This window comes from Heterodontus francisci, unplaced genomic scaffold (assembly GCF_036365525.1).
Source record: "Heterodontus francisci isolate sHetFra1 unplaced genomic scaffold, sHetFra1.hap1 HAP1_SCAFFOLD_56, whole genome shotgun sequence".
Taxonomy (NCBI): Eukaryota; Metazoa; Chordata; class Chondrichthyes; order Heterodontiformes; family Heterodontidae; genus Heterodontus; species Heterodontus francisci.
The window spans coordinates 10475776-10547864 of NW_027141174.1; positions in this window are offsets into that span (position 1 = coordinate 10475776).

The following is a 72089-nucleotide window of genomic DNA, read 5'->3' on the forward strand; positions in this document are numbered from 1 at the left end:
CATGGAACAAAGACACAGACTTACACCAAGTAACACAGACACACACAGACACCCAGTAACACAGACACACACTTACACCAAGTAACAAAGACATACAATGACACCAAGTAACAAAGACATACAATTACACCAGGTAAAAAAGACATACACTGACACCAAGTAACAAAGACATACACTGATACCCAGTAACACAGACACACACTTACACCAAGTAACAAAGACATACACTGACACCAAGTAAAAAAGACATACACTTACACCAAGTAACAAAGACATACACTGATACCCAGTAATACAGACACACACTTACACCAAGTAACAAAGACATACACTGATACCCAGTAACACAGACACACACTTATACCAAGTAGCACAGACATACACTGACACCAAGTAACAAAGACATACACTGATACCCAGTAACACAGACGCACACTTACACCAAGTGACAAAGACAGACAATGATACCCAGTATCACAGACACACACTTACAACACGTAACAAAGACATGCACTGACACCAAGTATCAAAGACATAAACTGACACCCCGTAACACAGACACACACGGACACCATGTAACAAAGACACAGACTTACACGAAGTAACACAGACACACACTGACACCCAGCAACACAGACCCAAACTTACACCAAGTAACAAAGACATACACTGACACCAAGTAACAAAGACATTCACTGATACCCAGTAACACAGACACACACTTACACCAAGTAACACAGACATACACTGACACCAAGTAACAAAGACATACACTGATACCCAGTAACACAGGCACACACTTACACCAAGTAACAAAGACAGACACTGATAGCCAGTAACACAGACACAAACTTACACCAAGTAACACAGACACACATTGACACCCAGTAACACAGACACACACTTACACCAAGTAACAAAGACATACAATGACACCAGGTAACAACGGCATACACTGACACCAAGTAACAAAGACATAAACTGACACCCAGTAACACAGACACACACGGACACCAAGTCACAAAGACAAACACTTACACCAAGTAACACAGACACACACTGACACCCAGTAACACAGACACACACTTACACCAAGTAACAAAGACATACAATGACACAAAGTAACAAAGACATACACTTACACCAGGTAACAAAGACATACACTGACACCAAGTAACAAAGACATACACTGATACCCAGTAACACGGACACACACTTACACCAAGTAACAAAGACATACACTGACACCAAGTAAAAAAGACATACACTTACACCAAGTAACAAAGACATACACTGATACCCAGTAACACAGACACACACTTACACCAAGTAACAAAGACATACACTGATACCCAGTAACACAGACACACACTTATACCAAGTAGCACAGACATACACTGACACCAAGTAGCAAAGACATACACTGATACCCAGTAACACAGACGCACACTTACACCAAGTGACAAAGACAGACAATGATACCCAGTATCACAGACACACTTACAACAAGTAACAAACACATGCACTGACACCAAGTATCAAAGACATAAACTGACACCCCGTAACACAGACACTCACGGACACCATGTATCAAAGACACAGACTTACACCAAGTAACACAGACACACACTGACATCCAGCAACACAGACACACACTTACACCAAGTAACAAAGACATACAATGACACCAAGTAACAAAGACATACACTTACACCAGGTAACAAAGATATACACTGACACCAAGTAAGAAAGACATTCACTGATACCCAGTAACACAGACACACACTTACACCAAGTAACACAGACATACACTGACACCAAGTAACAAAGACATACACTGATACCCAGTAACACAGGCACACACTTACACCAAGTAACAAAGACAGACACTGATAGCCAGTAACACAGACACACACTTACACCAATTAACAAAGACACAGACTGATACCCAGTAACACAGACACAAACTTACACCAAGTAACACAGACACACACTGACACCCAGTAACACAGACACACAGTTACACCAAGTAACAAAGACATACAATGACACCAAGTAACAAAGGCATACACTGACACCAAGTAACAAAGACATAAACTGACACCCAGTAACACAGACACACACGGACACCAAGTCACAAAGACAAACACTTACACCAAGTAACACAGACACACACTGACACCCAGTAACACAGACACACACTTACACCAAGTAACAAAGACATACAATGACACCAAGTAACAAAGACATACACTGATACCCAGAAACACAGAAACACATTTACACCAAGTAACAAAGACATACACTAACACCAAGTAAAAAAGACATACACTTACACCAAGTAACAGAGACATACACTGATACCCAGTAACACAGACACACACTTACACCAAGTAACAAAGACATACACTGATACCCAGTAACACAGAGACACACTTATACCAAGTAGCACAGACATACACTTACACCAAGTAACAAAGACATACACTGATACCCAGTAACACAGACACACACTTACACCAAGTAACACAGACACACACTGACATCCGGTAACACAGACACACACTTACACCAAGTAACAAAGACATACACTGACACCAAGCAACAAAGACATACACTTACACCAAGTAACAAAGTCATACACTGATACCCAGTAACACAGACACACACTGACACCAAGTAACAAAGACATACACTGATACCCAGTAACAGAGGCACACACTGGGGGGGGGGGGGGGGGGGGGGAATGGGGGGCGGTGGCCACATTGGCGCAGTGGTTAGCACCGCAGCCTCACAGCTCCAGGGACCTGGGTTCGATTCTGGGTACTGCCTGTGCGGAGTTTGCAAGTTCTCCCTGTGTCTGCGTGGGTTTCCTCCGGGTGCTCCGGTTTCCTCCCACATGCCAAAGACTTACAGGTTGATAGATTGACACAAAGCAACAAAGACATATACTTACACCAAGTAACAAAGACACACACTTACACCAAGTAACAGAGACATACACTGACACCATGTAAGAAAGACATACACTTACACCAAGTATTTTGACATACTCTGACACCAAGTAACAAAGACAGGCACTGATATCCTGTAACACAGACACACACTTACACCAAGCAACAAAGACGTACACTGACACCAAGTCACAAAGACACACTCTGACACCCAGCAACAAAGACATACACTGACACAAGGTCACAAAGACATACACTGATACCCAGTAACAAAGACACACACATACACCAAGTAACACAGACATACACTGACACCAAGTAACAAAGATATACACTGACACCCAGTAACACAGACACAGACGGACACCAAGTAACACAGACATACACTGACATCAAGTCACAAAGACACACACTGACACAAAGTAACACAGACGTACACTGACACCAAGTAACAAATACATACACTGATACCCAGTAACGCAGGCACACACTTGCACCAAGTAACACAGACATACACTGACATCAAGTAACAAAGACATACACTGACACCAAGTAACAAAGACACACACTTACACCAAGTAACACAGACATACACTGACACCAAGTAACAAAGACAGGCAATTACACCAAGTAACAAAGACAGACACTGATACCCAGTAACACAGACACACACTTGCACCAAGTAACAAAGACAGACACTGATACCCAGTAACACAGACACACACTTACATCAAGTAACAAAGACATACACTGACACCCAGCAACAAAGTCTTACACTGACATCCAGTAACACAGACACACACGGACACCAAGTAACAAAGACACATACTTACACCAAGTAACACAGACACACTCTGACACCCAGTAACACAGACACACACTTACAGCAAGTAACAAAGACATACACTGACACCAAATATCAAAGACATACATTGATCCCCAGTAACACAGGCACACTCTTACACCAAGTAACAAAGACATACACTGACACCAAGTAACAAAGACATACACTTACACCAAGCAACAAAGACACACACTTACACCAAGTAACCCAGACATACACTGGAACCAAGTAACAAATACAGACAATTACACCAAGTAACAAAGACATACACTTACACCAAGTATTTTGACATAAACTGACACCAAGTAACAAAGACATACACTGATACCCAGTAACACAGACACACACTTACACCAAGTAACAAAGACATACACTGACACCAAGTAACACAGACACACACTGACACCCAGTAACAAAGACAGACACTGAAAAAAAGTCACAAAGACATACACTGATACCCAGTAACACAGACACACACTTACACCAAGTAACACAGACACACACTGACACCAAGTAACCAAGACATACACTGATACCAAGTAACACAGACACACACTTACACCAAGTAACAAAGACAGACACTGATACCCAGTAACACAGACAGACTCTTCCACCTAGTAACAAAGACATATACTGACACCCAGTTACAAAGACATACACTGACACCCAGAAACACAGACACACAGGACACCAAGTAACAAAGGCACACACTTACACCAAGTAACACAGGCACACACTGACACCCAGTAACACAAACAAACACACTGACACCAAGTGACACAGACATACACTGACACCAAGTAACAAAGAAATACACTGACACCAAGTAACAGAGACACACACTTACAGCAAGTAACACAAACACACACTGACACCAAGTAACACAAACACACACTTACACCAAGTAACAAAGACATAAACTGACACCAAGTAACAAAGACACACACTTACACCAAGTAACCCAGACATAGACTGATACCAAGTAACAAAGACATACACTTACACCAAGTAACACAGACATACACTGACACCAAGTCACAAAGACACACACTGACACCCAGTAACAAAGACATACACTGACACCAAGTCACAAAGACATACACTGATACCCAGTAACACAGACACACACTTACACCAAGTAACACAGACATACACTGACACCAAGTAACAAAGACATACACTGATACCCAGTAACACAGACACACACTTACACCAAGTAACAAAGACATACACTGATACCCAGTAACACAGACACACACTTACACCAAGAAACACAGACATACACTGACACCAAGTAACAAAGACATACACTGACACCCAGTAACACAGACACACAGAACACCAAGTAACAAAGACACACACTTACACCAAGTAACACAGGCACACACTGACACCCAGTAACACAAACAAACACACTGACACCAAGTGACACAGACATACACTGACACCAAGCAACAAAGACATACACTGACACCAAGTAACACAGACACACAATTACACCAAGTAACAAAGACACACACTGACACCCAGTAACAAAGACATACACTGACACCAAGTCACAAAGACATACACTGGTACCCAGTGACACAGACACACACTTACACCAAGTAACACAGACATACACTGACACCAAATAGCAAAGACATACACTGATACCCAGTAACACAGACACACACTTACACAAAGTAAAAAAGACAGACACTGATACCCAGTAACACGGACACACACTTACACCAAGTAACAAAGACATACACTGATACCCAGTAACACAGACACACACTTACACCAAGAAACACAGACATACACTGACACCAAGTAACAAAGACATCCACTGATACCCAGTAACACAGGCTCACAATTAGGGGGTGGGGGGGGGGGGGCACATTGGCGCAATGGTTAGCACCGCAGCGTCACAGCTCCAGGGACACGGGTTAGATTCTGGGTAATGCCTGTGCGGAGTTCGCAAGTTCTCCCTGTGTCTGCGTGAGTTTCTTCCGGGTGCTCCGGTTTCCTCCCACATGCCAAAGACTTGCAGGTTGATAGGTTAATTGGCCATCATAAATTGCCCCTAGTATAGGCAGGTGGTAGGGAAATATATAGGGACAGGTGGGGATGTGATAGGAATACGGGATTAGTGTAGGATTAGTATAAATGGGTGGTTGATGGTCGGCACAGACACGGTTGGCGAAGGGCCTGTTTCAGTGCAGCATCACTAAACTAAATACTGACACCAAGTAACACAAACAAACACACACTGACACCCAGTAACATAGAGAAACACTGACACACAGTAACAAAGACATACACTGACACCCAGTAACACAGACACACAGGACACCAAGTAACAAAGACACGCACTTACACCAAGTAACACAGGCAAACACTGACACCCAGTAACACAAACAAACACACTGACACCAAGTGACACAGACATACACTGACACCAAGTAACAAAGACATACACTGACACCAAGTAACAAAGACACACACTGACACCCAGTAACAAAGACATACACTGACACCAAGTCACAAAGACATACACTGATACCCAGTAACACAGACACACACTTACACCAAGTAACACAGACATACACTGACACCAAGTAACAAAGACATACACTGATACCCAGTAACACAGACACACACTTACACCAAGTAACAAAGACATGCACTGACACCAAGTAACAAAGACAGAAACTGACACCCAGTAACACAGACACACACGGACACCAAGTAACAAAGACACACACTTACACCAAGTAACACAGACACACACTGACACCCAGTAACACAGACACGCACTTACACCAAGTAACACAGACATACACTGGCACCAAGTAACAAAGACATACACTGATACCCAGTAACACAGACACACACTGACACCAAGTAACAAAGACATACACTGATAACCAGTAACACAGACACACACTTACAGCAATTAACAAAGACATACACTGAGTCCCAGTAACAAAGACATACACTGACACCCAGTAACACAGACACACACGGACACCAAGTAACAAAGACACACACTTACACCAAGTAACACAGACTCACACTGACACCCAGTAACACAGACACACAATTACACCAAGTAACACAGACATACACTGACACCAAGTAACAAAGACATACACTGATACCCAGTAACACAGGCACACACTTACACCAAGTAACACAGACATACACTGACACCAAGTTGCAAAGACATACACTGACACCAAGTAACAAAGACATACACTTACACCAAGGAACAAAGAGACACACTTACACCAAGTAACACAGACATGCACTGACACCAAGTAACAAAGACAGACAATTACACCAAGTAACAAAGACATAAACGGACACCAAGTATTTTGACATACACTGACACCAAGTAACAAAGACATAAACTGATTCCCAGGAACACAGACACACACTTACACCAAGTAACAAAGACATACACTGACACCAAGACACAAAGACATACACTGACACCCAGTAACAAAGACATACACTTACACCAAGTCACAAAGACATACACTGACACCAAGAAACAAAGACAGACAATTACACCAAGGAACAAAGACATACACTAACACCAGGTATTTTGACATACACTGAGACCCAGTAACAAAGACATACACTGACACCCAGTAACACAGACACACACGGAAACCAAGTCACAAAGACACACACTTACACCAAGGAACACAGACTTACACTGACACCCAGTAACACAGACACACACTTACACCAAGTAACACAGACATACACTGACACCAAGTAACAAAGACATACACTGATACCCAGTAACACAGACACACACTTACACCAGGGAACAAAGACAGACACTGATAACCAGTAACACAGACACACACTTACACCAATTAACAAAGACATACACTGAGACCCAGTAACATAGACATACACTGACACCCAGTAACACAGACACACACGGACACCAAGTAACAAAGACACACACTTACACCAAGGAACACAGACTCACACTGACACCCAGTAACACAGACACACACTTACACCAAGTAACACAGACATACACTGACACCAAGTAACAAAGACATACACTGATACCCAGTAACACAGACACACACTTACACCAAGTAACAAAGACAGACACTGATAACCAGTAACACAGACACACACTTACACCAATTAACAAAGACATACACTGAGACCCAGTAACAAAGACATACACTGACACCCAGTAACACAGACACACACGGACACCAAGTAACAAAGACACACACTTACACCAAGTAACACAGACTCACACTGACACCCAGTAACACAGACACACACTTACACCAAGTAACACAGACAAACACTGACACCAAGTAACAAAGACATACACTGATACCCAGTAACACAGGCACACACTTACACCAAGTAACACAGACATACCCTGACACCAAGTTGCAAAGACATACACTGACACCAAGTAACAAAGACATACACTTACACCAAGGAACAAAGACACACACTTACACCAAGTAACACAGACATGCACTGACACCAAGTAACAAAGACAGACAATTACACCAAGTAACAAAGACATACACTTACACCAAGTATTTTGACATACACTGACACCAAGTAACAAAGACATACACTGATTCCCAGGAACACAGACACACACTGACACCCAGTAACAAAGACATACACTGACACCAAGTCACAAAGACATACACTGACACCAAGAAACAAAGACAGACAACTACACCAAGTAACAAAGACATAGACTTACTCCAAGTATTTTGACATACACTGAGACCCAGTTACAAAGACATACACTGACACCCAGTAACACAGACACACACGGAAACCAAGTCTCAAAGACACACACTTACACCAAGGAACACAGACTCACACTGACACCCAGTAACACAGACACACACTTACACCAAGTAACACAGACATACACTGACACCAAGTAACAAAGACATACACTGATACCCAGTAACACAGACACACACTTACACCAAGTAACAAAGACAGACACTGATAACCAGTAACACAGACACACACTTACACCAATTAACAAAGACATACACTGAGACCCAGTAACAAAGACATACACTGACACCCAGTAACACAGACAAACATGGACACCAAGTAACAAAGACACACACTTACACCAAGGAACACAGACTCACACTGACACCCAGTAACACAGGCACACACTTACACCAAGTAACACAGACATACACTGACACCAAGTAACAAAGACATACACTGATACCCAGTAACACAGACACACACTTACACCAAGTAACAAAGACAGACACTGATAACCAGTAACACAGACACACACTTACACCAAGTAACAAAGACAGACACTGATAACCAGTAACACAGACACACATTTACACCAATTAACAAAGACATACACTGAGACCCAGTAACAAAGACATACACTGACACCCAGTAACACAGACACACACGGACACCAAGTAACAAAGACACACACTTACACCAAGGAACACAGACTCACACTGACACCCAGTAACACAGACACACACTTACACCATGTAACACAGACATACACTGACACCAAGTAACAAAGACATACACTGATACCCAGTAACACAGGCACACACTTACACCAAGTAACACAGACATACACTGACACCAAGTTGCAAAGACATACACTGACACCAAGTAACAAAGACATACACTTACACCAAGGAACAAAGACACACACTTACACCAAGTAACACAGACATGCACCGACACCAAGTAACAAAGACAGACAATTACACCAAGTAACAAAGACATACACTTACACCAAGTATTTTGACATACACTGACACCAAGTAACAAAGACAAACACTCATTCCCAGGAACACAGACACACACTTACACCAAGTAACAAAGACATACACTGACACCAAGTCACAAAGACACACACTGACACCCAGTAACAAAGACATACACTGACACCAAGTCACAAAGACATACACTGACACCAAGAAACAAAGACAGACAATTACACCAAGTAACAAAGACATACACTTACACCAAGTATTTTGACATACACTGAGACCCAGTAACAAAGACATACACTGACACGCAGTAACACAGACACACACGGACACCAAGTCACAAAGACACACACTTACACCAAGGAACACAGACTCACACTGACACCCAGTAACACAGACACCCACTTACACCAAGTAACACAGACATACACTGACACCAAGTAACAAAGACATACACTGATACCCAGTAACACAGACACACACTTACACCAAGTAACAAAGACAGACACTGATAACCAGTAACACAGACACACACTTACACCAATTGACAAAGACATACACTGAGACCCAGTAACAAAGACATACACTGACACCCAGTAACACAGATACACACGGACACCAAGTAACAAAGACACACACTTACACCAAGTAACACAGTCTCACACTGACACCCAGTAACACAGACACACACTTACACCAAGTAACACAGACATACACTGACACCAAGTAACAAAGACATACACTGATACCCAGTAACACAGGCACACACTTACACCAAGTAACACAGACATACACTGACACCAAGTTGCAAAGACATACACTGACACCAAGTAACAAAGACATACACTTACACCAAGGAACAAAGACACACACTTACACCAAGTAACACAGACATGCACTTACACCAAGTAACAAAGACAGACAATTACACCAAGTAACAAAGACATACACTTACACCAAGTATTTTGACATACACTGACACCAAGTAACAACGACATACACTGATACCCAGTAACACAGACACACACTTACACCAAGTAACAAAGACATACACTGACACCAAGTCACAAAGGCACACACTGACACCCAGTAACAAAGACATACACTGACACCAAGTCACAAAGACATACACTGATAAACATTAACACAGACACACACTTACACCAAGTCACAAAGACACACACTGACACCCAGTAACACAGACATACACTGACACCAAGTAACACAGACACACACTTACACCAAGTAACAAAGACATACAATGACACCAAGTAACACAGACACACACTTACACCAAGTAACACAGACACACACTTACACCAAGTAACAAAGACATACAATGACACCAAGTAACAAAGACACACACTTACACCAAGTAACACAGACATGGACTGACACCCAGTAACACAAACAAACACACTGACACCAAGTAACACAGATATACACTGACACCAAGTAACAAAGACTTACATTGATACCCAGTAACACAGGCACACACTGGGAGGGGGGGCACATTGGCGCAATGGTTAGCACCGCAGCGTCGCAGCTCCAGGGACCCGGGTTCGATTCTGGGTACTGCCTGTGCGGAGTTTGCCAGTTCTCCCTGTGTCTGCGTGAGTTTCTTCCGGGTGCTCCGGTTTCCTCCCACATGCCAAAGACTTGCAGGTTGATAGGTTCATTGGCCATCATGAATTGCCCCTAGTATAGGTAGGTGGTAGGGAAATATACAGGGACAGGTGGGGATGTGATAGAAATACGGGATTATTGTAGGATTAGTATAAATGGGTGGTTGATGTTCGGCACAGACTCGTTGGGCCGAATGGCCTGTTTAAGTGCTGTATCTCGAAACTAAACGAAATACTGACACCTAGTGTCACAGACACACACTAACACCCAGTAACACAAACAAACACACACTGACACCCAGTAACACAGAGAACCACTGATACACAGTAACAAAGACATACACTGACACCAAGTAACACAGACACACACTGACACCCAGTAACAAAGACATACACTGACACCAAGTCACAAAGACATACATTGATACCAAGTCACAAGGACATACACTGATACCCAGTAACACAGACACACACTGACACCAAGTAACGAAGGCATACACTTACACCAAGTAACAAAGACCTACACTGACACCAAGAAACAAAGACAGACAATTACACCAAGTAACAAAGACATACACTTACACCAAGTATTTTGACATACACTGAGACCCAGTAACAAAGACATACACTGACACCCAGTAACACAGACACACACGGACACCAAGTAACAAAGACACACACTTACACCAAGGAACACAGACTCACACTGACACCCAGTAACACAGACACACACTTGCACCAAGTAACACAGACATACACTGACACTAAGTAACAAAGACATACACTGATACCCAGTAACACAGACACACACTTACACCAAGTAACAAAGACAGACACTGATAACCAGTAACACAGACACACACTTACACCAATTAACAAAAACATACACTGAGACCCAGTAACAAAGACATACACTGATAGCCAGTAACACAGACACACACGGACACCAAGTAACAAAGACACACACTTACACCAAGTAACATAGACTCACACTGACACCCAGTAACACAGATACACACTTACACCAAGTAACACAGACATACACTGACACCAAGTAACAAAGACATACACTGATACCCAGTAACACAGGCACACACTTCCACCAAGTAACACAGACATACACTGACACCAAGTTGCAAAGACATACACTGACACCAAGTAACAAAGACATACACTTACACCAAGGAACAAAGACACACACTTACAACAAGTAACACAGACATGCACTGACACCAAGTAACAAAGACAGACAATTACACCAAGTAACAAAGACATACACTTACACCAAGTATTTTGACATACACTGACACCAAGTAACAAAGACATACACTGATTCCCAGGAACACAGACACACACTTACACCAAGTAACAAAGACATACACTGACACCAAGTCACAAGGACACACACTGACACCCAGTAACAAAGACATACACTGACACCAAGTCACAAAGACATACACTGATACCCATTAACACAGACACACACTTACACCAAGTAAGACAGACATACACTGACACCAAGTATCAAAGACATACACTGATACCCAGTAACACAGACACACGCTTACACCAAGTAACAAAGACAGACACTGATACTCATTAACACAGACACACACTTACACCAAGTAGCAAAGAATACACTGACACCCAGTAACAAAGACATACACGGACACCAAGTAACAAAGACACACACTTACAACAAGTCACACAGACACACACTGACACCCGGTAACCCAGACACACACTTGCACCAAGTAACAATGACACACACTGACACCAAGTAACAAAGACATGCACTTACACCAAGTAACAAAGACATACACTGACACCAAGTAACAAAGACATACTCTGATACCCCGTAACACAGACACACACTTACACCAAGTAACAATGACATACACTGACACCAAGTAACAAAGACATACACTTACACCAAGTAACAAAGACATACACTCACACCAAGTAACAAAGACATACACTGATATACACTAACAGAGAAACACACTTACACCAAGTAACACAGACATACACTGACACCAAGTAACAAAGACAGACACGGATACCCAATAAAACAGGCACACACTGGGGGTGGGGAGGGTGTGGACGGGGGACATTGGCGCAGTGTTTAGCACCGCAGCCTCACAGCTCCAGGGACCCGGGTTCGAATCTGGGTACTGCCTGTGCGGAGTTTGCAAGTTCTCCCTGTGTCTGCGTGAGTTTCCTCCGGGTGCTCCGGTTTCCTCCCACATGCCGAAGACTTGCAGGTTGTTAGGTTAATTGGCAATCATAAATTGCCCCTAGTATAGGTGGGTGGTCGGGAAATATAAAGGGACAGGTGGGGATGTGATCGAAATACGGAATTAGTGTAGGATTATCATAAATTGGTGGTTGATGGTCGGCACAGACTCGGTGGGCCGAAGGGCCTGTTTCAGTGCTGTGTCTCGAAACTAAACTAAATACTGACACCTAGTGTCACAGACACACACTGACACCCAGCAACACGAACAAAAACACAATGACACCCAGTAACACAGAGAGACACTGAAAACAGTTACAAAGACATACACTGACACCAAGTCACGAAGACATACACTGATACCAAGTCACAAAGACATCCACTTACACCAAGTAACAAAGAAACACACTTGCACCAAATAACACAGACAGACACTGACACCAAGTAACAAAGACATACACTTAGACCAAGTATTTTGACATACACTGACACCAAGTAACAAAGACATACACTGATACCCAGTAACACAGACACACACTTACACCAAGTAACAAAGACATACACTGACACCAAGTCACAAAGAAACACACTGACACCCAGTAACAAAGACATACACTGACACCAAGTCACAAAGACATACACTGATACCCAGTAACACAGACACACACATACACCAAGTAACACGGACATACACTGACACCAAGTAACAAAGACATACACTGATACCCAGTAACACAGACACACACTTACACCAAGTAACAATGACATACACTGACACCAAGTAACAAAGACATACACTTACACCAAGTAACAAAGACATACACTCACACCAAGTAACAAAGACATACACTGATATACAGTAACAGAGAAACACACTTACACCAAGTAACACAGACATACACTGACACCAAGTAACAAAGACAGACACGGATACCCAATAAAACAGGCACACACTGGGGGAGGGGAGGGTGTGGACGGGGGACATTGGCGCAGTGTTTAGCACCGCAGCCTCACAGCTCCAGGGACCCGGGTTCGATTCTGGGTACTGCCTGTGCGGAGTTTGCAAGTTCTCCCTGTGTCTGCGTGAGTTTCCTCCGGGTGCTCCGGTTTCCTCCCACATGCCGAAGACTTGCAGGTTGTTAGGTTAATTGGCAATCATAAATTGCCCCTAGTATAGGTGGGTGGTCGGGAAATATAAAGGGACAGGTGGGGATGTGATCGAAATACGGAATTAGTGTAGGATTATCATAAATTGGTGGTTGATGGTCGGCACAGACTCGGTGGGCCGAAGGGCCTGTTTCAGTGCTGTGTCTCGAAACTAAACTAAATACTGACACCTAGTGTCACAGACACACACTGACACCCAGCAACACGAACAAACACACAATGACACCCAGTAACACAGAGAGACACTGAAAACAGTTACAAAGACATACACTGACACCAAGTAACAAAGACATACACTGACACCAAGTCACGAAGACATACACTGATACCAAGTCACAAAGACATCCACTTACACCAAGTAACAAAGAAACACACTTGCACCAAATAACACAGACAGACACTGACACCAAGTAACAAAGACATACACATAGACCAAGTATTTTGACATACACTGACACCAAGTAACAAAGACATACACTGATACCCAGTAACACAGACACACACTTACACCAAGTAACAAAGACATACACTGACACCAAGTCACAAAGAAACACACTGACACCCAGTAACAAAGACATACACTGACACCAAGTCACAAAGTCATACACTGATACCCAGTAACACAGACACACACATACACCAAGTAACACGGACATACACTGACACCAAGTAACAAAGACATACACTGATACCCAGTAACACAGACACACACTTACACCAAGTAACAACGACAGACACTGATACCCAGTAACACAGACACAAACTTACACCAAGTAACAAAGACATACACTGACACCCAGTAACAAAGACATACACTGACACCCAGTAACACAGACACACACGGACACCAAGTAACAAAGACACACACGGACACCAAGTAACTATGACACACACTTACACCAAGTAACACAGACACACACTGACACCCAGTAACACAGATACACACTTACACCAAATAACACAGACATACAATGACACCAAGTAACAAAGACATACACTGATACCCAGTAACACAGGCACACACTTACACCAAGTAACACAGTCATACACTGACACCAAGTAACAAAGACATATACTGACACAAAGTAACAAAGTCATACACTTACACCAAGTAACAAATGCACACACTTACACCAAGTAACACAGAGATACACTGACACCAAGTAACAAAGACAGACAATTACACCAAGTAACAAAGACATACACTGACACCAAGTAACAAAGACATACACTGATACCCAGTAACACAGACACACACTTACACCAAGTAACAAAGACATACACTGACACCAAGTCACAAAGACACACACTGACACCCAGTAACAAAGAAATACACTGACACCAAGTTACAAAGACATACACTGATACCCAGTAACACAGACACACACTTACACCAAGTAACACAGACATACACAGACACCCAGTAACACAGACACACACTTACACCAAGTAACAAAGACATACACTGACACCCAGTAACAAAGACATACACTGACACCCAGTAACACAGACACACACGGACACCAAGTAACAAAGACACACACTTACACCAAGTAACACAGACACACACGGACACCCAGTAACACAGACACACACTTGCACCAAGTAACACAGACATACACTGAAACCAAGTAACTAAGACACACACTTACACCAAGTAACGCAGACATACACTGAGCCCCAGTAACACAGACATGCACTGATCCCAAATAGCAACGACATACACTGACACCCAGTAACAAAGACATACACTGACACCCAGTAACACAGACACACACGGACACCAAGTAACAAAGACACACACTTACACCAAGTAACACAGACACACACGGACACCCAGTAACACAGACACACACTTACACCAAGTAACACAGACATGCACTGACACCAAGTAACAAATACATACACTGATACCCAGTAACACAGGCACACACTGGGGGGGGGGGGGGGCACATTGGCGCAGCGGTTGGCACCGCAGCCTCACAGCTCCAGGGACCCGGGTTCGATTCTGGGTACTGCCTGTGCGGAGTTTGCAAGTTCTCCCTGTGTCTGCGTGGGTTTCCTCCGGGTGCTCCGGTTTACTGCCACATGCCAAAGAGTTGCAGGTTGATAGGTTAATTGGCCATCATAAATTGCCCCTAGAATAGGTCGAGGATAGGGAAATATATAGGGATAGGTGGGGATGTGATAGGAATACGGGATTAGTGTAGGATTAGTATAAATGGGTGGTTGATGGTCGGCACAGACTCGGTCTGCCGAATGGCCTGTGAAGGTGCTGTATCTCGAAACTAAACTATATACTGACACCTAGTGCCACAGATACACACTGACACCCAATAACACAGAGAAACAATGATAAACAGTAGCAAAGACATACACTGACACCAAGTAACACAGACACACACTGACACCCAGTAACAAGGACATACACTGGCACCAAGTCACAAAGACGTACACTGATACCAAGTCACAAATACATACACTGATACCCAGTAACACAGACACACACTGACACCAAGTAACAAAGACATACAATGACACCAAGTAACAAAGACACACACTTACACCAAGTAACAAAGACAGACAATTACACCAAGTAACAAAGACATACACTTACACCAAGTATTTTGACATACACTGACACCAAGTAACAAAGACATACACTGATACCCAGTAACACAGACACACACTTACACCAAGTCACAAAGACACACACTGACACCCAGTAACAAAGACATACACTGACACCAAGTCACAAAGACATACACTGATACGCAGTCACACAGACACACACTTACACCAAGTAACACAGACATACACTGACACCCAGTAACAAAGACATACACTGACACCAAGTCACAAAGACATACACTGATACGCAGTAACACAGACACACACTTACATCAAGTAACACAGACACACACTGATACCCAGTCACAAAGACACACACTTACACCAAGTAGCACAGACATACACTGACACCAAGTAACAAAGACATACACTGATACCCAGTAACCCAGGCACACACGGGCGCGGGGCGGGGGGCACATTGGCGCAGTGTTTGGCACCGCAGCCTCACAGCTCCAGGGAGCCGGGTTCGATTCTGGGTACGGCCTGTGCGGAGTTTGCAAGTTCTCCGTGTGCCTGCGTGGGTTTCCTCCGGGTGCTCCGGTTTCCTCCCACATGCCAAAGACTTGCAGGTTGATCGGTTAATTGGCCATCATAAATTGCCCCTAGTATAGGTAGGTGGTAGGGAAATATATAGGGATAGGTGGGGATGTCTTAGGAATACGGGATTAGTGTAGGATTAGTATAAATTGGTGGTTGATGGCCGGCACAGACTCGGTGGGCCGAAGGGCCTGTTTAAGTGCTGTATCTCTAAACTAAACTAAATACTGACACCTAGTGTCACTGACACCCAGTAACACAAGCAAACACACACTGACACCCAGTCACACAGAGAAACACTGATACACTCACACCAAGTAACACAGACACACACTGACACCCAGTAACAAAGACATACACTGACACCAAGTCACAAAGACATACATTGATACCAAGTCACAAGGACATACACTGATACCCAGTAACACAGACACACACTGACACCAAGTAACGAAGGCATACACTTACACCAAGTAACAAAGACATACACTGACACCAAGAAACAAAGACAGACAATTACACCAAGTAACAAAGACATACACTTACACCAAGTATTTTGACATACACTGAGACCCAGTAAAAAAGACATACACTGACACCCAGTAACACAGACACACACGGACACCAAGTCACAAAGACACACACTTACACCAAGGAACACAGACTCACACTGACACCCAGTAACGCAGACACACACTTACACCAAGTAACACAGACATACACTGACACCAAGTAACAAAGACGTACACTGATACCCAGTAACACAGACACACACTTACACCAAGTAACAAAGACAGACACTGATAACCAGTAACACAGACACACACTTACACCAATTAACAAAGACATACACTGAGACCCAGTAACAAAGACATACACTGACACCCAGTAACACAGACACACACGGACACCAAGTAACAAAGACACACACTTACACCAAGTAACACAGACTGACACTGACACCCAGTAACACAGACACACACTTACACCAAGTAACACAGACATACACTGACACCAAGTAACAAAGACGTACACTGATACCCAGTAACACAGACACACACTTACACCAAGTAACAAAGACAGACACTGATAACCAGTAACACAGACACACACTTACACCAATTAACAAAGACATACACTGAGACCCAGTAACAAAGACATACACTGACGCCCAGTAACACAGACACACACGGACACCAAGTAACAAAGACACACACTTAATCCAAGTAACACAGACTGACACTGACACCCAGTAACACAGACACACACAGACATACACTGACACCAAGTAACAAAGACATACACTGATACCCAGTAACACAGACACACACTTACACCAAGTAACACGGACAGACACTGACACCAAGTAACAAAGACATAAACTGATACCCAGTAACACAGACACACACTTACACCAAGTAACACAGTCATACACTGACACCAAGTAACAAAGACATACACTGACACCAAGTAACAAAGTCATACACTTGCACCAAGTAACAAATACACACACTTACACCAAGTAACACAGAGATACACTGACACCAAGTAACAAAGACAGACAATTACACCAAGTAACAAAGACATACACTTACACGAAGTATTTTGACATACACTGACACCAAGTAACAAAGACATACACTGATACCCAGTAACACAGACACACACTTACACCAAGTAACAAAGACATACACTGACTCCCAGTAACAAAGACATACACTGACACCAAGTTACAAAGACATACACTGATACCCAGTAACACAGACACACACTTACACCAAGTAACACGGACATACACTGACACCCAGTAACACAGACACACACTTACACCAAGTAACAAAGACATACACTGACACCCAGTAACAAAGACATACACTGACACCCAGTAACACAGACACACACGGACACCAAGTAACAAAGACACACACTTACACCAAGTAACACAGACACACACGGACACCCAGTAACACAGACACACACTTGCACCAAGTAACAAAGACATACACTGAAACCAAGTAACAAAGACACACACTTACACCAAGTAACACAGACATACACTGACCCCCAGTACCACAGACATGCACTGACACCAAAAAACAACGACATACACTGACACCCAGTAACAAAGACATACACTGACACCCAGTAACACAGACACACACGGACACCAAGTAACAAAGACACACACTTACACCAAGTAACACTGACACACACGGACACCCAGTAACACAGACACACACTTACACCAAGTAACACAGACATGCACTGACACCAAGTAGCAAAGACATACACTGATACCAAGTAACCCAGGCACACACTGGGGGGGGGGGGGGCACATTGGCGCAGCGGTTGGCACCGCAGCCTCACAGCTCCAGGGACCCGGGTTCGATTCTGGGTACTGCCTGTGCGGAGTTTGCAAGTTCTCCCTGTGTCTGCGTGGGTTTCCTCCGGTTGCTCCGGTTTCCTCCCACATGCCAAAGAGTTGCAGGTTGATAGGTTAATTGGCCATCATAAATTGCCCCTAGAATAGGTAGAGGGTAGGGAAATATATAGGGATAGGTGGGGATGTGATAGGAATACGGGATTACTGTAGGATTAGTATAAATGGGTGGTTGATGGTCGGCACAGACTCGGTGGGCCGAAGGGCCTGTTAAGGTGCTGCATCTCGAAACTAAACTATATACTGACACCTAGTGTCACAGATACACACTGACACCCAGTAACACAGAGAAACAATGATGAACAGTCGCAAAGACATACACTGACACCAAGTAACACAGACACACACTGACACCCAGTAACAAAGACATACACTGACACCAAGTCACAAAGACGTACACTGATACCAAGTCACAAAGACATACACTGATACCCAGTAACACAGACACACATTGACACCAAGTAACAAAGACATACAATGACACCAAGTAACAAAGACACACAATTACACCAAGTAACAAAGACAGACAATTACACCAAGGAACAAAGACATACACTTACACCAAGTATTTTGACATACACTGACACCAAGTAACAAAGCCATACACTGACACCAAGTCACAAAGACATACACTGATACGCAGTAACACAGACACACACTTCCACCAAGTAACACAGACATACACTGACACCAAGTAACAAAGACATACACTGATACGCAGTAACACAGACACACACTTACACCAAGTAACACAGACATACACTGACACCCAGTAACAAAGACATACACTGATACCCAGTAACACAGACACACACTTACACCAAGTCACAAAGACACACACTGACACCCAGTAACAAAGACATACACTGACACCAAGTCACAAAGACATACACTGATACGCAGTAACACAGACACACACTTACACCAAGTAACACAGACATACACTGACACCCAGTAACAAAGACATACACTGACACCCAGTAACACAGAGACACACCGACACCAAGTAACAAAGACACACACTTACATCAAGTAACACAGACACACACTGATACCCAGTCACAAAGACACACACTTACACCAAGTAGCACAGACATACACTGACACCAAGTCACAAAGACAAACACTGCCACCAAGTAACAAAGACATGCACTGATACCCAGTAACACAGACACACACTTACACCAATTAACAAAGACAGACACTGCTAGCCAGTAACACAGAAACACACGGACACCAAGTAACAAAGACACACACTTACACCAAGTAACACAGACACACACTGACACCCAGTAACACAAACAAACACACTGACACCAAGTAACACAGACATACACTGACACCAAGTAACAAAGACATCCACTGATACCCAGTAACAGAGGCACACACTGGTGGGGGGGGGGGGGGGGGAATAACATTGGCGCAGTGGTTAGCACCGCAGCCTCACTGCTCCAGGGACCCGGGTTCTATTCTGGTTACTGCCTGTGCGGAGTTTGCAAGTTCTCCCTGTGTCTGCGTGGGTTACCTCCGGGTGCTCCCGTTACCTCTCACATGCCAAAGACTTGCAGGTTGATAGGTTAATTGGCCATCATAAATTACCCATAGTATAGGTAGGTGGTCGGGAAATATATATGGATAGGTGGGGATGTGATAGGAATACGGGATTACTGTAGGATTAGTATAAGTGGGTGGTTGATGGTCGGCACAGACTCGGTGGGCCGAAGGGGCTGTTTAACTGCTGTTTCTCTAAACTAAACTAAATACTGACACCTAGTGTCACTGAGACCCAGTAAGACAAACAAACACACACTGACACCAAGTCTCACAGAGAAACACTGATACACAGAAACAAAGACATACACTGACACCAAGTAACACAAACACACACTGACAAACGGAAAAAAGACATAAACTGACACCAAGTCACAAAGACATACACTGACACCAAGTCACAAAGAGATACACTGATGCCCAGTAACACAGACACACACTGACACCAAGTAACAAAGACATACTCTGACACCAAGTAACAAAGACAGACAATTACACCATGTAACAAAGACATACACTTGCACCAAGTATTTTGGCATACACTGACAACCAAAAAAAATACATAAACTGACACCAAGTCACAAAGACATACAATGACACCAAGTCACAAAGGCATACAATGATACCCAGCAACACAGACACACACTAACACCAAGTAACACTGGCATACACTGACACCAAGTAACAAAGACATGCACTGATACCCAGTAACAAAGACACACACTTACACCAAGTATCAAAGACAGACACTGTCTACCCAGTAACAAAGACATACACTGACACCCAGTAACACAGACACACACTGACACCAAGTGACAAAGACACACACTTACAGCAAGTAACAAAGACAGACACTGCTACCCAGTAACACAGACACACACTTCCACCAAGTAACAAAGACATACACTGACACCCAGTAACAAAGACATACACTGACACCCAGTAACACAGACACACACGGACACCAAGTGACAAAGACATACACTTACAGCAAGTAACACAGACACTCACTGACACCCAGTAACACAAACAAAGACACTGACACCAAGTAACACAGAAATACACTGACAGCAAGTAACAAAGACATACACTGATTCCCAGTAACACATGCACACACTTGGGGGGTGGGGGGGGCACATTGGCGCAGTGGTTAGCACCGCAGCCTCACAGCTCCAGGGACCCGGGTTCCATACTGGGTCCTGCCTGTGCGGAGTTTGCAAGTTCTCCCTGTGTCTGCGTGGGTTTCCTCCGGGTGCTCCGGTTTCCTCCCACATGCGAAAGACTTGCAGGTCGATAGGTAAATTGGCCATCATAAATTGCCCCGAGTATAGTAAGGTGGCAGGGAAATATATAGGGATAGGTGGGGATGTGTGAGGAATACGGGATTAGTGTCGGATTAGTATAAATGGGTGATTGATGGTCGGCACAGACTCGGTGTGCCGAAGGGCCTGTTTCAGTGCTGTATCTCTAAACTGAACTAAATACTGACACCTAGTGTCACTGACACACAGTAACACAAACACACACTGACACCCAGTCACATTGAGAAACACTGACACACACTTACACCAAGTAACACAAACACACACTGACACCCAGTAACAAAGACATACACTGATACCAAGTCACAAAGACATACACTGATACACAGTAACACAAACAAACACACACTGACACCCAGTAACACAGAGAAATACTGATACACAATAACAATGACAAACACTGACACCAAGTAACACAGAAACACACTGACACCCAGGAAAAAAGACATACACTGACACCAAGTCACAAAGACATACACTGATACCAAGTCACAAAGACATACACTGATACCCAGTAACACAGACACACACAACAAGTATTTTGACATACACTGACACCAAGTAACAAAGACGTACACTAATGCCCAGTAACACAGACGCACACTTACACCAAGTAACAAAGACATGCACTGACACCAAGTCACAAAGACACACACTGACACCCAGTAACAAAGACATACACTGACACCCAGTAACAAAGACAGACACTGACACCCAGTAACGCTGACACACACGGACACCAAGTAACAAAGACACAGACTTACACCAAGTAACAAAGACACACACTGACACCCAGTAACACAAACAAACACACTGAAACCAAGTAACACAGACATGCACTGACACCAAGTAACAAAGACATACACTGATACCCAGTAACACAGGCACACACTGGGGGGGGGGGTGGGGGGGGGTGCACATTGGCGCAGTGTTTAGCACCGCAGCATCACAGCTCCAGGGACCCGGGAACGATTCTGGATACTGCCTGTGCGGAGTTTGCAAGTTCTCCCTGTGTCTGCGTGGGTTTCCTCCGGGTGCTCCGGTTTCCTCCCACATGCCAAAGACTTGCAGGTTGATAGGTTAATTGGCCAACATAAATTGCCCCGAGTATAGGTAGGTGGTAGGGAAATAGATAGGGACAGGTGGGGATGTGATCGGAATACGGAATTAGTGTCGGATTAGTCTAAATGGGTTGTTGATGGTGGGCACAGACTCGGTGGGCCGAAGGACCTGTTAAAGTGCTGTTTCTCTAAACAAAACAAAATAATGACACCGAGAGTCACAGATACACACTGATACCCAGTAACACAACCAAACACACTGACACCCAGTAGCAAAGACATACACTGACACCAAGTCACAAACACATACAGTGACACCATGTAACAAAGACATACGCTTACACCAAGTAACAAAGACATACACTGATACCCAGTAACACAGACACACACTGACACCCAGTTAGAAACACACACTGACCCCCAGTAACACAGAAACATACTGACCCCCAGTAACACAGACATACACTGACACCAAGTCACAAAGACACACACTGACACCCACTAACAAAGACATACACTGACACCAAGTCACAAAGACATTCACTGATACACAGACACACACTTACTCCAAGTAACACAGACAGACACGGACACCAAGTAACAAAGACACACACTTACACCAAGTAACACAGACACACACTGACACACAGTAACACAGACACACACTGACACCAAGTAACACAGACATACACTGACACCAAGTAACAAAGACATACACTGATACCCAGGAACACAGACACACACTTACATCAAGTAACACAGACACACACTTACACCAAGTAACAAAGAGATACACTTACACCAAGTAACACAGACATACACTTACACAACGTAACACAGATATACACTGACAACAAGTAACAAAGACTTGCACTGACACCCAGTAACACAAACACACACGGACACCAGGTAACAAAGACACACACTTACACCAAGTAACACAGACACACACTGACACCCAGTAACACAGTCACACACTTACACCAAGTAACACAGACATACACTGACACCAAGTAACAAAGACATACACTGATACCCAGTAACACAGACACACACTTGCACCAAGTAACACAGACACACACTTACACCAAGTAACAAAGACATACACTTTCACCACGTAACACAGACATACACTGACACCGCGGAACACAGATATACACTGACACCAAGTCACAAAGACACACAGTGACACCCAGTAACAAAGACATACACTGACACCAAGTCGCAAAGACATACACTGATACCCAGGAACACAGACAGACACTGACACCCAGTAACAAAGACATACACTGATACTAATACACAAAGACATACACTGATACCCAGTAACACAGACACACACTGACACCCAGTAACAAAGACATACACTGATACCAAGTCACAAAGACAAACACTGATACCAAGTAACACAGACACACACTACCACCAAGTAACAAAGACACACACTTACACCAAGTAACACAGACATACACTGACACCAAGTAACAAAGACATACACTGACACAAAGTTACAAAGACATACACTTACACCAAGTAACAAAGACAGACAATTACACCAAGTAACAAAGACATACACTTACACGAAGTATTTTGACATACACTGACACCAAGTAACGAAGACATACACTGATACCCAGTAACACAGACACACACTTACACCAAGTAACAAAGACATACGCTGACACCAAGTCACAAAGACACACACTGACACACAGTAACAAAGACATAAACTGATACCAAGTCACAAAGACATACACTTATACCCAGTAACACAGACACACACTTACACCAAGTAACACAGACATACACTGACACCAAGTAACAAAGACATGCACTGATACCCAGCAACACAGAGACACACTTAAACCAAGTAACAAAGACATACACTGACACCAAGTCACAAAGACACACACTGACACCCAGTAACAAAGACATACACTGAAACAAAGTCACAAAGACATACACTGATACCCTGTTACACAGACACACACTTACACCAAGTAACACAGACATACACTGACACCCAGTAACACAGACACACACTTACACCAAGTAACAAAGACATACACTGACACCCAGTAACAAAGACATACGCTGACACCCAGTAACACATACACACACAGACACCAAGTAACAAAGACATACACTGATACCCAGGAACACAGACACACACTTACACCAAGTAACACAGACACACACTTACACCAAGTAACAAAGACATACACTTACACCAAGTAACACAGACATACACTGACACCAAGTCACAAAGACACACAGTGACACCAAGTAACACAGACATACACTGACACCAAGTAACAAAGACATACAATTACACCAAGTAACAAAGACACACACTTACACCATGTAACACAGATATACAATGACACCAAGTAACAATGACATGCACTGACACCCAGTAACACAGACACACACTTACACCAAGTAACACAGACATACACTGACACCAAGTAACAAAGATATACACTGATACCCAGTAACACAGACACACACTTCCACCAAGTAACAAAGACAGACACTGACACCCAGTAACACAGACACACACTTACACCAAGTAACAAAGACATACTCTGACACCCAGCAACACAGACACACACTTACACCAAGTAACAAAGACATACACGGACAACCAGTAACAAAGACATACACTGACACCCAGTAACACAGACACACACGGACACCAAATAACAAAGACACACACTTACACCAAGTAACACAAACACACACTGACACCCAGTAACACAGACACACACTTACACCAAGCAACACAGACATACACTGACACCAAGTAACAAAGACATGCACTGATACCCAGTAACACAGACACACACTTACACCAAGTAACACAGACATACAATGACACAAAGTAACAAAGACATACACTGATACCCAGGAACACAGACACACACTTACACCAAGTAACACAGACATACACTGACACCCAGTAACACAGACACACACTTACACCAAGTCACAAAGACATACACTGACACCCAGTAACAAAGACATACGCAGACACCCAGTAACACAGACACACACAGACACCAAGTAACAAAGACATACACTGATACCCAGGAACACAGACACACACTTACACCAAGTAACACAGACACACACTTACACCAGGTAACAAAGACATACACTTACACCAAGTAACACAGACAGACACTGACATCCAGTAACGCAGACACACACTTACACCAAGTTACACAGACATACACTGACACCAAGTCACAAAGACACACACTGACACCAAGTAACACATACATACACTGACACCAAGTAACAAAGACATACAATTACACCAAGTAACAAAGACACACACTTACACCATGTAACACAGATATACACTGACACCAAGTAACAAAGACATGCACTGACACCCAGTAACACAGACACACACTTACACCAAGTAACACAGACATACACTGACACCAAGTAACAAAGACATACACTGATACCCAGTAACACAGACACACACTTCCACCAAGTAACAACGACAGACACTGACACCCAGTAACACAGACACACACTTACACCAAGTAACAAAGACATACACTGACACCCAGTAACACAGACACACACTTACACCAAGTAACAAAGACATACACGGACACCCAGTAACAAAGACATACACTGACACCCAGTAACACAGACTCACACGGACACCAAATAACAAAGACACACACTTACACCAAGTAACACAAACACACACTGACACCCAGTAACACAGACACACACTTACACCAAGCAACACAGACATACACTGACACCAAGTAACAAAGACATGCACTGATACCCAGTAACACAGACACACACTTACACCAAGTAACACAGACATACACTGACACAAAGTAACAAAGACATACACTGATACCCAGGAACACAGACACACACTTACACCAAGTAACACAGACACACACTTAAACCAAGTAACAAAGACATACACTGGCACCAAGTAACACAGACATACACTGACACCAAGTAACGAAGACATACAATGATACCCAGGAAGACAGACACACACTTACACCAAGTAACACAGACACACACTTAAACCAAGTAACAAACACATACACTGACACCACGTAACACAGACATACACTGACACCACGTAACACAGATATACAATGACACCAAGTCACAAAGACACACAGTGACACCCAGTAACAAAGACATACACTGACACCAAGTCGCAAAGACATACACGGATACCCAGGAACACAGACAGACACTGACACCCAGTAACAAAGACATACTCTGATACCAAATCACAAAGACATACACTGATACCCAGTAACACAGACACACACTGACACCCAGTAACAAAGACATACACTGATACCAATTCACAAAGACATACACTGATACCCAGTAACACAGACACACACTGACACCCAGTAACAAAGACATACACCGATACCAAGTCACAAAGACATACACTGATACCAAGTAACACAGACAAACACTTACACCAAGTAACAAAGACACACACTTACACCAAGTAACACAGACATACACTGACACCAAGTAACAAAGACATACACTGACACAAAGTTACAAAGACATACACTTACACAAAGTAACAAAGACAGACAATTACACCAAGTAACAAAGACATACCCTTACACCAAGTATTTTGACATACACTGACACCAAGTAACGAAGACATACACTGATACCCAGTAACACAGACACACACTTACACCAAGTAACAAAGACATACGCTGACACAAGGTCTCAAAGACACACTCTGACACACAGTAACAAAGACATACACTTACACCAAGTAACACAGACATACACTGACACCCAGTAACACAGACACACACTTACACCAAGTAACACAGACATACACTGACACCAAGTCACAAAGACACACACTGACACCAAGTAACACAGACATACACTGACACCAAGTAACAAAGACATACAATTACACCAAGTAACAAAGACACACACTTAACCATGTAACACAGATATACACTGACACCAAGTAACAAAGACATGCACTGACACCCAGTAACACAGACACACACTTACACCAAGTAACACAGACATACGCTGATATCAAGTAACAAAGACATACACTGATACCCAGTAACACAGACACAGACTTACACCAGCTAACACAGACATACACGGACACCAAGTAACAAAGAAATACACTTACACCAAGTAACACAGACATACACTGATACACAGTAACACAGGCACACACTTGCACCAAGTAACAAAGACAGACACTGACACCCAGTAACACAGACACACACTTACACCAAGTAACAAAGACATACACTGACACCCAGTAGCACAGACACGAACTTACACCAAGTAACACAGACATACACTGACACCAAGTCACAAAGACACACAGTGACACCAAGTAACACAGACATACACTGATACACAGTAACACAGACACACACTTGCACCAAGTAACAAAGACATACACTGACATCCAGTAACACAGACACACACTTACACCAAGTAACAAAGACATACACGGACACCCAGTAACAAAGACATAAACTGACACCCAGTAACACAGACACACACTTACACCAAGCAACACAGACATACACTGACACCAAGTAACAAAGACATGCACTGATACCCAGGAACACAGACACACACTTACACCAAGTAACACAGACACACAGTTAAACCAAGTAACAAAGACATACACTGGCACAAAGTAACGAAGACATGCAATGATACCCAGGAAGACAGACACACACTTACACCAAGTAACACAGACACACACTTAATCCAAGTAACAAACACATACACTGACACCACGTAACACAGACATACACTGACACCACGTAACACAGATATACACTGACACCAAGTCACAAAGACACACAGTGACACCCAGTAACAAAGACATACACTGACACCAAGTCGCAAAGACATACACGGATACCCAGGAACACAGACAGACACTGACACCCAGTAACAAAGACATACTCTGATACCAAATCACAAAGACATACACTGATACCCAGTAACACAGACACACACTGACACCCAGTAACAAAGACATACACTGATACCAATTCACAAAGACATACACTGATACCCAGTAACACAGACAAACACTTACACCAAGTAACAAAGACACACACTTACACCAAGTAACACAGACATACACTGACACAAAGTTACAAAGACATACACTTACACCAAGTAACAAAGACAGACAATTACACCAAGTAACAAAGACATACACTTACACCAAGTATTTTGACATACACTGACACCAAGTAACGAAGACATACACTGATACCCAGTAACACAGACACACACTTACACCAAGTAACAAAGACATACGCTGACACAAGGTCTCAAAGACACACTCTGACACACAGTAACAAATACATACACTTACACCAAGTAACACAGACATACACTGACACCCAGTAACACAGACACACACTTACACCAAGTAACACAGACATACACTGACACCAAGTCACAAAGACACACACTGACACCAAGTAACACAGACATACACTGACACCAAGTAACAAAGACATACAATTACACCAAGTAACAAAGACACACACTTAACCATGTAACACAGATATACACTGACACCAAGTAACAAAGACATGCACTGAAACCCAGTAACACAGGCACACACTTACACCAAGTAACACAGACATACGCTGATACCAAGTAACAAAGACATACACTGATACCCAGTAACACAGACACAGACTTACACCAGCTAACACAGACATACACGGACAGCAAGTAACAAAGAAATACACTTACACCAAGTAACACAGACATACACTGATACACAGTAACACAGACACACACTTGCACCAAGTAACAAAGACAGACACAGACACCCAGTAACACAGACACACACTTAAACCAAGTAACAAAGACATACACTGACACCCAGTAACACAGACACACACTTACACCAAGTAACACAGACACACACTTAAACCAAGTAACAAAGACATACACTGGCACCAAGTAACGAAGACATACAATGATACCCAGGAAGACAGACACACACTTACACCAAGTAACACAGCCACACACTTAAACCAAGTAACAAACACATACACTGACACCACGTAACACAGACATACACTGACACCACGTAACACAGATATACACTGACACCAAGTCACAAAGACACACAGTGACACCCAGTAACAAAGACATACACTGACACCAAGTCGCAAAGACATACACGGATACCCAGGAACACAGACAGACACTGACACCCAGTAACAAAGACATACTCTGATACCAAATCACAAAGACATACACTGATACCCAGTAACACAGACACACACTGACACCCAGTAACAAAGACATACACTGACACCCAGTAACACAGACAGAAACTTACACCAAGTAACAAAGACATGCACGGACACCCAGTAACAAAGACATGCACTGACACCCAGTAACACAGACACACACGGACACCAAGTAACAAAGACACACACTTACACCAAGTAACACAAACACACACTGACACCCAGTAACACAGACACACACTTGCACCAAGCAACACAGACATACACTGACACCAAGTAACAAAGACATACACTGATACCCAGTAACACAGACACACACTTACACCAAGTAACACAGACATACACTGACACCAAGTAACAAAGACATACACTGATACCCAGGAACACAGACACACACTTACACCAAGTAAGACAGACACACACTTAAACCAAGTAACAAAGACATACACTGACACCAAATAACACAGACATACACTGACACCAAGAAACAAAGACATACAATTACACCAAGTAACAAAGACACACACTTCCACCAAGTAACAAAGACAGACACTGACACCCAGTAACACAGACACACACTTACACCCAGTAACAAAGACATACACTGATACCAAGTCACAAAGACAAACACTGATACCAAGTAACACAGACACACACTTACACCAAGTAACAAAGACACACACTTACACCAAGTAAAAAAGACATACACTTACACCAAGTAACACAGACATACACTGACACCCAGTAACACAGACATACACTGACACCAAGTAACAAAGTCATACACTGATACCCTGTTACACAGACACACACTTACACCAAGTAACACAGACATACACTGACACCCAGTAACAAAGACATATGCTGACACCCAGTAACACAGACACACACAGACACCAAGTAACAAAGACATACACTGATACCCAGGAACACAGACACACACTTACACCAAGTAACACAGACACACACTTACACCAAGTAAAAAAGACATACACTTACACCAAGTAACACAGACATACACTGACACCCAGTAACACAGACATACACTGACACCAAGTAACAAAGTCATACAATTACACCAAGTAACAAAGACACACACTGACACCATGTAACACAGATATACACTGACACCAAGTAACAAAGACATGCACTGACACCCAGTAACACAGACACACACTTACACCAAGTAACACAGACATACACTGACACCAAGTAACAAAGACATACACTGATACCCAGTAACACAGACACACACTTCCACCAAGTAACAAAGACAGACACTGACACCCAGTAACACAGACACACACTTACACCAAGTAACAAAGACATACACTGACACCCAGTAACACAGACACACACTTACACCAAGTAACAAAGGCATACACGGACACCCAGTAACAAAGACATGCACTGACACCCAGTAACACAGACACACACGGACACCAAGTAACAAAGACATACACTGACACCCAGTAACACAGACACACACTTAAGCCAGGTAACAAAGACATACACGGACACCCAGTAACAAGGACATACACTGACACCCAGTAACACAGACACACACGGACACCAAATAACAAAGACACACACTTACACCAAGCAACACAGACATACACTGACACCAAGTAACAAAGACATGCACTGATACCCAGTAACACAGACACACACTTACACCAAGTAACACAGACATACACTGACACAAAGTAACAAAGACATACACTGATACCCAGGAACACAGACACACACTTACACCAAGTAACACAAACACACACTGACACCCAGTAACACAGACACACACTTACACCAAGCAACACAGACATACACTGACACCAAGTAACAAAGACATGCACTGATACCCAGTAACACAGACACACACTTACACCAAGTAACACAGACATACACTGACACAATGTAACAAAGACATACACTGATACCCAGGAACACAGACACACACTTACACCAAGTAACACAGTCATACACTGACACCCAGTAACACAGACACACACTTACACCAAGTAACAAAGACATACACTGACACCCAGTAACAAAGACATACGCAGACACACAGTAACACAGACACACACAGACACCAAGTAACAAAGACATACACTGATACCCAGGAACACAGACACACACTTACACCAAGTAACACAGACACACACTTACACCAAGTAACAAAGACATACACTTACACCAAGTAACACAGACATACACTGACACCCAGTAACGCAGACACACACTTCCACCAAGTAACACAGACATACACTGACACCAAGTCACAAAGACACACACTGACACCAAGTAACACATAAATACACTGACACCAAGTAACAAAGACATACAATTACACGAAGTAACAAAGACACACACTTACACCATGTAACACAGATATACACTGACACCAAGTAACAAAGACATGCACTGACACCCAGTAACACAGACAAACACTTACACCAAGTAACACAGACATACACTGACACCAAGTAACAAAGACATACACTGATACCCAGTAACACAGACACACACGGACACCAAATAACAAAGACACACACTTACACCAAGTAACAAAGACAGACACTGACACCCAGTAACACAGACACACACTTACACCAAGTAACAAAGACATACACTGACATCCAGTAACACAGACACACACTTACGCCAGGTAACAAAGACATACACGGACACCCAGTAACAAAGACATACACTGACACCCAGTAACACAGACACACACGGACACCAAATAACAAAGACACACACTTACACCAAGCAACACAGACATACACTGACACCAAGTAACAAAGACATGCACTGATACCCAGTAACACAGACACACACTTACACCAAGTAACACAGACATACACTGACACAAAGTAACAAAGACATACACTGATACCCAGGAACACAGACACACACTGACACCAAGTAACACAGACACACACTTAAACCAAGTAACAAAGACATACACTGGCACCAAGTAACACAGACATACACTGACACCAAGTAACGAAGACATGCAATGATACCCAGGAAGACAGACACACACTTACACCAAGTAACACAGACACACACTTAAACCAAGTAACAAACACATACACTGACACCACGTAACACAGACATACACTGACACCACGTAACACAGATATACACTGACACCAAGTCACAAAGACACACAGTGACACCCAGTAACAAAGACAGACACTGACAGCCAGTAACACAGACACACACTTACACCAAGTAACAAAGACACACACTTACACCAAGTAACACAGACATACACTGACACCTAGTAACAAAGACATACGCTGATACCAAGTAACAAAGACATACACTTACACCAAATAACAAAGACAGACAATTACACCAAGTAACAAAGACATACACTTACACCAAGTATTTTGACATACACTGACACCAAGTAACAAAGACATGCACTGACACCCAGTAACACAGACACACACTTACACCAAGTAACACAGACATACGCTGATACCAAGTAACAAAGACATACACTGATACCCAGTAACACAGACACAGACTTACACCAGCTAACACAGACATACACGGACACCAAGTAACAAAGAAATACACTTACACCAAGTAACACAGACATACACTGATACACAGTAACACAGACACACACTTGCACCAAGTAACAAAGACAGACACTGACACCCAGTAACACAGACACACACTTACACCAAGTAACAAAGACATACACTGACACCCAGTAACACAGACACAAACTTACACCAAGTAACAAAGACATACACGGACACCCAGTAACAAAGACATGCACTGACACCCAGTAACACAGACACACACGGACACCAATTAACAAAGACACACACTTACACCAAGTAACACAAACACACACTGACACCCAGTAACACAGACACACACTTACACCAAGTAACAAAGACATACAATTACACCAAGTAACAAAGACACACACTTAACCATGTAACACAGATATACACTGACACCAAGTAACAAAGACATACAATTACACCAAGTAACAAAGACACACACTTAACCATGTAACACAGATATACACTGACACCAAGTAACAAAGACATGCACTGACACCCAGTAACACAGACACACACTTACACCAAGTAACACAGACATACGCTGATACCAAGTAACAAAGACATACACTGATACCCAGTAACACAGACACAGACTTACACCAGCGAACACAGACATACACGGACACCAAGTAACAAAGAAATACATCTTACACCAAGTAACACAGACATACACTGATACACAGTAACACAGACACACACTTGCACCAAGTAACAAAGACAGACACTGACACCCAGTAACACAGACACACACTTACACCAAGTAACAAAGACATACACTGACACCCAGTAACACAGACACAAACTTACACCAAGTAACAAAGACATACACTTACACCAAGTAACACAGTCATACACTGACACCCAGTAACACAGACACACACTTACACCAAGTAACAAAGACATACACTGACACCCAGTAACAAAGACATACGCAGACACACAGTAACACAGACACACACAGACACCAAGTAACAAAGACATACACTGATACCCAGGAACACAGACACACACTTACACCAAGTAACACAGACACACACTTACACCAAGTAACAAAGACATACACTTACACCAAGTAACACAGACATACACTGACACCCGCTAACGCAGACACACACTTCCACCAAGTAACACAGACATACACTGACACCAAGTCACAAAGACACACACTGACACAAAGTAACACTTAAATACACTGACACCAAGTAACAAAGACATACAATTACACCAAGTAACAAAGACACACACTTACACCATGTAACACAGATATACACTGACACCAAGTAACAAAGACATGCACTGACACCCAGTAACACAGACACACACTTACACCAAGTAACACAGACATACACTGACACCAAGTAACAAAGACATACACTGATACCCAGTAACACAGACACACACTTCCATCAAGTAACAAAGACAGACACTGACACCCAGTAACACAGACACACACTTACACCAACTAACAAAGACATACACTGACACCCAGTAACACAGACACACACTTACACCAGGTAACAAAGACATACACGGACACCCAGTAACAAAGACATACACTGACACCCAGTAACACAGACACACACGGACACCAAATAACAAAGACACACACTTACACCAAGTAACACAAACACACACTGACACCCAGTAACACAGACACACACTTACACCAAGCAACACAGACATACACAGACACCAAGTAACAAAGACATGCACTGATACCCAGTAACACAGACACACACTTACACCAAGTAACACAGACATACACTGACACAAAGTAACAAAGACATACACTGATACCCAGGAACACAGACAGACAGTTACACCAAGTAACACAGACACACACTTAAACCAAGTAACAAAGACATACACTGGCACCAAGTAACACAGACATACACTGACACCAAGTAACGAAGACATACAATGATACCCAGGAAGACAGACACACACTTACACCAAGTAACACAGACACACACTTAAACCAAGTAACAAACACATACACTGACACCACGTAACACAGACATACACTGACACCACGTAACACAGATATACACTGACACCAAGTCACAAAGACACACAGTGACACCCACTAACAAAGACAGACACTGACACCCAGTAACACAGACACACACTTACACCCAGTAACAAAGACATACACTGATACCAAGTCACAAAGACAAACACTGATACCAAGTAACACAGACACACACTTACACCAAGTAACAAAGACACACACTTACACCAAGTAACACAGACATACACTGACAACTAGTAACAAAGACATACGCTGATACCAAGTAACAAAGACATACACTTACACCAAATAACAAAGACAGACAATTACACCAAGTAACAAAGACATACACTTACACCAAATATTTTGACATACACTGACACCAAGTAACAAAGACATGCACTGACACCCAGTAACACAGACACACACTTACACCAAGTAACACAGACATACGCTGATACCCAGTAACACAGACACAGACTTACACCAGCTAACACAGACATACACGGACACCAAGTAACAAAGAAATACACTTACACCAAGTAACACAGACATACACTGATACACAGTAACACAGACACACACTTGTACCAAGTAACAAAGACAGACACTGACACCCAGTAACACAGACACACACTTACACCAAGTAACAAAGACATACACTGACACCCAGTAACACAGACACAAACTTACACCAAGTAACAAAGACATACACGGACACCCAGTAACAAAGACATGCACTGACACCCAGTAACACAGACACACACGGACACCAAGTAACAAAGACACACACTTACACCAAGTAACACAAACACACACTGACACCCAGTAACACAGACACACACTTACACCAAGTAACAAAGACATACAATTACACCAAGTAACAAAGACACACACTTAACCATGTAACAGAGATATACACTGACACCAAGTAACAAAGACATACAATTACACCAAGTAACAAAGACACACACTTAACCATGTAACACAGATATACACTGACACCAAGTAACAAAGACATGCACTGACACCCAGTAACACAGACACACACTTACACCAAGTAACACAGACATACGCTGATACCAAGTAACAAAGACATACAGTGATACCCAGTAACACAGACACAGACTTACACCAGCGAACACAGACATACACGGACACCAAGTAACAAAGAAATACACTTACACCAAGTAACACAGACATACACTGATACACAGTAACACAGACACAGACTTGCACCAAGTAACAAAGACAGACACTGACACCCAGTAACACAGACACACACTTACACCAAGTAACACAGACATACACTGACACCCAGTAACACAGACACAAACTTACACCATGTAACAAAGACATACACGGACACCCAGTAACAAAGACATGCACGGACACCAAGTAACAAAGACACACACTTACACCAAGTAACACAAACACACACTGACACCCAGTAACACAGACACACACTTACACCAAGCAACACAGACATACACTGACATCAAGTAACAAAGACATACACTGATACCCAGTAACACAGACACACACTTACACCAAGTAACACAGACATACACTGACACCAAGTAACAAAGACATACACTGATACCCAGGAACACAGACACACACTTACACCAAGTAACACAGACACACACTTAAACCAAGTAACATAGACATACACTGACACCAAGTAACACAGACATACACTGACACCAAGAAACAAAGACATACAATTACACCAAGTAACAAAGACACAAACTTCCACCAAGTAACAAAGACAGACACTGACACCCAGTAACACAGACACACACTTACACCCAGTAACAAAGACATACACTGATACCAAGTCACAAAGACAAACACTGATACCAAGTAACACAGACACACACTTACACCAAGTAACAAAGACACACACTTACACCAAGTAACACAGACATACACTGACACCAAGTAACAAAGACATACACTGACACAAAGTTACAAAGACATACACTTACACCAAGTAACAAAGACAGACAATTACACCAAGTAACAAAGACATACACTTACACCAAGTATTTTGACATACACTGACACCAAGTAACGAAGACATACACTGATACCCAGTAACACAGACACACACTTACACCAAGTACCAAAGACATACGCTGACACCAAGTCACAAAGACACACACTGACACACAGTAACAAAGACATAAACTGATAGCAAGTCACAAAGACATACACTGATACCCAGTAACACAGACACACACTTACACCAAGTAACACAGACATACACTGACACCAAGTAACAAAGACATGCACTGATACCCAGCAACACAGACACACACTTAAACCAAGTAACACAGACATACACTGACACCAAGTCACAAAGACACACACTGACACCCAGTAACAAAGACATACACTGACACCAAGTCACAAAGACATACACTGATACCCTGTTACACAGGCACACACGTACACCAAGTAACACAGACATACACTGACACCCAGTAACACAGACACACACTTACACCAAGTAACAAAGACATACACTGACACCCAGTAACAAAGACATATGCTGACACCCAGTAACACAGACACACACAGACACCAAGTAACAAAGACATACACTGATACCCAGGAACACAGACACACAGTTACACCAAGTAACACAGACACACACTTACACCAAGTAACAAAGACATACACTTACGCCAAGTAACACAGACATACACTGACACCCAGTAACGCAGACACACACTTACACCAAGTAACACAGCCATACACTGACACCAAGTCACAAAGACACACACTGACACCACGTAACACAGACATACATTGACACCAAGTAACAAAGTCATACAATTACACCAAGTAACAAAGACACACACTTACACCATGTAACACAGATATACACTGACACCAAGTAACAAAGACATGCACTGACACCCAGTAACACAGACACACACTTACACCAAGTAACACAGACATACACTGACACCAAGTAACAAAGACATACACTGATACCCAGTAACACAGACACACACTTCCACCAAGTAACAAAGACAGACACTGACACCCAGTAACACAGACACACACTTACACCAAGTAACAAAGACATACACTGACACCCAGTAACACAGACACACAATTACACCAAGTAACAAAGACATACACGGACACCCAGTAACAAAGACAGACACTGACACCCAGTAACACAGACACACACGGACACCAAATAACAGAGACACACACTTACACCAAGTAACACAAACACACACTGACACCCAGTAACACAGACACACACTTACACCAAGCAACACAGACATACACTGACACCAAGTAACAAAGACATGCACTGATACCCAGTAACACAGACACACACTTACACCAAGTAACACAGACATACACTGACACAAAGTAACAAAGACATACACTGGTACCCAGGAACACAGACACACACTTACACCAAGTAACACAGACATACACTGACACCCAGTAACACAGAAACACACTGACACCAAGTAACAAAGACATACACTGACACCCAGTAACAAAGACATACGCAGACACCCAGTAACACAGACACACACAGACACCAAGTAACAAAGACATACACTGATACCCAGGAACACAGACACACACTTACACCAAGTAACACAGACACACACTTACACCAAGTAACAAAGACATACATTTACACCAAGTAACACAGACATACACTGACACCCAGTAACGCAGACACACACTTCCACCAAGTAACACAGACATACACTGACACCAAGTAACACATACATACACTGACACTAAGTAACAAAGACATACAATTACACCAAGTAACAAAGACACACACTTACACCATGTAACACAGATATACACTGACACCAAGTAACAAAGAGATGCATTGACACCCAGTAACACAGACACACACTTACACCAAGTAACACAGACATACACTGACACCAAGTAACAAAGACATACACTGATACCCAGTAACACAGAGACACACTTCCACCAAGTAACAAAGACAGACACTGACACCCAGTAACACAGACACACACTTACACCAAGTAACAAAGACATACACTGACACCCAGTAACACAGACACACACTTACACCAGGTAACAAAGACATACACGGACACCCAGTAACAAAGACATACACTGACACCCAGTAACACAAACACACACGGACACCAAATAACAAAGACACACACTTACACCAAGTAACACAAACACACACTGACACCCAGTAACAAAGCCACACACTTACACCAAGCAACACAGAAATACACTGACACCAAGTAACAAAGACATGCACTGATACCCAGTAACACAGACACACACTTACACCAAGTAACACAGACATACACTGACACAAAGTAACAAAGACATACACTGATACCCAGGAACACAGACACACACTTACACCAAGTAACACAGACACACACTTAAACCAAGTAACAAAGACATACACTGGCACCAAGTAACACAGACATACACTGACACCAAGTAACGAAGACATACAATGATACCCAGAAAGACAGACACACACTTACACCAAGTAACACAGACACACACTTAAACCAAGTAACAAACGCATACACTGACACCACGTAACACAGATATACACTGACACCAAGTCACAAAGACACACAGTGACAGCCAGTAACAAAGACATACACTGACACCAAGTCGCAAAGACATACACGGATACCCAGGAACACAGACAGACACTGACACCCAGTAACAAAGACATACTCTAATACCAAGTCACAAAGACATACACTGATACCCAGTAACACAGACACACACTGACACCCAGTAACAAAGACATACACTGATACCAATTCACAAAGACATACACTGATACCCAGTAACACAGACACACACTGACACCCAGTAACAAAGACATACACCGATACCAAGTCACAAAGACATACACTAATACCAAGTAACACAGACAAACACTTACACCAAGTAACAAAGACACTCACTTACACCAAGTAACACAGACATACACTGACACCAAGTAACAAAGACATACACTGACACAAAGTTACAAAGACATACACTTACACCAAGTAACAAAGACAGACAATTACACCAAGTAACAAAGACATACACTTACACCAAGTATTTTGACATACACTGACACCAAGTAACGAAGACATACACTGATACCCAGTAACACAGACACACACTTACACCAAGTAACAAAGACATACGCTGACACCAAGTCACAAAGACACACTCTGACACACAGTAACAAAGACATACACTTACACCAAGTAACATAGACATACACTGACACCCAGTAACACAGACACACACTTACACCAAGTAACACAGACATACACTGACACCAAGTCACAAAGTCACACACTGACACCAAGTAACACAGACATACACTGACACCAAGTAACAAAGACATACAACTACACCAAGTAACAAAGACACACACTTAAGCATGTAACACAGATATACACTGACACCAAGTAACAAAGACATGCACTGACACCCAGTAACACAGACACACACTTACACCAAGTAACACAGACATACGCTGATACCAAGTAACAAAGACATACACTGATACCCAGTAACACAGACACAGACTTACACCAGCTAACACAGACATACACGGACACCAAGTAACAAAGAAATACACTTACACCAAGTAACACAGACATACACTGATACACAGTAACACAGACACACACTTGCACCAAGTAACAAAGACAGACACTGACACCCAGTAACACAGACAAACACTTACAACAAGTAACAAAGACATACACTGACACCCAGTAACACAGACACAAACTTACACCAAGTAACAAAGACATACACCGACACCCAGTAACAAAGACATGCACTGACACCCAGTAACACAGACACACACGGACACCAAGTAACAAAGACACACACTTACACCAAATAACACAAACACACACTGACACCCAGTAACACAGACACACACTTACAACAAGCAACACAGACATACATTGACACCAAGTAACAAAGACATACACTGATACCCAGTAACACAGACACACACTTACACCAAGTAACACAGACATACACTGACACCAAGTAACAAAGACATACACTGATACCCAGGAACACAGACACACACTTACACCAAGTAACACAGACACACACTTAAACCAAGTAACAAAGACATACACTGACACCAAGTAACACAGACATACACTGACACCAAGAAACAAAGACATACAATTACACCAAGTAACAGAGACACACACTTACACCAAGTAACACAGATATACACTGACACCAAGTAACAAAGACATGCACTGACACCCAGTAACACAGACACAGACGGACACCAAGTAACACAGACATGCACTGACAACAAGTAACTAAGACATACACTGATACCCAGTAACACAGACACACACTTACACCAACTAACACAGACATGCACTGACACCAAGTAACAAAGACATACACTGATACCCAGGAACACAGACACACACTTGCACCAAGTAACACAGACACACACTGATACCAAGTAACAAAGACATACCCTTGCACCAAGTAACACAGACATACACAGACACCAAGTACAAAGACATACAATTACACCAAGTTACAAAGACACACACTTACACCAAGTAACAAAGACAGACACTGATACCCAGTAACACAGACACACACTTACACCAAGTAACAAAGACGTACACTGACACCCAGTAACACAGAAAAACACACACTGACACCCAGTAACACAGAGAAACACTAATAAACAGTAGCACAGACATACACTGACACCAAGTCACAAAGACATACACTGAAACCCAGTAACAAAGACATACACTGACACCAAGTCACAAAGACATACACTGATACCCAGGAACACAGACACACACTGACACCCAGTAACAAAGACATACACTGATACCAAGTCACAAAGACAGACACTGATACCCAGGAACACAGACACACACTTACACCAAGTAACACAGACATACGCTGACACCAAGTAACAAAGACATGCACTGATACCCAGCAACACAGACACACACTTAAACCAAGTAACAAAGACATACACTGACACCAAGTCACAAAGACACACACTGACACCTAGTAACAAAGACATACACTGACACCAAGTCACAAAGACATACACTGATACCCTGTTACACAGACACACACTTACACCAAGTTACACAGACATACACTGAAACCCAGTAAAACAGACACACACTTACACCAAGTAACAAAGACATACACTGACACCCAGTAACAGAGACATACGCTGACACCCAGTAACACAGACACACACAGACACCAAGTAACAAAGACATACACTGATACCCAGGAACACAGACACACACTTACACCAAGTAACACAGACACACACTTACACCAAGTAACAAAGACATACACTTACACCAAGTAACACAGACATACACTGACACCCAGTAACGCAGACACACACTTACACCAAGTAACACAGACATACACTGACACCAAGTCACAAAGACACACACTGACACCAAGTAACACAGACATACACTGACACCAAGTAACAAAGTCATACAATTACACCAAGTAACAAAGACACACACTTACACCATGTAACACAGATATACACTGACACCAAGTAACAAAGACATGCACTGACACCCAGTAACACAGACACACACTTACACCAAGTAACACAGACATACACTGACACCAAGTAACAAAGACATACACTGATACCCAGTAACACAGACACACACTTCCACCAAGTAACGAAGACAGACACTGACACCCAGTAACACAGACACACACTTACACCAAGTAACAAAGACATACACTGACACCCAGTAACACAGACACACACTTACACCAAGTAACAAAGACATACACGGACACCCAGTAACAAAGACATACACTGACACCCAGTAACACAGACACACACGGACACCAAATAACAAAGACACACACTTACACCAAGTAACACAAACACACACTGACACCCAGTAACACAGACACACACTTACACCAAGCAACACAGACATACACTGACACCAAGTAACAAAGACATGCACTGATACCCAGTAACACAGACACACACTTACACCAAGTAACACAGACATACACTGACACAAAGTAAGAAAGACATACACTGATACCCAGGAACACAGACACACACTTACACCAAGTAACACAGACATACACTGACACCCAGTAACACAGACACACACTTACACCAAGTAACAAAGACATACACTGACACCAAGTAACACAGACATACACTGACACCCAGTAACGCAGACACACACTTCCACCAAGTAACACAGACATACACTGACACCAAGTCACAAAGACACACACTGACACCAAGTAACACATACATACACTGACACCAAGTAACAAAGACAGACAATTACACCAAGTAACAAAGACACACACTTACACCATGTAACACAGATATACACTGACACCAAGTAACAAAGACACACACTTACACCAAGTAACACAGACATACACTGACACCAAGTGACAAAGACACACACTTACACCAAGTAACACAGACATACACTGACACCAAGTAACAAAGACATACACTGACACAAAGTTACAAAGACATACACTTACACCAAGTAACAAAGACAGACAATTACACCAAGTAACAAAGACATGCACTGACACCCAGTAACACAGACACACACTTACACCAAGTAACACAGACATACGCTGATACGAAGTAACAAAGACATACACTGATACCCAGTAACACAGACACAGACTTACACCAGCTAACACAGACATACACGGACACCAAATAACAAAGACACACACTTACACCAAGTAACACAAACACACACTGACACCCAGTAACACAGACACACAATTACACCAAGCAACACAGACATACACTGACACCAAGTAACAAAGACATGCACTGATACCCAGTAACACAGACACACACTTACACCAAGTAACACAGACATACACTGACACAAAGTAAGAAAGACATACACTGATACCCAGGAACACAGACACACACTTACACCAAGTAACACAGACATACACTGACACCCAGTAACACAGACACACACTTACACCAAGTAACAAAGACATACACTGACACCAAGTAACACAGACATACACTGACACCCAGTAACGCAGACACACACTTCCACCAAGTAACACAGACATACACTGACACCAAGTCACAAAGACACACACTGACACCAAGTAACACATACATACACTGACACCAAGTAACAAAGACATACAATTACACCAAGTAACAAAGACACACACTTACACCATGTAACACAGATATACACTGACACCAAGTAACAAAGACATGCACTGACACCCAGTAACACAGACACACACTTACACCAAGTAACACAGACATACACTGACACCAAGTGACAAAGACACACACTTACACCAAGTAACACAGACATACACTGACACCAAGTAACAAAGACATACACTGACACAAAGTTACAAAGACATACACTTACACCAAGTAACAAAGAGAGACAATTACACCAAGTAACAAAGACATGCACTGACACCCAGTAACACAGACACACACTTACACCAAGTAACACAGACATACGCTGATACGAAGTAACAAAGACATACACTGATACCCAGTAACACAGACACAGACTTACACCAGCTAACACAGACATACACGGCACCAAGTAACAAAGAAATACACTTACACCAAGTAACACAGACATACACTGATACACAGTAACACAGACACACACTTGCACCAAGTAACAAAGACAGACACTGACACCCAGTAACACAGACACACACTTACAACAAGTAACGAAGACGTACACTGACACCCAGTAACACAGACACAAACTTACACCATGTAACAAAGACATACACGGACACCCAGTAACAAAGACATGCACTGACACCCAGTAACACAGACACACACGGACACCAAGTAACAAAGACACACACTTACACCAAGTAACACAAACACACACTGACACCCAGTAACACAGACACACACTTACACCAAGCAACACAGACATACATTGACACCAAGTAACAAAGACATACACTGATACCCAGTAACACAGACACACACTTACACCAAGTAACACAGACATACACTGACACCAAGTAACAAAGACATACACTGATACCCAGGAACACAGACACACACTTACACCAAGTAACACAGACACACACTTAAACCAAGTTACAAAGACATACACTGACACCAAGTAACACAGACATACACTGACACCAAGAAACAAAGACATACAATTACACCAAGTAACAAAGACACACACTTACACCAAGTAACACAGATATACACTGACACCAAGTAACAAAGACATGCACTGACACCCAGTAACACAGACACAGACGGACACCAAGTAACACAGACATGCACTGACACCAAGTAACTAAGACATACACTGATACCCAGTAACACAGACACACACATACACCAACTAACACAGACATGCACTGACACCAAGTAACAAAGACATACACTGATACCCAGGAACACAGACACACACTTACACCAAGTAACACAGACACACACTGACACCAAGTAACAAAGACATACCCTTGCACCAAGTAACACAGACATACACTGACACCAAGTACAAAGACATACAATTACACCAAGTTACAAAGACACACACTTACACCAAGTAACAAAGACAGACACTGATACCCAGTAACACAGACACACACTTACACCATGTAACAAAGACGTACACTGACACCCAGTAACACAAAAAAACACACACTGACACCCAGTAACACAGAGAAACACTAATAAACAGTAGCACAGACATACACTGACACCAAGTCACAAAGACATACACTGAAACCCAGTAACAAAGACATACACTGACACCAAGTCACAAAGACATACACTGATACCCAGGAACACAGACACACACTGACACCCAGTAACAAAGACATACACTGATACCAAGTCACAAAGACATACACTGATACCCAGTAACACAGACACACACTGACACCCAGTAACAAAGACATACACTGATACCAAGTCACAAAGACAGACACTGATACCCAGGAACACAGACACACACTTACACCAAGTTACACAGACATACGCTGACACCAAGTAACAAAGACATGCACTGATACCCAGCAACACAGACACACACTTAAACCAAGTAACAAAGACATACACTGACACCAAGTCACAAAGACACACACTGACACCCAGTAACAAAGACATACACTGACACCAAGTCACAAAGACATACACTGATACCCTGTTACACAGACACACACTTACACCAAGTAACACAGACATACACTGAAACCCAGTAAAACAGACACACACTTACACCAAGTAACAAAGACATACACTGACACCCAGTAACAAAGACATACGCTGACACCCAGTAACACAGACACACACAGACACCAGGTTACAAAGACATACACTGATACCCAGGAACACAGACACACACTTACACCAAGTAACACAGACACACACTTACACCAAGTAACAAAGACATACACTTACACCAAGTAACACAGACATACACTGACACCCAGTAACGCAGACACACACTTACACCAAGTAACACAGACATACACTGACACCAAGTAACAAAGACATACAATTACACCAAGTAACAAAGACACACACTTAACCATGTAACACAGATATACACTGACACCAAGTAACAAAGACATGTACTGACACCCAGTAACACAGACACACTCTTACACCAAGTAACACAGACATACGCTGATACCAAGTAACAAAGACATACACTGATACCCAGTAACACAGACACAGACTTACACCAGCTAACACAGACATACACGGACACCAAGTAACACAGACATACACTGATACACAGTAACACAGACACACACTTGCACCAAGTAACAAAGACAGACACTGACACCCAGTAACACAGACACACACTTACAACAAGTAACAAAGACATACACTGACACCCAGTAACACAGACACAAACTTTCACCAAGTAACAAAGACATACACGGACACCCAGTAACAAAGACATGCAGTGACACCCAGTAACACAGACACACACGGACACCAAGTAACAAAGACACACACTTACACCAAGTAACACAAACACACACTGACACCCAGTAACACAGACACACACTTACACCAAGCAACACAGACATACATTGACACCAAGTAACAAAGACTTACACTGATACCCAGTAACACAGACACACACTTACACCAAGTAACACAGACATACACTGACACCAAGTAACAAAGACATACACTGATACCCAGGAACACAGACACACACTTACACCAAGTAACACAGACACACACTTAAACCAAGTAACAAAGACATACACTGACACCAAGTAACACAGACATACACTGACACCAAGAAACAAAGACATACAATTACACCAAGTAACAAAGACACACACTTACAACAAGTAACACAGATATGCACTGACACCAAGTAACAAAGACATGCACTGACACCCAGTAACACAGACACAGACGGACACCAAGTAACACAGACATGCACTGACACCAAGTAACTAAGACATACACTGATACCCAGTAACACAGACACACACTTACACCAACTAACACAGACATGCACTGACACCAAGTAACAAAGACATACACTGATACGCAGGAACACAGACACACACTTACACCAAGTAACACAGACACACACTGACACAAAGTAACAAAGAAATACACTTGCACCAAGTAACACAGACATACACTGACACCAAGTCACAAAGTCATACAATTACACCAAGTAACAAAGACACACACTTACACCATGTAACACAGATATACACTGACACCAAGTAACAAAGACATGCACTGACACCCAGTAACACAGACACAGACGGACACCAAGTAACACAGACATGCACTGACACCAAGTAACGAAGACATACACTGATACCCAGTAACACAGACACACACTTACACCAAGTAACACAGACACACACTTAAACCAAGTAACAAAGACATACACTGACACCAAGTAACACAGACATACACTGACACCAAGAAACAAAGACATACAATTACACCAAGTAACAAAGACACACACTTACACCCAGTAACACAGACACACACTTACACCAAGTAACACAGACATACACTGACACCAAGTAACAAAGACATACACTGATACCCAGTAACACAGACACACACTTCCACCAAGTAACGAAGACAGACACTGACACCCAGTAACACAGACACACATTTACACCAAGTAACAAAGACATACACTGACACCCAGTAACACAGACACACACTTACACCAAGTAACAAAGACATACACGGACACCCAGTAACAAAGACATACAATGACACCCAGTAACACAGACACACACGGACACCAAATAACAAAGACACACACTTACACCAAGTAACACAAACACACACTGACACCCAGTAACACAGACACACACTTACACCAAGCAACACAGACATACACTGACACCAAGTAACAAAGACATGCACTGATACCCAGTAACACAGACACACACTTACACCAAGTAACACAGACATACACTGACACAAAGTAACAAAGACATACACTGACACCCAGTAACAAAGACACACACTTACACCAAGTAACACAAACACACACTGACACCCAGTAACACAGACACACACTTACAGCAAGTAACACAGACATACACTTACACCAAGTCACAAAGACATACACTGATACCCAGGAACACAGGCACACACTTAACCCAAGTAACACAGTCACACACTTAAACCAATAACAAAGACATACACTGACACCAAGTAACACAGACATACACTGACACCAAGTAACAAAGACATACAATTACACCAAGTAACAAAGACATACACTGACACCAAGTAACACAGACATACACTGACACCAAGCAACAAAGACATACACTGATACCCCGTAACACAGACACACACTTACACCAACTAACACAGACATGCACTGACACCAAGTAACAAAGACAGACACTGATACCCAGGAACACAGACACACACTTACACAAAGTAACACAGACACATACTTACACCAAGTAACAAAGACATACACTTACACCAAGTAACACAGACATACACTGACACCAAGTAACAAAGACATACAATTACACCAAGTCACAAAGACATACACTGATACCCAGGAACACAGACACACACTGACACCCAGTAACAAAGACATACACTGACACGCAGTCACAAAGACATACACTGATACCCAGTAACACAGACACACACTGACAACCAGTAACAAAGACATACACTGATACCAAGTCACAAAGACAGACACTGATACCGAGGAACACAGACACACACTTACACCAAGTAACACAGACATACACTGACACCAAGTAACAAAGACATACACTGATACCCAGTAACACAGACACAGACTTACACCAAGTAACACAGACATACACTGACACAAAGTAACAAAGACACACACTGACACCAAGTAACACAGACATACACTGACACCAAGTAACAAAGTCATACAATTACACCAAGTAACAAAGACACACACTTACACCATGTAACACAGATATACACTGACACCAAGTAACAAAGACATGCACTGACACCCAGTAACACAGACACACAATTACACCAAGTAACACAGACATACACTGACACCAAGTAACAAAGACATACACTGATACCCAGTAACACAGACACACACTTCCACCAAGTAACGAAGACAGACACTGACACCCAGTAACAAAGACACACACTTACACCAAGTAACAAAGACATACACTGACACCCAGTAACACAGACACACACTTACACCAAGTAACAAAGACATACACGGACACCCAGTAACAAAGACATACAATGACACCCAGTAACACAGACACACACGGACACCAAATAACAAAGACACACACTTACACCAAGTAACACAAACACACACTGACACCCAGTAACACAGACACACACTTACACCAAGCAACACAGACATACACTGACACCAAGTAACAAAGACATGCACTGATACCCAGTAACACAGACACACACATACACCAAGTAACACAGACATACACTGACACAAAGTAACAAAGACATACACTGATACCCAGGAACACAGACACACACTTACACCAAGTAACACAGACATACACTGACACCCAGTAACACAGACACACAGTTACACCAAGTAACAAAGACATACACTGACACCAAGTAACACAGACATACACTGACACCCAGTAACGCAGACACACACTTCCACCAAGTAACACAGACATACACTGACACCAAGTCACAAAGACACACACTGACACCAAGTAACACATACATACACTGACACCAAGTAACAAAGACATACAATTACACCAAGTAACAAAGACACACACTTACACCATGTAACACAGATATACACTGACATCAAGTAACAAAGACATGCACTGACACCCAGTAACACAGACACACACTTACACCAAGTAACACAGACATACACTGACACCAAGTAACAAAGACACACACTTACACCAAGTAACACAGACATACACTGACACCAAGTAACAAAGACATACGCTGACACAAAGTTACAAAGACATACACTTACACCAAGTAACAAAGACAGACAATTACACCAAGTAACAAAGACATACACTTACACCAAGTATTTTGACATACACTGACACCAAGTAACAAAGACATACACTGATACCCAGTAACACAGACACACACTTACACCAAGTAACAAAGACATACGCTGACACCAAGTCACAAAGACACACTCTGACACACAGTAACAAAGACATACACTTACACCAAGTAACACAGACATACACTGACACCCAGTAACACAGACACACACTTACACCAAGTAACACAGACATACACTGACACCAAGTCACAAAGACACACACTGACACCAAGTAACACAGACATACACTGACACCAAGTAACAAAGACATACAATTACACCAAGTAACAAAGACACACGCTTACACCAAGTAACACATATATGCACTGACACCAAGTAACAAAGACATGCACTGACACCCAGTAACACAGACACAGACGGACACCAAGTAACACAGACATGCACTGACACCAAGTAACGAAGACATACACTGATACCCAGTAACACAGACACACACTTACACCAACTAACACAGACATGCACTGACACCAAGTAACAAAGACATACACTGATACCCAGGAACACAGACACACACTTACACCAAGTAACACAGACACAAACTGACACAAAGTAACAAAGAAATACACTTACACCAAGTAACACAGACATACGCTGATACCAAGTAACAAAGACATACACTGATACCCAGTAACACAGACACAGACTTACACCAGCTAACACAGACATACACGGACACCAAGTAACACAGACATACACTGATACACAGTAACACAGACACACACTTGCACCAAGTAACAAAGACAGACACTGACACCCAGTAACACAGACACACACTTACAACAAGTAACAAAGACATACACTGACACCCAGTAACACAGACACAAACTTACACCAAGTAACAAAGACATACACGGACACCCAGTAACAAAGACATGCACTGACACCCAGTAACACAGACACACACGGACACCAAGTAACAAAGACACACACTTACACCAAGTAACACAAACACACACTGACACCCAGTAACACAGACACACACTTACATCAAGCAACACAGACATACATTGACACCAAGTAACAAAGACATACACTGATACCCAGTAACACAGACACACACTTACACCAAGTAACACAGACATACACTGACACCAAGTAACAAAGACATACACTGATACCCAGGAACACAGACACACACTTACACCAAGTAACACAGACACACACTTAAACCAAGTAACAAAGACATACACTGACACCAAGTAACACAGACATACACTGACACCAAGAAACAAAGACATACAATTACACCAAGTAACAAAGACACACACTTACACCAAGTAACACATATATGCACTGACACCAAGTAACAAAGACATGCACTGACACCCAGTAACACAGACACAGACGGACACCAAGTAACACAGACATGCACTGACACCAAGTAACGAAGACATACACTGATACCCAGTAACACAGACACACACTTACACCAACTAACACAGACATGCACTGACACCAAGTAACAAAGACATACACTGATACCCAGGAACACAGACACACACTTACACCAAGTAACACAGACACAAACTGACACAAAGTAACAAAGAAATACACTTGCACCAAGTAACACAGACATACACTGACACCAAGTAACAAAGACATACAATTACACCAAGTTACAAAGACACACACTTAAAACCAAGTAACAAAGACAGACACTGATACCCAGTAACACAGACACACACTTACACCAAGTAACAAAGACGTACACTGACACCCAGTAACACAAAAAAACACACACTGACACCCAGTAACACAGAGAAACACTAATAAACAGTAGCACAGACATACACTGACAACAAGTCACAAAGACATACACTGAAACCCAGTAACAAAGACATACACTGACACCAAGTCACAAAGACAGACACTGATACCCAGGAACACAGACACACACTGTCACCCAGTAACAAAGACATACACTGATACCAAGTCACAAAGACATACACTGATACCCAGTAACACAGACACACACTGACACCCAGTAACAAAGACATACACTGAGACCAAGTCACAAAGACAGACACTGATACCCAGGAACACAGACACACACTTACACCAAGTAACACAGACACACACTTACACCAAGTAACAAAGACATACACTTACACCAAGTAATACAGACATACACTGACACCCAGTAACACAGACACACACTTACACCAAGTAACAAAGACATACACTGATACCCAGTAACACAGACACAGACTTACACCAACTAACACAGACATTCACGGACACCAAGTAACAAAGAAATACACTTACACCAAGTAACACAGACATACACTGATACCCAGTAACACAGACACACACTTGCACCAAGTAACAAAAGCAGACACTGACTCCCAGTAACACAGACACACACTTAAACCAAGTAACAAAGACATACACTGGCACCCAGTAACACAGACACACACTTACACCAAGTAACAAAGACATACACTGACACCCAGTAACAAAGGCATACACTGACACCCAGTAACACAGACACACACGGACACCAAGTAACAAAGACACACACTTACACCAAGTAACACGAACACACACTGACACCCAGTAACACAGACACACACTTACAGCAAGTAACACAGACATACACTTACACCAAGTCACAAAGACATACACTGATACCCAGGAACACAGGCACACACTTAACCCAAGTAACACAGTCACACACTTAAACCAATAACAAAGACATACACTGACACCAAATAACACAGACATACACTGACACCAAGTAACAAAGACATACACTGATACCCAGTAACACAGACACACACTTACACCAACTAACACAGACATGCACTGACACCAAGTAACAAAGACAGACACTGATACCCAGGAACACAGACACACACTTACACAAAGTAACACAGACACATACTTACACCAAGTAACAAAGACATACACTTACACCATGTAACACAGACATACACTGACACCAAGTAACAAAGACATACAATTACACCAAGTCACAAAGACATACACTGATACCCAGGAACACAGACACACACTGACACCCAGTAACAAAGACATACACTGATACCAAGTCACAAAGACATACACTGATACCCAGTAACACAGACTCACACTGACACCCAGTAACAAAGACATACACTGACACCAAGTCACAAAGACAGACACTGATACCGAGGAACACAGACACACACTTACACCAAGTAACACAGACATACACTGACACCAAGTAACAAAGACATACTCTGATACCCAGTAACACAGACACAGACTTACACCAACTAACACAGACATACACGGACACCAAGTAACAAAGAAATACACTTACACCAAGTAACACAGACATACACTGATACCCAGTAACACAGACACACACTTGCACCAAGTAACAAAGACAGACACTGACACCCAGTAACACAGACACACACTTACACCAAGTAACAAAGACATACACTGACACCCAGTAACACAGACACTCACTTACACCAAGTAACAAAGACATACACTGACACCCAGTAACAAAGACATACACTGACACCCAGTAACACAGAAACGCACGGACACCAAGTAACAAAGACACACACTTACACCAAGTAACACAAACACACACTGACACCCAGTAACACAGACACACACTTGCACCAAGCAACACAGACATACACTGACACCAAGTAACAAAGACATACACTGATACCCAGTAACACAGACAGACACTTACACCACGTAACACAGACATACACTGACACCAAGTCACAAAGACATACACTGATACCCAGGAACACAGGCACACACTTACCCCAAGTAACACAGTCACACACTTAAACCAAGTAACAAAGACATACACTGACACTAAGTAAGACAGACATACACAGACACCAAGTAACAAAGACATTCAATTACACCAAGTAACAAAGACACACACTTACACCAAGTAACACAGATATACACTGACACCAAGTAACAAAGACATGCACTGACACCCAGTAACACAGACACAGACGGACACCAAGTAACACAGACATGCACTGACACCAAGTAAATAAGACATACACTGATACCCAGTAACACAGACACACACTTACACCAACTAACACAGACATGCACTGACACCAAGTAACAAAGACAGACACTGATACCCAGGAACAGAGACACACACTTACACCAAGTAACAAAGACATACACTGACACTAAGTAAGACAGACATACACAGACACCAAGTAACAAAGACATTCAATTACACCAAGTAACAAAGACACACACTTACACCAAGTAACACAGATATACACTGACACCAAGTAACAAAGACATGCACTGACACCCAGTAACACAGACACAGACGGACACCAAGTAACACAGACATGCACTGACACCAAGTAAATAAGACATACACTGATACCCAGTAACACAAACACATACTTACACCAAGTAACAAAGACATACACTTACACCAAGTAACACAGACATACACTGACACCAAGTAACAAAGACATACAATTACACCAAGTCACAAAGACATACACTGATACCCAGGAACACAGACACACACTGATACCCAGTAACAAAGACATACACTGATACCAAGTCACAAAGACATACACTGATACCCAGTAACACAGACACACACTGACACCCAGTAACAAAGACATACACTGATACCAAGTCACAAAGACAGACACTGATACCCAGTAACACAGACACACACTTACACCAAGTAACACAGACACACACTTACACCAAGTAACAAAGACATACACTTACACCAAGTAACACAGACATACACTGACACCTAGTAACACAGACACACACTTACACCAAGTAACACAGACATACACTGACACCAAGTCACAAAGACACACACTGACACCAAGTAACTCAGACATACACTGACACCAAGTAACAAAGACATACAATTACACCAAGTAACAAAGACACACACTTACAGCATGTAACATAGATATACACTGACACCAAGTAACAAAGACATGCACTGACACCCAGTAACACAGACACAGACTTACACCAACTAACACAGACATGCACGGACACCAAGTAACAAAGACATACACTTACACCAAGTAACACAGACATACACTGATACCCAGGAACACAGACACACACTTACACCAAGTAACAAAGACACAAACTTACACCAAGTAACAAAGACATACAATTACAAAAAGTAACACAGACATACACTGACACCCAGTAACACAGACACACACTTACACCAAGTAACAAAGACATACACTGACACCCAGTAACAAAGACATACACTGACACCCAGTAACACAGACACACACGGACACCAAGTAACAATGACACACACTTACACCAAGTAACACAAACACACACTGACATCCAGTAACACAGACACACACTTACACCAAGCAACACAGACATACACTGACACCAAGTTACAAAGACATACACTGATACCCAGTAACACAGACACACACTTACACCAAGTAACACAGACATACACTGACACCAAGTCACAAAGACATAAACTGATACCCAGGAACACAGACACACACTTACATCAAGTAACACAGACACACACTTAAACCAAGTAACAAAGACATACATTGACACCAAGTAACACATACATACGCTTACACCAAGTAACAAAGACATACAATTAGACCAAGTGACAAAGACACACACTTACACCAAGTAACACAGATATACACTGACACCAAGTAACAAAGACATGCACTGACACCCAGTAACACAGACACAGACGGACACCAAGTAACACAGCCATGCACTGACACCAAGTAACTAAGACATACACTGATACCCAGTAACACAGACACACACTTACACCAACTAACACAGACATGCACTGACACCAAGTAACAAAGACATACACTGATACCCATGAACACAGACACACACTGACACCAAGTAACACAGACACACACTTACACCAAGTAACAAAGACATACACTTACACCAAGTAACACAGACATACACTGACACCAAGTAACAAAGAGATACAATTACACCAAGTTACAAAGACACACACTTACACCAAGTAACAAAGACATACACTGTCAGCCAGTAACACAAACAAACACACACTGACACCCAGTAACACGGAGAAACACTACAAAACAGTAACACAGACATACACTGACACCAAGTCACAAAGACATACACTGAAACCCAGTAACAAATACATACACTGACACCAAGTCACAAAGACATACACTGATACCCAGGAACACAGACACACTCTGACACCCAGTAACAAAGACATACACTGATACCAAGTCACAAAGACATACACTGATACCCAGTAACACAGACACACACTGACACCCAGTAACAAAGACATACACTGATACCAAGTCACAAAGACAGGCACTGATACCCAGTAACACAGACACACACTGACACCCAGTAACAAAGACATACACTGATACCAAGTCACAAAGACAGACACTGATACCCAGGAACACAGACACACACTTACACCAAGTAACACAGACATACACTGATACCCAGTAACACAGACACAGACTTACACCAACTAACACAGACATACACGGACACCAAGTAACAAAGAAATACACTTACACCAAGTAACACAGACATACACTGATACCCAGTAACACAGACACACACTTGCAACAAGTAACAAAGACAGACACTGACACCCAGTAACACAGACACACACTTACACCAAGGAACAAAGACATACACTGACACCCAGTAACACAGACACACACTTACACCAAGTAACAAAGACATACACTGACACCCAGTAACAAAGACATACACTGACACCCAGTAACACAGACACACACGGACACCAAGGAACAAAGACACACACTTACACCAAGTAACACAAACACACACTGACACCCAGTAACACAGACACACACTTGCACCAAGCAACACAGACATACACTGACATCAAGTAACAAAGACATACACTGATACCCAGGAACACAGGCACACACTTACCCCAAGTAACACAGTCACACACTTAAACCAAGTAACAAAGACATACAATGACACCAAGTAACACAGACATACACTGACACCAAGTAACAAAGACATTCAATTACACCAAGTAACAAAGACACACACTTTCACCAAGTAACACAGATATACACTGACACCAAGTAACAAAGACATGCACTGACACCCAGTAACACAGACACACACTTACACCAAGTAACACAGACATACACTGACACCAAGTAACAAAGACATACACTGATAACCAGTAACACAGACACAGACTTACACCAACTAACACAGACATGCACTGACACCCAGTAACACAGACACACACTTACACCAACTAACACAGACATGCACGGACACCAAGTAACAAAGAAATACACTTACACCAAGTAACACAGACATACACTGATACCCAGGAACACAGACACACACTTACACCAAGTAACAAAGACACAAACTTACACCAAGTAACAAAGACATACAATTACAAAAAGTAACACAGACATACACTGACACCCAGTAACACAGACACACACTTACACCAAGTAACAAAGACATACACTGACACCCAGTAACAAAGACATACACTGACACCCAGTAACACAGACACACACGGACACCAAGTAACAATGACGCACACTTACACCAAGTAACACAAACACACACTGACATCCAGTAACACAGACACACACTTACACCAAGCAACACAGACATACACTGACACCAAGTAACAAAGACATACACTGATACCCAGTAACACAGACACACACTTACACCAAGTAACACAGACATACACTGACACCAAGTCACAAAGACATACACTGATACCCAGGAACACAGACACACACTTACATCAAGTAACACAGACACACACTTAAACCAAGTAACAAAGACATACATTGACACCAAGTAACACATACATACACTTACACCAAGTAACAAAGACATACAATTAGACCAAGTGACAAAGACACACACTTACACCAAGTAACACAGATATACACTGACACCAAGTAACAAAGACATGCACTGACACCCAGTAACACAGACACAGACGGACACCAAGTAACACAGACATGCACTGACACCAAGTAACTAAGACATACACTGATACCCAGTAACACAGACACACACTTACACCAACTAACACAGACATGCACTGACACCAAGTAACAAAGACATACACTGATACCCATGAACACTGACACACACTGACACCAAGTAACACAGACACACACTTACACCAAGTAACAAAGACATACACTTACACCAAGTAACACAGACATACACTGACACCAAGTAACAAAGAGATACAATTACACCAAGTTACAAAGACACACACTTACACCAAGTAACAAAGACAGACACTGATACCCAGTAACACAGACACACACTTACACCAAGTAACAAAGACATACACTGTCAGCCAGTAACACAAACAAACACACACTGACACCCAGTAACACGGAGAAACAGTACAAAACAGTAACACAGACATACACTGACACCAAGTCACAAAGACATACACTGAAACCCAGTAACAAAGACATACACTGACACCAAGTCACAAAGACATACACTGATACCCAGGAACACAGACACACTCTGACACCCAGTAACAAAGACATACACTGATACCAAGTCACAAAGACATACACTGATACCCAGTAACACAGACACACACTGACACCCAGTAACAAAGACATACACTGATACCCAGGAACACAGACACACTCTGACACCCAGTAACAAAGACATACACTGATACCAAGTCACAAAGACAGACACTGATACCCAGGAACACAGACACACACTTACACCAAGTAACACAGACATACACTGACACCAAGTAACAAAGACATACACTGATACCCAGTAACACAGACACAGACTTACACCAACTAACACAGACATACACGGACACCAAGTAACAAAGAAATACACTTACACCAAGTAACACAGACATACACTGATACCCAGTAACACAGACACACACTTGCAACAAGTAACAAAGACAGACACTGACACCCAGTAACACAGACACACACTTACACCAAGGAACAAAGACATACACTGACACCCAGTAACACAGACACACACTTACACCAAGTAACAAAGACATACACTGACACCCAGTAACAAAGACATACACTGACACCCAGTAACACAGACACACACGGACACCAAGGAACAAAGACACACACTTGCACCAAGCAACACAGACATACACTGACATCAAGTAACAAAGACATACACTGATACCCAGGAACACAGGCACACACTTACCCCAAGTAACACAGTCACACACTTAAACCAAGTAACAAAGACATACAATGACACCAAGTAACACAGACATACACTGACACCAAGTAACAAAGACATTCAATTACACCAAGTAACAAAGACACACACTTTCACCAAGTAACACAGATATACACTGACACCAAGTAACAAAGACATGCACTGACACCCAGTAACACTGACACAGACGGACAGCAAGTAACACAGGCATGCACTGACACCAAGTAACTAAGACATACACTGATACCCAGTAACACAGACACACACTTACACCAACTAACACAGACATGCACTGACACCAAGTAACAAAGACAGACACTGATACCCAGGAACACAGACACACACTTACACCAAGTAACACAAACACATACTTACACCAAGTAACAAAGACATACACTTACACCAAGTAACACAGACATACACTGACACCAAGTAACAAAGACATACAATTACACCAAGTCACAAAGACATACACTGATACCCAGGAACACAGACACACACTGACACCCAGTAACAAAGACATACACTGATACCAAGTCACAAAGACATACACTGATACCCAGTAATACAGACACACACTGACACCCAGTAACAAAGACATACACTGATACCAAGTCACAAAGACAGACACTGATACCCAACAACACAGACACACACTTACACCAAGTAACACAGACACACACTTACACCAATTAACAAAGACATACACTTACACCAAGTAACACAGACATACACTGACACCCAGTAACACAGACACACACTTACACCAAGTAACACAGACATACAATGACACCAAGTCACAAAGACACACACTGACACCAAGTAACACAGACATACACTGACACCAAGTAACAAAGACATACAATTACACCAAGTAACAAAGACACACACTTACACCATGTAAGATAGATATACACTGACACCAAGTAACAAAGACATGCACTGACACCCAGTAACACAGACACACACTTACACCAAGTAACACAGACATACACTGACACCAAGTAACAAAGACATACACTGATACCCAGTAACACAGACACAGACTTACACCAACTAACACAGACATGCACGGACACCAAGTAACAAAGAAATACACTTACACCAAGCAACACAGACATACACCGATACCCAGGAACACAGACACACACTTACACCAAGTAACAAAGACACAAACTTACACCAAGTAACAAAGACATACACTTACAAAAAGTAACACAGACATACACTGACACCCAGTAACACAGACACACACTTACACCAAGTAACAAAGACATACACTGACTCCCAGTAACAATGACATACACTGACACCCAGTAACACAGACACACACGGACACCAAGTAACAAAGACACACACTTAATCCAAGTAACACAAACACACACTGACATCCAGTAACACAGACACACACTTACACCAAGTAACACAAACACACACTGACATCCAGTAACACAGACACACACTTAAACCAAGTAACACAGACATACACTGACACCAAGTAACACATACATACACTTACACCAAGTAACAAAGACATACAATTACACCAAGTGACAAAGACACACACTTACACCAAGTAACACAGATATACACTGACACCAAGTAACAAAGACATGCACTGACACCCAGTAACACAGACACAGACGGACACCAAGTAACACAGACATGCACTGACACCAAGTAACTAAGACATACACTGATACCCATGAACACAGACACACTGACACCAAGTAACACAGACACACACCTACACCAAGTAACAAAGACATACACTTACACCAAGTAACACAGACATACACTGACACCAAGTAACAAAGACATACAATTACACCAACATACAAAGAAACACACTTACACCAAGTAACAAAGACAGACACTGATACCCAGTAACACAGACACACACTTACACCAAGTAACAAAGACATACACTGTCAGCCAGTAACACAAACAAACACACACTGACACCCAGTAACACAGAGAAACATTAAAAAACAGTAACACAGACATACACTGACACCAAGTCACAAAGACATACACTGAAACCCAGTAACAAAGACATACACTGACACCAAGTCACAAAGACATACACTGATACCCAGGAACACAGACACACTCTGACACCCAGTAACAAAGACATACACTGATAGCAAGTCACAAAGACATACACTGATACCCATTAACACAGACACACACTGACACCCAGTAACAAAGACATACACTGATACCAAGTCACAAAGACAGACACTGACACCCAGGAACTCAGACACACACTTACACCAAGTAACACAGACATACACTGATACCAAGTCACAAAGACATACACTGATACCCAGTAACACAGACACACTCTGACACCCAGTAACAAAGACATACACTGATACCAAGTCACAAAGACATACACTGATACCCAGTAACACAGACACACTCTGACACACAGTAACAAAGACATACACTGATACCAAGTCACAAAGACATACACTGATACCCAGTAACACAGACACACACTTACACCAAGTAACACAGACATACAATGACACCAAGTAACAAAGACGTACACTGATACCCGGTAACACAGACGCACACTTAAACCAAGTAACAAAGACATACACTGACACCAAGTCACAAAGACACACACTGACACCCAGTAACAAAGACATACACTGACACCATGTCACAAAGACATACACTGATACCCAGTAACACAGACACACACTTACACCAAGTAACACAGACATACACTGACACCCAGTATCACAGACACACACTGACACCAAATAACAAAGACATACACTGACACCCAGTATCAAAGACATACACTGACACCCAGTAACACAGACACACACAGACACCAAGTAACAAAGACATACACTGATACCCAGGAACACAGACACACACTTACACCAAGTAACAAAGACATACACTGACACCCAGTAACACAGACACACACTTACACCAAGTAACACAGACATACATTGACACCAAGTCACAAAGACACACACTGACACCAAGTAACACAGACATACACTGACACCAAGTAACAAAGACATACAATTACACCAAGTAACAAAGACACACACTTACACCATGTAACACAGATATACACTGACACCAAGTAACAAAGACATGCACTGACACCCAGTAACACAGACACACACTTACACCAAGTAACACAGACATACACTGATACCAAGTAACAAAGACATACACTGAAACCCAGTAACACAGACACAGACTTACACCAGCTAACACAGACAAACACGGACACCAAGTAACAAAGAAATACACTTACACCAAGTAACACAGACATACAGTGATACCCAGTAACACAGACACACACTTGCACCAAGTTACAAAGCCAGACACTGACACCCAGTAACACAGACACACACTTACACCAAGTAACAAAGACATACACTGATACCCAGTAACACAGACACACACTTACACCAAGTAACAAAGACATACACGGACACCCAGTAACAAAGACATACACTGAAACCCAGTAACACAGACACACACGGACACCAAGTAACAAAGACACACACTTACACCAAGTAACACAAACACACACTGACACCCAGTAACACAGACACACACTTACACCAAGCAACACAGACATACACTGACACCAAGTAACAAAGACATACACTGATATCCAGTAACACAGACACACACTTACACCAAGTAACACAGACATACACTGACACCAAGTAACAAAGACATACACTGATACTCAGGAACACAGACACACACTTACACCAAGTAACACAGACACACACTTAAACCAAGTAACAAAGACATACACTGACACCAAGTAACAAAGACATACAATTACACCAAGTAACAAAGACACACACTTACACCAAGTAACACAGATATACACTGACACCAAGTAACACAGACATGCACTGACACCAAGTAACTAAGACATACACTGATACCAAGTAACACAGACACACACTTACACCAACTAACACAGACATGCACTGACACCAAGCAACAAAGACATACACTGATACCCAGGAACACAGACACACACTTACACCAGGTAACACAGACACACACTGACAGCAAGTAACAAAGACATACACTAACACCAAGTAACACAGACATACACTGACACCAAGTAACAAAGACATACAATTACACCAAGTTACAAAGACACACACTTACACCAAGTAACAAAGACAGACACTGATACCCAGTAACACAGACACACACTTACACCAAGTAACAAAGACGTACACTGACACCCAGTAACACAAACAAACACACACTGACACCCAGTAACACAGAGAAACACTAATAAACAGTAGCACAGACATGCACTGACACCAAGTCACAAAGACATACACTGAAACCCAGTAACAAAGACATACACTGACACCAAGTCACAAAGACATACACTGATACCCAGGAACACAGACACACACTGACACCCAGTAACAAAGACATACACTGATACCAAGACACAAAGACATACACTGATACCCAGTAACACAGACACACACTGACACCCAGTAACAAAGACATACACTGATACCAAGTCACAAAAAACAGACACTGCTACCCAGGAACACAGACACACACTTACACCAAGTAACACAGACACACACTTACACCAAGTAACAAAGACATACACTTACACCAAGTAACACAGACATACACTGACACCCAGTAACACAGACACACACTTACACCAAGTAACACAGACATACACTGACACCAAGTAACAAAGGAATACACTGATACCCAGTAACACAGACACAGACTTACACCAACTAACACAGACATACACGGACACCAAGTAACAAAGAAATACACTTACACCAAGTAACACAGACATACACTGATACCCAGTAACACAGACACACACTTACACCAAGTAACAAAGACATACACTGACACCCAGTAACACAGACACACACTTACACCAAGTAACAAAGACATACACGGACACCCAGTAACAAAGACATACACTGACACCCAGTAACACAGACACACACGGACACCAAGTAACAAAGACACACACTTACACCAAGTAACACAAACACACACTGATACCCAGTAACACAGACACACACTTACACCAAGCAACACAGACAGACACTGACACCAAGTAACAAAGACATACACTGATATCCAGTAACACAGACACACACACACACCAAGTAACACAGACATACACTGACACCAAGTAACAAAGACATACACTGATACCCAGGAACACAGACACACACTTACACCAAGTAACACAGACACACACTTAAACCAAGTAACAAATACATACACTGACACCAAGTAACACAGACATACACTGACACCAAGTAACAAAGACATACAATTACACCAAGTAACAAAGACTCACACTTACACCAAGTAACACAGATATACACTGACACCAAGTAACAGAGACATGCACTGACACCCAGTAACACAGATACAGACGGACACCAAGTAACACAGACATGCACTGACACCAAGTAACTAAGACATACACTGATACCCAGTAACACAGACACACACTTACACCAACTAACACAGACATGCACTGACACCAATTAACAAAGACATACACTGATACCTAGGAACACAGACACACACTTACACCAAGTAACACAGACACACACTGACACCAAGTAACAAAGACATACACTTACACCAAGTAACACAGACATACACTGACACCAAGTAACAAAGACATACAATTACACCAAGTTACAAAGACACACACTTACACCAAGTAACAAAGACAGACACTGATACCCAGTAACACAGACACACACTTACACCAAGTAACAAAGACGTACACTGACACCCAGTAACACAAACAAACACACACTGACACCCAGTAACACAGAGAAACACTAATAAACAGTAGCACAGACATACACTGACACCAAGTCACAAAGACATACACTGACACCCAGTAACAAAGACATACACAGACACCAAGTCACAAAGACATGCACTGATACCCAGGAACACAGACACACACTGACACCCAGTAACAAAGACATACACTGATACCAAGTCACAAAGACATACACTGATACCCAGTAACACAGACACACACTGACACCCAGTAACAAAGACATACACTGATACCAAGTCACAAAGACAGACACTGATACCCAGGAACACAGACACACACTTACACCAAGTAACACAGACACACACTTACACCAAGTAACAAAGACATACACTTACACAAAGTAACACAGAAATACACTGACACCCAGTAACACAGACACACACTTACACCAAGTAACACAGACATACACTGACACCAAGTAACAAAGGCATACACTGATACCCAGTAACACAGACACAGACTTACACCAACTAACACAGACATACACGGACACCAAGTAACAAAGAAATACACTTACACCAAGTAACACAGACATACACTGATACCCAGTAACACAGACACACACTTGCACCAAGTAACAAAGACAGACGCTGACACCCAGTAACACAGACATACACTGACACCAAGTAACAAAGACATACACTGACACAAAGTTACAAAGACATACACTTACACCAAGTATTTTGACATACACTGACACCAAGTAACGAAGACATGCACTGATACCCAGTAACACAGACACACACTTACACCAAGTAACAAAGGCATACACTGATACCCAGTAACACAGACACACACTTAAACCAAGTAACAAAGACATACACAGACACCAAGTCACAAAGACACACACTGATACCCAGTAACACAGACACACTTACACCAAGTAACACAGACATACACTGACACCCAGTATCACAAACACACACTTACACCAAGTAACAAAGACATACACTGACACCCAGTAGCAAAGACATACACTGACACCCAGTAACACAGATATACACTGACACCAAGTAACAGAGACATGCACTGACACCAAGTAACAAAGACATACACTTACACAAAGTAACACAGAAATACACTGACACCCAGTAACACAGACACACACTTACACCAAGTAACACAGACATACACTGACACCAAGTAACAAAGGCATACACTGATACCCAGTAACACAGACACAGACTTACACCAACTAACACAGACATACACGGACACCAAGTAACAAAGAAATACACTTACACCAAGTAACACAGACATACACTGATACCCAGTAACACAGACACACACTTGCACCAAGTAACAAAGACAGACGCTGACACCCAGTAACACAGACATACACTGACACCAAGTAACAAAGACGTACACTGACACAAAGTTACAAAGACATACACTTACACCAAGTATTTTGACATACACTGACACCAAGTAACGAAGACATGCACTGATACCCAGTAACACAGACACACACTTACACCAAGTAACAAAGGCATACACTGATACCCAGTAACACAGACACACACTTAAACCAAGTAACAAAGACATACACAGACACCAAGTCACAAAGACACACACTGATACCCAGTAACACAGACACACACTTACACCAAGTAACACAGACATACACTGACACCCAGTATCACAAACACACACTTACACCAAGTAACAAAGACATACACTGACACCCAGTAGCAAAGACATACACTGACACCCAGTAACACAGATATACACTGACACCAAGTAACAGAGACATGCACTGACACCAAGTCACAAAGACATACACTGATACCCAGTAACACAGACACACACTTACACCAAGTAACACAGACATACACTGACACCCAGTATCACAAACACACACTTACACCAAGTAACAAAGACATACACTGACACCCAGTAGCAAAGACATACACTGACACCCAGTAACACAGATATACACTGACACCAAGTAACAGAGACATGCACTGACACCCAGTAACACAGATACAGACGGACACCAAGTAACACAGACATGCACTGACACCAAGTAACTAAGACATACACTGATACCCAGTAACACAGACACACACTTACACCAACTAACACAGACATGCACTGACACCAAGTAACAAAGACATACACTGATACCTAGGAACACAGACACACACTTACACCAAGTAACACAGACACACACTGACACCAAGTAACAAAGACATACACTTACACCAAGTAACACAGACATACACTGACACCAAGTAACAAAGACATACAATTACACCAAGTTACAAAGACACACACTTACACCAAGTAACAAAGACAGACACTGATACCCAGTAACACAGACACACACTTACACCAAGTAACAAAGACGTACACTGACACCCAGTAACACAAACAAACACACACTGACACCCAGTAACACAGAGAAACACTAATAAACAGTAGCACAGACATACACTGACACCAAGTCACAAAGACATACACTGACACCCAGTAACAAAGACATACACTGACACCAAGTCACAAAGACATGCACTGATACCCAGGAACACAGACACACACTGACACCCAGTAACAAAGACATACACTGATACCAAGTCACAAAGACATACACTGATACCCAGTAACACAGATACACACTGACACCCAGTAACAAAGACATACACTGATACCAAGTCACAAAGACAGACACTGATACCCAGGAACACAGACACACACTTACACCAAGTAACACAGACACACACTTACACCAAGTAACAAAGACATACACTTACACAAAGTAACACAGACATACACTGACACCCAGTAACACAGACACACACTTACACCAAGTAACACAGACATACACTGACACCAAGTAACAAAGGCATACACTGATACCCAGTAACACAGACACAGACTTACACCAACTAACACAGACATACACGGACACCAAGAAACAAAGAAATACACTTACACCAAGTAACACAGACATACACTGATACCCAGTAACACAGACACACACTTGCACCAAGTAACAAAGACAGACGCTGACACCCAGTAACACAGACATACACTGACACCAAGTAACAAAGACATACACTGACACAAAGTTACAAAGACATACACTTACACCAAGTATTTTGACATACACTGACACCAAGTAACGAAGACATGCACTGATACCCAGTAACACAGACACACACTTACACCAAGTAACACAGACAAACACTGACACCAAGTCACAAAGGCATACACTGATACCCAGTAACACAGACACACACTTAAACCAAGTAACAAAGACATACACTGACACCAAGTCACAAAGACACACACTGACACCCAGTAACAAAGACATACACTGACACCAAGTCACAAAGACATACACTGATACCCAGTAACACAGACACACACTTACACCAAGTAACACAGACATACACTGACACCCAGTATCACAGACACACACTTACACCAAGTAACAAAGACATACACTGACACCCAGTAACAAAGACATACACTGACACCCAGTAACACAGACACACACAGACACCAAGTAACAAAGACATACACTGATACCCAGGAACACAGACACACACTTACACCAAGTAACACAGACACACACTTACAACAAGTAACAAAGACATTCAATTACACCAAGTAACACAGACATACACTGACACCCAGTAACACAGACACACACTTACACCAAGTAACACAGACATACAATGACACCAAGTCAAAAAGACACACACTGACACCAAGTAACACAGACATACACTGACACCAAGTAACAAAGACATACAATTACACCAAGTAACAAAGACACACACTTACACCATGTAACACAGATATACACTGACACCAATTAACAAAGACATGCACTGACACCCAGTAACACATACACACACTTACACCAGGTATCACAGACATACATGACACCAAGTCACAAAGACACACACTGACACCCAGTAACAAAGACATACACTGACACCAAGTCACAAAGACATACACTGATACCCAGTAACACAGACACACACTTACACCAAGTAACACAGACATACACTGACACCCAGTATCACAGACACACACTTACACGAAGTAACACAGACATACAATGACACCAAGTCAAAAAGACACACACTGACACCAAGTAACACAGACATACACTGACACCAAGTAACAAAGACATACAATTACACCAAGTAACAAAGACACACACTTACACCATGTAACACAGATATACACTGACACCAATTAACAAAGACATGCACTGACAC